The 72,089-nt window shown below is 32.8% G+C and overlaps 3 protein-coding genes and 1 long non-coding RNA gene across 4 annotated transcripts; 2 read left to right on the top strand and 2 right to left on the bottom strand.

Annotated features, from left to right (window-relative positions):
• The first annotated feature begins 35,848 nt into the window (after positions 1–35,848).
• On the top strand, positions 35,849–45,072 carry Stoml2 (stomatin like 2). Its single transcript, XM_040709932.2, is given in 8 exon segments — positions 35,849–36,245; positions 36,369–36,583; positions 37,854–37,986; positions 42,692–42,935; positions 43,038–43,243; positions 44,316–44,330; positions 44,332–44,760; positions 44,848–45,072. Coding segments are annotated over 8 exon segments (1,608 nt in total). The 5' UTR covers positions 35,849–35,978; the 3' UTR covers positions 44,947–45,072.
• On the bottom strand, positions 37,999–41,586 carry Prp16 (ATP-dependent RNA helicase l(1)G0007). The gene is made up of 3 exons (XM_040709931.2): positions 41,209–41,586; positions 40,972–41,144; positions 37,999–40,906 (listed from the first exon to the last, which is right to left on the bottom strand). Exons 1-3 carry the CDS (start codon positions 41,498–41,500, stop codon positions 38,078–38,080), a joined length of 3,294 nt encoding a protein of 1,097 aa, XP_040565865.1. The 5' UTR covers positions 41,501–41,586; the 3' UTR covers positions 37,999–38,077.
• Positions 45,073–45,443: 371 nt separating the features above from the next.
• On the top strand, positions 45,444–48,527 carry LOC121115793 (uncharacterized). The gene is made up of 2 exons (XM_040709930.2): positions 45,444–47,744; positions 47,811–48,527. The coding sequence occupies exons 1-2, from the start codon at positions 46,473–46,475 to the stop codon at positions 48,078–48,080; spliced, it is 1,542 nt and encodes a 513-aa protein (XP_040565864.1). The 5' UTR covers positions 45,444–46,472; the 3' UTR covers positions 48,081–48,527.
• Positions 48,528–49,568: 1,041 nt separating this feature from the next.
• Positions 49,569–54,260, bottom strand: LOC121115792 (uncharacterized). The gene is made up of 4 exons (XR_011779792.1): positions 52,775–54,260; positions 51,841–52,572; positions 50,109–51,776; positions 49,569–49,708 (listed from the first exon to the last, which is right to left on the bottom strand). It is a non-coding gene; the product is annotated as an uncharacterized lncRNA (long non-coding RNA).
• Between the last annotated feature and the right edge of the window lie 17,829 nt (positions 54,261–72,089).

Raw genomic sequence — 72,089 nt, 5'->3', positions numbered from 1 at the left:
TTTACATATGAAGAAGAATCCCCTGTTTTCATCCCTAGGCCAGCTTCTTTAATTATTTATAACTCAGTTTATAATCCCATGGTCAAATATTTATTTTTTTCCCCCTTCTCTTCGCTGTTGGGTGATGAGATGATATCTTCTTCATCGACATCTTCTTTTGTTGTTGTGCCACCTGTCTCATGAAAATTAATGAAGCAAAAAAAAAAATCTCAAGATGTTGCTACCGAGAGAATGAGAAATGTACATTATTGTTGCCTATGGGGATGTATTTATGAGTGCTATCAAGATTCATTCCCATGAATATTCAAATCTTATATGAATATATGCTCTTAAATTTACAGTGTTCATATATTTACGGTATCCATAAAGAAATATGGATTAAGACAATGTTTGAGTACATGTAGGTTATAGTGATGCGTGGTTTGACTATTAACCCGTGGGTCGGTATAGAGTCAGTATTTTCAAACCGCAATTTCAAGAAAAATGTCCTTTTCTAATTCATCCTTCACTTGATTATTGTACACATTAATTGCCTTTAAGAAGTGTTCCAATTCAGGGCTACTATCAACCCTCACATAACAGCCTAAATAGTCAAGCAAGTCCACCACCCTTTAACAACCTTACATGCAACACATTCAAACATACATGAATTACTTGAAGAGTATTCTGTCTACTGTGAAGATCTTCTCAGACAAGAAGATCTTAAACATCCAATCTTAAAAATCCATCTTAAAGAGCAAAGTTGGGAAGAAAAGGGTAGGATCTGAAGGACAGCAGCAAGAAACAATGGGCCAACATGATTATATTGTGGCAGCCTGCGCCAAGTTCCGACCTCGTGTGGAAGCTGTGATAAAGGCTGGAGGCAGTCGTATTAAATTTATTGCTAAAAGTTTTTTCTTTAACATTTTTCAATATACTTTTCTAATGAAAAGTTAAAAGGTTTTGCTTCTTGATGTCGGAAAGTTTCTCTGTCGTACTCTGTAATTATAACCCTAATTTAATCATTTATATGTATTTTACCTCCAAAAAGAGAGCCTAATTAAGGAGGATTTAGGAAGGTATATATTTCCCTCGAAAAATATCATCAAAAGCTTTTGTGTAATTTAACTAGAACCCAAGCTTTCTATATTTATTACATACCAGTTTAGAAAAATGAGGTATTTCCACAGAAAAGAAGGGGAAATGAGCAGTTTTTGAACGATTTAGCAATCGCTCACAAATTTGAAGTGTAGTTATGACGTCAATTTTCGGTTTCTTTTATTTTTACATACCGTTGATACATATTGTATGTGTTACTACGTACAATACAGAGCAAACCTGATAATGTATGTAATTACACAAAATATAATAAAATATTCATAAAATTAAGATTGCCTGTTATTGATATAATCCAAACTCACTAAGAGCTAACTTTACTATCTTATGAGGCACGGTAAACATTCTTATACCGTACCATAGAGAACAATGCTTGGAGTCTAATAATTACTGAAGGACTTCCCTCAAAATTGTATAGAAGTTCGTGTAATGAGGGACTTCTTTCAATCCTCTCCCCCGTCCCGTTCTTGACAGCTTCCATTACTTTACTCAACACCTTGGAGTCTCGGAATACGTACGGGATTATTTTGCATAAATAAAACGTATTTTTTTTTTTTAAATTCCCATATAAAAAAATATATATATTCTATATTTCAGATACATTTAGCTTGACTTCATCTTGATTTTTCTATTTTATTATTTAGATATTTTATTAATGTAGGAAATTATGAGATGATCTTGTTATAGCTATTGAACCACTACAAAACAGAATAATTTTTTCTAAATAATTGTCGAGCAGTCCCCACTTCTAGGAAAAATCAAAACTTATCACAGGTTGTGTGCTTTTAAAATCCTTGCTCTGTCCCTCTTGATGAGTCATTTTTCGAGTCTTTGTTAAGTCTCGAGTCTTTAGGAAATTCTCAAGTCGAGCCTCAATTCAAGTGTCTCATATGTTTGAATGAGTCATAGGGGAGAGTTTTAGCAATGTAGACTAACCTAGGAATGTAAATTTCCACATAAACTCGTAGACTATAAATAAACTTTCCTGAGAGATAAAAGTTTTAATTAAAGGGCTCAGTTGTTCTGTTATATCGATGATTTAGGGGGGTGTTGTCGAAGGAACATTAGGATATATGAATTTGCACGCACTGTTAAAATGAATTCATATATATTAGCCAATTTGTCTATTTACGCTATCGATAAACTAACCTATTTTTGATTAAAACCAAAGTGATTTTGAACGTAGGGAAAAGCAGGAATTTTTAGAAGGACCCCAAGTAAGACTTACTTTAGGTAAAATTTTTAGCAATAAGTCGATTGTATTTGGACATAAATGAATGAGTCTCTATTAATATCAACTCAAATTAGATCCCCAGAGCTATCAAATTATTCAATGTGATCGTTTATTTATATCTAATTTGTTTGCTCTTATCAAATGTAAGAATCAATTTTACATAATGAACTTATTAGGGTTTCTCTTCCAGATTCACGTTTTCTTGGGATTACCCAGGCTTTTTTTTTTCCTATATGTTATTTTTTTATTTGTCAAAGCAATATCAAAACATGACAAAAGCAATGATATATTATATAACTTTTAATATACATACTAGGGGTTCTTTCCGGGGATTTCCTGGGAAATCCCGTATTTAATTATTTCATAATATATGCTTCATTTAATTATATTTATATATAATTCATTTAACCTCTTCAGCAAAACCAAAAAGAAACATTATAAATATATTGAAGATTGAAGTAACTTTATTACATATTCAATTAGACAAAATAAATTATAGATGATAGCAGTCCATAAAATTCATAGTAATTTACCATAAACAACCAAATATATTTACAATTTCCCCGAATAAGTTATTGATGAGTTTTTTGAGTTATTTTGTATGGTTTTATTGTGAAGTTGTATATTTTATTGGCTTTATTTTCCATCACCTATATTTAATTCAACAGAATGTATTTATATATAAACAACAATGATACTTTTACACTTCAACTATCCAATTCTCGGGGGACGGTAGTTGATTATTTTTGGAGTTAGTAAAAAATTATGGAATTCATTATCGGGGGTTTCAAATAATTTGTTTTATGCAGTCGTATCATTTATCCATCCCAACGATAAATATGAAAAGGGAGATCAAAATAAAGTGAAAAATGTATTTTTCCACAAACAATCTTGAACAAATTTGAAGAAAAGATAAAATCTTCTTTTTTTTTTTTACTACATATATATACAGCCTAATATTACATAGACATATTTTGTTTAGTTATAGGTATTGTATTCAAATTTATAGAGTGAGTTACGATATTCAAGAATTTTAGCTATAGTTTACACATAGTAGAACACATAATTAGCTATTGATTGCTAAGAAAAACATTGTCCAAGTCGCCACCAAGAGCACACAGTACATGAAGAGGATGTATATCGCAGCACTCCTCCGCGTGGGATTGCCCCAGAAGGCCATCTGGGAACTAACTGGGGAATTAAGGAAGACAATTTACAATGTATTCATGCAGCTAAAGGTTGGGGAGGACATCAGTCATTATCCAGGAGAAGGCAGGAATCCCTCTTTGTCCGCCAACCGCCTGAAGTCGGCCTTCAAGAAAAAGCCGAATTCCTCAATTGCTGACATGGCCAGGAAGATGAACAAGTCCCCCTCAGTGGTGGCCAGGGCTCTAAAAAGGATAGGATGAAAGTATTTGCAGCGTACTCTACCAAAAGAACATTTTGTATGTTAAAATGGATATAATATCAGTTGGCCCGGTATAACCTTTATTTGATATCTTATACTTATATGCCTAATATGGCCTTTTAAATAAAATAAGTCAATTTTTCATTATTTTATTGTAAAGATCAATTTAAACTACTTAAATTGTAATTTGAGACACACCCAAAAAGTTAATAAGGATAATTTGTCGATAGAAATTGACGATCATTCACCCAAGAATACAAATTTACTCCACACTCCATTCGAGAAAAATCATTAACACTTGCATTTATGTTGTTTCTGTCCCTGTCAAGATAAAGAGGTTCTGTGATTTAAAATATTCCTTTTTTTAGGAGAGAGAAAATGCCACGTTAATAAGTTTCTAAGTTCCAATATTTAATTACTTCTGCCAACGAAAATTTTATGTTTTTGCCTCTGTTTGTTTGAAAGTGACCAGGATTACGGCAAAAGTTTCAGATCGATTTTGTTCAAACTTAGTACGAAGATTATATGCATATGGTCAGAGTAAGAGGTCATTAAATTTTCAGATGTCAACCTAACATAAAACGTAAAAAATAACTTGGTAACATAACTCAATTTGATTTGAGGTGGAGGTTTTGTGCTCTACCGACTGTCCATTCTAGTTTATTATGTTTTCACTCATACAAACAAGACAAATGTTTAATCAATAATACTCTTCATTCATTTTGATAGGAGAAATTGTTGAGGTTTGAAGATTATATTAATGATAAGTTTTTTTTTAGAAATCAAACGTACACGCATAATAGAATTTATATCTGGCCTTGAAGCTCAATTCTTGAAATAAGAAATCGTGGTCAATACTTAATGCAAAATGAAAATATGCATGAATCAAAAAGAGGAAATAGTTTAAATAAAATGATGAAGCACTTTGTCAAAATCGTAGGTACTTAGAGTTAGTACTAGTAGCGTTCTCTTCCTCTCAGTTTTTTGTTGTTGTTTTTGCATTTTATGCAAACTGCATTTTTTTATACTTTAAATGTTATGATTATTAGCTAGAAGTAATAAAGAGTACATATGCTTTAATATACAGCACATTAAGAATATATGTATATACGTATTAAGAGCAAATCTGAAACGTGATGCCAACACTTTCATCCATCATTTCATGAAACTTATACGACATACATACATAGTACGCAAGCACAACTCCCACCAATAATGAAACTCGATCTGTTTACGTAAATCCACCTATACACGTACTACATAATATATACATAAGTAGGTATATGGAATATGCTGATAATTACAAAGTTACGTATGTATTTAGTAGTTGAGCAAAACAAGTTTCAAGGGCGTTTGTTCCATATTGTCTCCGGCCCTGGAATTGTTCCTGCCTGTTTATCTTATTCTGTATTCATCTTCTCACAATTAATATTAAGGATCCAGAGGCAGGCACGGATTTATCTCGCTAACAAAAAAATTAACGTATTTTCCCGTCAGTTGTCGATGTTTCTACATCTGACTTATTAGTGCTCAAAACTTTGATTGCTTGAATTAGGACTAAACCTTTGAACCAAGTAGGAAAACAAGGGCAATAATAATAAACAGGTGAAAAATGTCTTGGGTAGAATTTATTTTTTTTTTGTCCGCCAGAGGCAGTATTTTGTTATTATTTCTACCTTCAAGTAAATAACAACTCTAGCTACTAGCTATATTTGGAATATATTCGTGTATTAATAAATAAAAAATAGCTAGAGTTAAGTTCCACGGGTAGAAAGTAGAATATATATTATATTATATTCTACTAATTCTAGTATTAATAAATAACTATTAAATATAGTTTAGTTATTTTAGTGAGAAATTATGTGAGATGATAAGATGGGAGTCTTCCGAGAATGGTCTACTTTGATAGCTCTGCAACTTGTCCTTCAAGAGAGTAGATGAGTTTTTTGACTATATCAAGAGTAATTTGAGAGAGGAACTCTGGTAATCAACTAACCCCTACAAGTACTGTATGGCTTTACTCCCCACTGTTGTTGGATAATACCTAATGGAACATTCCCATCTCAATGTTTTGAATGAGTTATATTCTAAAATTCATCAAGAGGTCCTTGAGAAGGATCAATTGATTTTTTTTTCTCTCTAAGGAGGCTTCAAACTTTAAGACTCCATCTTTAAATCTGTCATGCAATTTTGTTAGTATCTCTCTGGAGTTGTATCAATTGATGGAAACTCATGAGGTTAAATCGGAAGTTGGGACAGCTCAATACTGATTTGCAAAGGGAATGCTCGTTTTTTAGACGGATAAGAGGGCAAATGGATCCCAGACTACAAGAGACAGTTATTGATGGAACCTTCAAGAATAGACTACAAAAGAGCCCGTTATTCCGTTATTAAATTAGGAATTTATTAAGTTGTTAGAGTTTACCTCAGATGAAGGATAAATATTCCATAATAAATTAAAAGAAAGATAGCTTCTTAATTATGCTTGATTTTGTGTTCCTTTTTTTCAACTTGTAAAGCTTTTATTTGCTTTTTAGTTTTAGATTCATTTATGGAAAGTTACTCACTTCACACATGTATCGCCATCAGAAAGGATCTTCTCATGAAGAATCCGCCTACCCTATACAAGATATAAAACTAATAAGTCAAGAATATTGATAAACACTTTTTATCGCCTTAAGGATAAATAAATGAATGACGTCCTAGGAAAAGTGACATCTTGCGAAACAATATAAAAATACTGACAATACTACTTCCTCAGGCTAACTGTTGCGTTTTGCTATTTGGTATAAAGCTTGAATGAGGACTAGCTCTTGTTAATGTGTTTTGAACAATTACCAACAATTATTGAATGAGTAATCTATAGCTTAAAAGAACTGTATATCTCAAACTACCAGATTTTGGGCCCTTTCCCCCTTGTTGCTTCATGGAAGAACGGTTCCAAAACACAATAAAGTTAACGACGTGTAGTGCATTCATTTCCTTCAGGATTTGTTATTCTTTAAAGAATTCATGGCGTTTAATCTTGCTAACAAAATTTAATATGTATTTTGCTTTCAGCTGTTGATATTTCTGGAATTTTTGATTGGTTGAATTAGAATTAGCTCTGTTTAAGGAGCTGTGAACAATTCACAACAGTTATTGAGTAATAATCCCAGGGATGAGACAAATTGGCTAACTACCAACTGATTTTGAGCCTCTTTTCTGTTTCTTTTCGGAGAAAAAGATTGCGGAGTTCTCAATAGCATATTCTACAGATGTATCGCCAAAACCGTGCCATAGAACAATCTTTGATAAATGACGTTTTCATTGATATTTTCTAATGATTAATCAATCTTCTATAATTTAATCAGATTTACTCAACATTGATTAGGCTTAAATTAAAAATACTGGCCAAATATTCCCATGTTTTAAAGATACCTAAAGGTTTACTAAACTAATTGAAATTGTAAGCTGATAATTTTCCTATAATATTTGTGGAAATGATGCCTTGTAGAGGGGGCAATAAAATGTAAATTTTGATTGATTTATTTATTTACATACTGAAAACGTTTAAGATTTACAACCCTTGTAATGTTCCCACTTCATCATCTGATATGAATTTAATTGGTTTGATCTTGTTCTTACTGTTGGTTCTAATTCTGTTTGACAATTAATCACTACTATAAGGAGGAGAACCTTCTACGGTAAAAATAACATTGGTCATGGGAAAATATTATAATTATATTTAAATGCATGAATATTGATTTGATTGTACATTTATTTCTCTACAAAAACCCCATCCCTAATCATAGCAAATTTTAAAAACTTAGAAAGAGTAAAATGAGCAAAAATTGGATGCATTATAAAAGATGAAACATAAGTGACACGTCGTCATTACATGGTTGAATAAAACTTTGAGGGTTTGAGATACAATTATATATAATTAATTCGGCTAATTTATCATAGTTTTTATCAACCAGTCAATCCCATCACTTCCTTCCGTCCAAACTAGCTCACAAAATAATATAAAAAGTATTCAAGGATAGAGATTTTAATCAAAAAAAATATGTGAGAGAATTGTTGACCCCTAAGATAATTTTTCGTTTTCTTAAGGGGTCACTTCTACTTTGACCTGAATCACAATCATTCGCACTGGGGTTTGAGTCTAATTAAATTCCGTTTCTGTTGCTAGATCGATTTTATAATAAGATATTGTTTCATTTCTTTTCTTTTTATTTTTACCCTTGATGCGTACAATCTACAGGGTGGTCCAGATAAATTGGGAAATTCTTTAAATGCATATAACGAACGATCTAGGATGGGGTAGACCCATATTTTGGTTTTATTAAAAAGCTACATTTAATGACATTCAATTATTCATAATGAGATCCACCCTCTTGGTAAACTTGGCCACACGGCCCCAGAAACTTTGGTGGACCCGGGCAACCTCGGGCGGATCCAGCTTTGCAATTTTAAGGGTAATTGACTTTTTCAAGACCTCCACAGACGAATGAAACTTAGTACAGGCTTCATGCTCGACCCTCCTCCACAGATGAAAATCACATGGATTCAAGTCTAGGCAGTCCAAAAGTGAGGACATTTTGTCGGCCCAGACATCCTGCAATTTTGTGGCATTTTGGGCCGGTGCTCTGTATTGTTGGGAGGTGTAATTTCTTCCTTAGGCTACTCCATCCAGCCAGGGAATGTAAATTAAAAATGCAAAACCAGAACCAGTACACAGGTAAAGCTAGATCTCCACAAGGTCGCCCAGGCCTGCCAAAGCTTCCGAAGGCGGATCTCATTATGAATAATTGAATGCCATTAAATGTAACTTTCAATCAATTTGTCGGGACCCCCCTGTATATTACACTATCCGTTTTCGAGTTCATATATTTCTCCCCCTGTACCTTGTCTGCTGAGGAGAATAAAAAAACCGAGTTTGGCAAAGTTTCAGTTCTCTAAAGCCATTTTTGTTGTGATACATTCAATTTTAATTTAAAAAATGATATTTATTGGTCAAAATTAGCCATTTTTAGGCCTCTTATACCGTACCAAAAATTATCTTTTTCTCTGTTTTATCAAACGTAAGACAAGATAATGATCCTCATTTTTGTTTTGATATGTTATCTATATTAATAAAGCAAAATTTGTCTTTCTGTCTGGTTGAATGTCTGAATATATGACGAGTCACTGGATGCACTATATATAATGATTTATATCATAAATATATTTTCATCTAAGAAATAACAATCTAGTCGAATTAATAAAATATATAATACATCGTACGTGTATATGGGTGATGTATATTATTAAAGAAAAATTTGTATTTTAACCGACACTTAATTACTCGGGGCAATACCGGGTACTACCATTAGCTTTTGATAAAACAGGAACATATCTAATCATTGAACTTATTTTATATCCCTTAACTTATTAAAACCAACGTACACATCTTTTTTTTAGGTATAAAAACCAAATTATTTACTCATATTTCGGGGGAAAAAGTAAAAAGTTGAATAACTCGAAATCCCATATTGTGAATCAAAGAGCCCGATCCCTTGCTGCACTGTAATTATAATTGGCTTCACTTTAAAATAATATCCCCTATGATTTTACTTCAAGGATCTTGGGATCGCGTTTTTCCGAGAATTCTTATGGGCTTTACATCTACCAAATGCCAATTATGCATTAAATAGATGCAACTTATTTTGATAATTTAATCATTTTTAGTGTGTATCTTAATTTGAACTGTAAGTTTTAGATAGATGGAACGACCGACAAACATTTCATAAATAAAAGGATTCCTAATTTCCCGAGAAACTGTCTTTAAAGGATATCCCGAGAAACAAATTATAAAATTTCGAGGTATCAGGAAATAAAGGGATCTTGTTTGGAACTAATAAACACTATGAAATTTCATTATTCCTTTATATTTTAATAAGAAAGTGTTTATGGAAAGAGCACTGAAAAGAGATTTTGATTTTGCTGTAACACTTGTTTCGGAAAATTTGTTTATTTTTGTCAGAATGTGAAGGCACATAAAATATAAGAAATAAGATATACTGCATAGTTTTTCATACTTATGTGGTTATTTTATATCCTAAACACTTTTTTGTATTGACAATGGTCTTCAATAAGATAAAATTAATGTTTTAGTGTATTACAAAAATGCACATCATTTTGTATACACTTATAAAGGCTCCAACTCTAATATTGGACAATTTTATGCGACATATAGAAGCAAATTTAACACTTGCGAATACAAACACAAACGATGATTAGTTAAAGGATGTTTTTAATGTTTAGCTTTTCATTTTATGAGTATAGTCTTTATTTTGATGATCTATTTTTAATTTTTTGAGAGCGGTCTTTATTTTGATGTAGTTTGATACTGTACTTTATTGAGATTTTTTTTAAATTGTTTAGAATGACCTGTTAGCAGGAAAAAGAAATTGTAAATATTCGTGTGTGTGTGTACAATAAAGAAGGACATAAAGTTGTTCTAAAAAGATTACCTTTTCAAATTTTATACTAACGTTATGATTTAAGACCATTTTTGTTGGTTTTATCTGAGATCTTCTTCTTTGACTATGAATAACATACAAACGGTAGCAGTAAATGAACGAAAGATTCTCTAGATTAATAGATTATATTGAGGGCCAACCATTATTATGTTACCTTTTTAACACATAAAGTGTTCTGTAAATAGAGGCCGCGGAATACGCCGTAAAGACTTTCTTCCTACCATTGTTAGAGCCCTGGACACCGATAATGGGGACTTGTTCATTTTCCTGGTCATGTCAGCAATAATTGAGGAATTTGGGCATTTCTTGAAAGGCGGATTTCAGGCAGTTGGTGGACACGGAGGGATTCCTGCCTACTTCTGGCGAGTGTCTGAGGTCCTCCCTGACCTTTGACCGAATTGCAACATTGTAAATCATCTTCCGTGAGGACCCGGTCTGCTCCCAGAAGGCCGTGGGCACAATTCCGCGCGGAAAATCACTGCAATCAACAATCCTCTTCTCGTACTGTGTGCTCATGGTCGCGACTAGGACAATCTTTTCCTTAGCAATCGAAAGTTAATTATGTGTTCTACAACATTGCTCATCGGAACATTGTAAAAAAAGGACTTTTAAACTCTCAAAATTTGCATAATAGAGATGACTAAATAATAATGGATGGCCCAATATGTAAAGGAAAGAGGGGAGTATGGGACAATTTAAATATCGTATATTAACATTTCATATGAAAACCTTTGAATATTTTAATATATTTTTGCAATATCTAAGTATATTTTTACTTAATTATAGTTTAATTTCCTTGTTCCTTTTTTCCAATAGGTCTCATAATTTTGATTCAGTCTATATCTCCGAAAGTTCCGTGAAAATCGTACAAGGGGTGTTGGCTTTCAAACAGTGTTTTTTAAGCTTAGATTTGTATGTTCTCTGCATGATTGTAATCTTTAATGAAAAAACATTTGTACATTATATGTATATGCTATGTACAAGTTGCAGTGTGGACGAGTTGCAACTTGTAGAAGCAGATTGTACAATCTACAACTTACAATGTTGATCCTCAATTCTACTCTGAATCCAAGAATGACTTACACTTATAATTCCGTAACAATCCTCATCATCTTTCATCTTTCATGAGCACACCCAAATGCTTCATCCGGTTTTGTATGTTGCATGATGTTGAAAAGGAGTTTCACTCCTTCGGAATTAAATAATAATAGCAACAGCCTAAGAAAAGAAAATTCATTCTTCAGCTTGCCAACTTCAAAAAAACGCGCGAGATAAAAAAACATATCCAATTTTCATCTCTATGGAACGGTGTACGAAAATACTGCTATCGTTGGCTGATAAGTTCCTAACTCATCCATACAAATTAAATTATATTTGTTGATTGAATACTCTAAGCCAGAGAAGTTAGACTATGACTAATATAATATTAACGATTTAAATTATTAATTTAATTTGATTACTTAAGAATTGTCCATTTCTAAATAAGGAATAAACGATATTTACATGATAGATGAAAGTTAAAAAGAGGATATAAGGGGAAATGCTTATTTATTGATTAGTCTTTATAAATATGACGCATCAAACACGCTACAAAATGAAGTTATATTCCTATACTTAGGGCACCATTCACTTAAAGCCCCTGTTCCCAATGTGATCTATATTGACCCCTAAGAGTCGATATAAGTACATTGTAAGGGATAATATAGATGTAAGGGGTCTATATTTCAAAATAAAAATGTGGGGATGTATATACATATTTAGGAAGGTCACAAAATTACACAAAACGCAATTTTTTTCATACATACATAATTATAATACCAAATTAATATTCTGCATATTTATGCATAAATATTAATAGCGTTTAATAAAATTATTTAAATGCCTATTTTATTTGTGATATGCTACGTGGCAGCCTTTCATTTGTAAATTGATTTGATGAAACATAAATAGCTTATGTTTGTTGAAAGCATATGAACAAGTAATATGTAAGGAAAGTTGGGATTTTTATTTATAATATATGTATTTAATTTGGAAAAATTGTTTAACGAATTATATTTACAATTAACTAGAACATAAAATCCTTTCTTGAGATCAATTATCCCGAAAAATTTTGACTTCTATGGGTAAATGAGATAGAGATCTATGTTAAAAAATAAATTTTGATGGTCTACATATTTTGGTAGGCCACGCAATTACACAAAATGTAGATTTTGCGTTCAAAATTCTAATAATAAATAAATATTCTGCATATTTAGTCATGAATATATATATATCTTTAAATAAATTATTGAAATTCCTATTTTATTTGTAATGTGCTACGTGCCAGTCTTTCTTTGTAAAATTGATTTGATGAAGCAGAAAGTGGGAAGGCGTGAATTTTTCGAGTTTTCCAACAACTCATCGACAAACTTCCAAGATGATTATGTTTTGCTCTACTTCCAATATTTAAATGTCCTTTATGCAGGTTTTAAAACTAGCTATGGTGATGTTTTGACTATGGATCATGGATGATAAACCCAAACGATGAAATCGAAATTTTCCAAGAAAGAATAAAACTAATTGAAAATTATTAAATAGAGAGACTAAATGTGATGTCAAATCTGACTAATTTGAAACCAAATATTGGCAAATTGTTGTCAATGATGGTTACATGATTATTTCATGTAGTTAATAATCTTCTTATAGTTGATTTTTTCTCGTTCCAATGTTAATATGCACTTAGATTTTGTGTTTCTTCAACACCATTTTTTCCCCGTTCTTTTTTATTACAATTCTTCCAGTTTAAAAAGAACAATATCAAAGTGAAAATCACTGGGTACTGTGTAAGCTGTCAAAAACTATGAATTATGGATTTTTTTTTGTTGATAAAAAATCCATAGCTATTCACAAAAAATTTAATTTTTTGGAAAATAATTTTATCATCCATAGCTATTAAAAAAAAATGAAACTTTTGGAAAATAATTTCAAAAATCGATGGCTATTCACAGAAAATAAAATTGTTTAGAGAAAAAATTGAAAGACTAAATTTTTTGGTCTGCTGCATAAATTGCCAAAATTATGAAAAAAATTATAGTAAAAAGCAAAAATTCCTTACTTTTTGGAGGACTACAGCCCACCTATCATGATTGTCAACATCATGAAAATGCTGTATCATAAATTGAGTTATTAAAATAACTAGGAAATTAAATTGCGACATTAGAATGTAAAGTTTTTTTGTTTTTTTTTTATATGGCGAATCAAAATGGGCTGGTTCCGCCAAGTTAGACCTATCCGGCTTATTTATGTATATATATTGCAATTAACCTTTTTTTTTTTTTTTTTTGCATATCTTCACAACTTCTTCCTCACCTCATAAATAAATAGTTTCAACAACAATATACATATTTTATTAATTCATTCCTTAGATATACAATGGTACTGTTGATTACTCATCGGGGGGTACTCATATGGTAGGTATAGATAGATATAAAGAATGGGAGGTCTTCCAGATGGGTTATAGCCATTAAGAAAAATTTGATTTATCGCACAAGGGTATCTTTAAACCTAAATCTATAAAAGAAATCAGTCAGTAACTTGATCAAATTATGTAATTCCTTTATTCTATTTTATATTTAGAGCAGTAAATTCTAAGCATTTTCTAACATATGATTTTTTTTTTTTTGATTTTTTTTTGGTTGGCAAACACAGCATTCTAGAAAAGAGAACATTCACATAAGTATAAAGCCTTTAACCATGAGTGACAGAGAGTAACAGTGAGTACTTATATTTATAATCCCCAACAAATCCACAGAGTAGAATTGAGGATGGATCGAAATAATTCCTAGCTATGTCCTTCCTTGATATGGAGTGTGATATGTGTTTATTTCTCTTTTCTCATAACTGCTTGCAGCTTAACTAATAAAATGTCACGTAAAATTGTTCAAATTACGATGTATAGCCTGTGTATTTTAAGTTTATTTTTATTTATTTAATTCATTTATTAATTGTTAAGACAACTTTACAACTCTAAATATATATTTATTTGATAATAATGGGGGCAATACAAAATTTGAATTTGAATTCTCTATACCAAAGCTCAAATTGTATATAGTCTTTCTTTCTTACGAAAAAAAAACTCTCCCAGATTTTTATTTTATTTGCTGTAACCCTTAAAATTTATACGGCCAGGAACTAAGTGCTTTGGCTTGACTAATAGCAGATTGTCTTCCATAAACAGAGAAAACCTGAAAATTGAATACATTGTTTCAAAAATCTAAGGAATGGTATTAAAAGTAAAACTCTTGCCTATTCCACCAAGGATTAAGGAATATATACTCCAGTCAATGTATACCCTAGGAGCAAAGCATTAGTAAGTGCCGCTCTTTAGAGCTCCGCTCAGAATTTTATTGAGCGGGAGCACGCTTGCCATTTTAGAAGAGCGAAAAAGTTGCTCATTTATATAAATTTTTATTACTTACTTTTCAGTTTTATGCATCTTATGAGATAACATTGAAAAATTTGAGACTTAAAGAATAATTTTTAAGATTACAAGAAAAGACGGTTAAAGTTATCCCTCAAGAAAAGCTTGAATTTTTCTTATGCTGTACCTGTGGCTCTCTGCTGTCTTCGGTTTACGAGTTTACCTCGCATGTAGCTGGTCACTCCATGAAGACTCAGACATCAGTTCCCTCAGAGACTCTGCCATCTCCTTCGTTTGTCGAAATTACGTTGGAGATAAATCTTCTTCTTTTTTTTTTGTAAAAGGAATCTTCCCAACTGAAATACGTTTTTCTCATACTTTTATGTTGTAAATTGACATACAATCTCAAAATCTCACGCAAGCCTAAGTTAAAAAACTAAAAGTTAAAAAGCTTGGTATTCATATACTCGAATTTCATATTATACAATTCAATTACAGGTATTTAAAAATATCATCTTTTCCACAGTACTGTATTCTGTAATTCATGAAAATGTCATTCAATTCTCTTTATGTTTAAGAAAGTTGTGTTGTTTTATTGAAATATCATATTTTATTATATCACAGATTTTGGTGTAGGTTATAAAATTAACAGATTTCACACTACGAAAAAATGGCGTGAAATTCCAAAAAAAAATTGGTCATAACTTCCTTAATATGAAGCTAAAGACATGATTTTGGTATCAAAATGTTTTTTCTACCATTATCTATTAGATAAAACAGACTTAAAAGGGAAAAAATTGAACATACATACATAAAGAGTTGTCAAGTTCAAATACGAGCGAAAAAATGAGCGCTGCTCATTTTTTCATAAGCGGGAACACGCTCATTGCTTTACAAAACAAGCAGGAGCGCGCTCACAAAATTAGGAACTGACCAAGAGCGCGCTCTGGATTTCTTGAGTAGACTAACGCTCTGCCATGAAGCCCAGTCAGAGATGAAAACTGCATGAAGGGATCAAGGAATTATCTTTTCAGAATTCTCCACTATTTTAATTATTGATTCAATTTCTAAAATGTTTTTTTTTATTTAAGAATTTCAAATTAGAGATACACCAATTAACTTGCATTTGTTATCCTGATGCCAGAACTAAGACTACACTAGAGCTTTGGTTCTTGGGAGGGAAAAAAAGTTTATCAACGTTAATGGATAAATTATATCAAGAAGCCTTGAGGAAACTTCATCAAATGGCTTTATAAATATAGAAAGACTTCATATTTGTATTGAATACTTTTTCATACCTATGATAAACAGTGATATTTGAATTAAATCAAACTAATATATAATAAAAATTCCTAAAAATAGTTAGATTTGTAAAAAAAAATGTCGATTAAATACGAGAAAAATAGGATAAATAGAGAAAAATATATCCTCTTTTCCATTGTAATTGTTATTTTAATATGCATCAAATAAGTAAATAAGATATTTGTAATACATTTTTGAGTAAGATATATGTATGTTTAATCATACTAGACCATAAAGTAATGCATTTTTGATAGCTCTCATTTTACATCTAAAAGCAAAGCAATTGCTCGCTATTTTAATATAAATGAAAAAGGGGATTTATTATTATAATACTTGGTTGTTTAGGCATCCAAAATGGCTGACATTTAGATTATTGACCTATCATGAAACTTTTAATAAGAAAGGTGTCTCTCCAAGTAGTAATGCTAATCTTATTATTAGAGGATGGACATGAGCGCATTCGTCGTGTACATTTTAACTCCCCCTCTTAATTTTTACAATTTGCACATACAAGTTACAACTTGTACAAATAGATTGTACAAGTTGTTTTATGAGTAAAAGACATTGACTAATTCTTCCACTCTAAAATAGAAATAAGACAGGGCATGGACCTTTTTCTGTTTTATTTAGGAGAATAGGTCGCAAAATCCAATAAAGTTAAGACGTGTCCCATGTTATTATAATTAATAATTAGGTTCTAAATGTAATAACATTGGGTCATTCGTTGTTTCAGAATCAGTCAAAATTTAACCTTCATCTATATCATTTTATATTAAGATCCGAACTTTGTGTATGACAGTCATAACATTCTAAACAAGTATCCCTCAAATTTTGGTTTTGGATCTGAATCCGAAGTCCGTTTCCAAAAAGTATCTTTTTTAGTAAAAGCAATACTGGCTTTATGTGGATTCAAGTCCAAAACAGATAAATATTTTGTATTTTCCTCAGAAAACGATTCCATGTGAAGAGGAAGTAACTGTCCTGTTCACTATTAATGTTAGGATTTTGACTAATTATTACTGAAATGTTTCGAGTTTTGAAAATTATATATTTTTAATACTTATTCAAGTTTTTTATTTGAGCCAAGTTTGAGTAATTTTCAGAAAATTGTCGAGTTTAGTAAAGTGGAGTCTTTAGTCGAGTTGGAGGAATACTCGAATCCAACAATACTTTATTGTGAAAGTATTAGCTACGTTTAAAAAGACTGTATTTCCCTTAATAAGATCCATCATATATACATGGATGTGATAACAAGGGTAAAAAAAAGCCTGAAACAATATAAAAGTTTAGTAAAGGATAAATTCATATTGTTAGTTATTTTTGTAATTAAGTTACTCTATTGTATTTGGAGTTTGGACAGCTCAATATTTATATTAATAAAGACTTATAGATAATTATTACTTTAGCAAATAAGTCCAAATCATAGAGAAATAAAGACTTAGAGACAATACAGGGATTTCGATTGGCAGTTGGGCATAGTAAGGCTGTAGTAAAGCAGGAAATCTTCAGTTTGCTGTAATTAGCGCTTTGTTGGTCCTTACAACAATAGCTGCAATGAACTTCAGCTATGACAAAGGTTATAAAGAGAGATACAGTAATACTTTGATAGTGTGGGTTGTGTTTATTTCATTTATCGCATCGCTGCTCGCAGCTAAATTGTATGAAATGTCATGACAGCTAAGCTGCTCTGCATCAAAATATTCTTCAAATTGCAAGAGTTCTTCATGTTCATTTTTAGTTTTCTATTTTTATCATACTACAGGGCATATTTTCTGCAAATCTAAGTATGGCTTGCCTTAATGTATGGACGCGTTACTGCTCTGAATATTATGTATTATTCAATTAATTTATATTTATCAAAGAGGATAAAAAAAGCCATGTATTTACTTTGAATACCAGTGAGTAGTTACCTAATGACTGCTTTTGTCAACTCTTTTGATAAAAAAAATATTATATTTAATAATTAAATAACTATTTTTTTGAACATTTATTATATAATAAGCAATCATTTTCCTGTATAGTAGAATAAAAACTCAACTAAAATAATATATTACATGGACTACAACTATATGACTATTTCAGAATATCATATCCTTTGGTTTGCAGTTAAATTTGCTATCAAATTTGTCAAAAAGAAAATGTTTTTCCTCATTTTTTTTTTTTTTTTTTTTTTTTTGACATTGACACAATTTTGAATTATTTGTATTCGAAATTTAGTCTTTTAGTTATTATTTCTTCAAATTTGTGTATTTCATAAATAAAAAAAGGCTATGGCATCAAATTTTGTGCCTTGTCGAGAATTATATCATAAAAATATTTTTTTTTTTAAATTGTCAAACTGGTCTTTTTTTAAATAAAATAAATTAATCGTTATACTTTTCTTTGGTCACTTTTTATTTGTTCAATTTGGCATGTATAAAAAAATCACAAATTTGGTCAAAATTATGATTGACACAAAATTATCATTATAATATAAATAAATAATGTATTGAGTTCGCAATTTTTAGGGACCGGTGTCCCCTCCCCCTACTAACGAAATAATTCAAGGAGAAACTTTTCAAGTTCTAAGGGAAGTCAGAACCGGGACTAGGATTTGTCTTTGCGGATTAACTAGCTTAAAATTACATTTTTTCACTATTTACTTTAGACTTTTTTTGTAGACTTTTTTTCGATTTTATATATGACCTACAAATTAAAAATTAATTTTTAATGACTTTTTTTATTGTGAAATTACAATTTATTTACGATTTATGTTAATATTATAGCCATCAGTAGTCACAGGCCGTTGGCATTTTTAAGAACCAACGATTGGTAAGTATAAGAATTTAGAATGGGCTCACAATTATGTTGCTTGAGTATAATAAAATTGTAATTATCCCCCTACTAATTCCCCCCCCCCCACCCCAGTGTACAAACTCAAAATACCTTGGGACAAGGTATATCAAAGACACTGCTTTAATGAGAAAAAAAAGTTGAAAAGCTTACCGAATGCGGCAAGAGCGGTGTTTACATTTTATATTATAGTTTTAAACTTAACCTTTAGTTACTGCTGTATCTCAGCTGCACAGTGTTTTTCAAAGAAACTTAGGAAATTTACAATCCACAAAAGTTGTCAATTCCTGGAAACCCCTAAAAACTACAAGGTCAATTAATACTTTTTCTAAAAGAACTTAAAACTCTTTCAAATAATTTAACATTAATTGGGATCAAACTTTTTTTTGGTCGTTGGGATCAGATATTATTGACAGATTCAAACTTCAAGGGGGAATGCGCGTTGTTTACTTCTATTAGTTTGTAAATAAAGCGTCAGTGAGTGGCATCGTCTTGTGGTAAAATAATACAACTCCCTGAATGATGATATTATACTGGACGGTACGTGTAAAATACAACAGTTTTGGTTTTCCTTTTTTTCCCGGATTCTCGATTCAGCAATTGGTATTTTATATAATTTTTTCCCTCAACTTACCAGCAACTAAAAACCAGTAAATTTATTTTTATTCGTCATCAAATAAACAAATAACATCTCCAAAAAATGGAGCTGGAATTATAATTCTTCTAACACATAGGGCCAAAAAAATACTGGAGTCTGCCTTGCTGAAGCAAAAGGTTGTGTTGATGCTAATGTAGTTCATGTTGCAAAAAAAAACATTTTGCAAACCTCCAAATTCTTGAAAGAAAAAACATTTCCATGGGTCCATGAAACCTGTGGAAAGCAAAAAGTAGCGACAAGACGGGGCAGCCTGTCACAAGGCTAATGATACCCATGATTTATTATGGCAGGAAACACAATATTTTATCAGCAAAACCTTGTGACCTCCTTACAGCTCTAACCACCTCTCCCCACTTTAGTTTTCCATCTCTAGCCGTATGAATGAATGGGGGTATCTGGTATCAGATATACTACAAAGGAATGGCTCAAGTCTCCTGTGAAGACCACCTGAGCCATCTTGAAGTCAAACTTCATCAAAAATAATTGTAGTAAGTTATGTTACAAGTTAGAGTTGGTGGTTGCAGCCCATGGAGGTCAGATTGAGTAACTAAGAGGTCAAGAGTCATAATTATTTGCCCAAAAAAAATCATGCAAATATGTTCAATAAAGAAATAAAAGTTTTTATTTTTGATATCAACTGTTGCAAAATATGTACATTGTAAAATATAGGTGTATTATACTCGCATAGAGGGCCCTGTCAAAATTCTGTTCAGCATGCGTAATTTGTTTAAACAGCAAGCTATAGACTGTAACACCACCTTGCAGATAATGTATACTTTTAGTTTGATCATACCCTACTAAATTTATCTTCCTTATGTCAAGCCTGCTTGGCGTGCTGGAAAAAATGACGACGGCCCATGGAGTATATAAAAAATTCTAAGAATACACATTTCTAAAAAAACAACATCATTCGATTAAATATTGACACAGTTTAAGAAAAATGGGCCCAGAAAATATTAGACCTTTTTCAAACAAGTCATTAAAATAAGAATATATTATTTTCTAAAAAAAAACGTCCTTCGAATAAAAATGAAGCAAATAATTATTTATTAACTGTTTTTATATTGCAAAAAATAAAAGGGCCTATATATTTTTTTAAGTCTTCTCATATTAGAGTCGGGGAAAAAATGAGATGTTATCCGGAAAATTTGAAGGAAAAGAGCTCAACACCGTCCGAAAGACAAATCCTAATGACGGCTGTCTCTTATGTACCTTGGTCACAATTCCAGCATTCCATGTATCATCATTGGTTTGGACGATAACTAAAAGGTATACGTGAGAATACTTTTTAACCAAAATTAGGGGCCTCCTCAATAACAGACGATAGAACATGACGTCATAATGAAGGACATTTCTTAATCATTTACGAGGGTATTCTGAAAAGTTTCCGACCTAACAAAAATACAATATATTTTTACTGATTTATTTATTTATAACGTACTACTCTATAAACTTCTCAGAGCTATGCTCTAATCTTTGGTGTAGTCTGCGTTTTTCTCTGAAAAATAACTGTTCCCGAGACATCAACTCACTCAAACGACTGTTATATAATAACTTCACGTCCAAAATGGCTTAAACTTGGTAAGTAACTGTCAATAGATGCTAGATGGATGTAACAAGCTTTTATTTACGAGTGTTTTCATATTCCATAGTTGAGGTCGGAAACCTACTCTCGTATATATGAACCACAATCATTATAACTTGTATAGAAAAGTATTATGTGTAATCTTTTTTGAAAAAAAAAAAAAAAAAAAAAACTATGGAGACAAAAATGAACAAGGACTCAGCTGATATACTTACTTGTATGACTAATTGCCTTGAAATAAAACAAAATAAAGAAAAGAAAATGAATAGAAACGAATGTTTTTATCTTTTTATGATGTATTCAAATCTATGACAATTAAATATAGACAAAAATGTATTCTTACTTATTTACAAATAATAATGACAATAACAAAACAAAACCCAGGATTTGATTTTTAAAATAACATGAAACCTCACTCTACGAGTAACTTGTATCAAATACAGGTCTTTCAAAAAGTATTTAAACACTTCACTATAAGATCCATCCTTAAACTTAATTCGGATTGATGAAGTTAAATACTATTAGTTTTTATAGAAATGTATTCGACATAATATACAAAAAAGTCAGCTGCAAACAGAAAGGGGGAAATTTCCCTACTCCTACTCCCAAATTACCTACTTTGAACCCCCCCCACACTATTCCTTTCAGAAGTGAGCTGTGAACAAGAAGAAATCATCCCCCTTGGTATGACAACCCTGACAAAGTACCATTAACAGGCGAGACTGCAGCGGTGGGATGGAAGGGCTATAGCCCCTCGCTTCCAAATAACCAAATTTCCAAAAACTACAATTCTCAGGAAAAAAAAAATCCTAAAAATCTCATTTTTGAATTTTTTTTTCAAAAAATTTAAATTTCTGTGAATAGCTCTGGATTTTTGAAAAACAATTTTCAACAGAAATTGATTTTTGAAAAATTTTATTTTAGAAAAAAATTATATTTGAAATTTAATTATTTTATTTCAAAAAATTTAATTTTTGAATTTTTTTGTGAATAGCTATAGATTTTTGAAAAATTTCCTACAAAAATTGGATTTTTAAAATTACAAAAATCAAGCCCCCGCCCCCCAAAATACGCCCATGATTAAAATGAATTCCAGTGGCCTCAATAATAGCCTTGTTAAGCCTCAGTATTGTGGACAGCCATGAGGTTTTAATAGGAAATTAGATTTTCAATGATTGCAACCTTTTAAGTAAGAAATACAAATAGAGATATCGACTTTCTTGAGATAATTGGTAATTTAACCCTTCAGAGGATTGTGAAAGTAGATGTATGGAACCATTATGGGGGAAGACGTTGTCAATAGAGATTTTAAACTATTAGAAAAAGTAGAATATCTTAAATTGGTAACCTTTGTTGAACGATAATCGAATATTTTCGAATAAAAGCTGAGTCTTTTATGCTTTCAAGTGATCATTTTTTTATAGGAATATATTATATCGATGACTTTCTAAAAAAAAAAGGGATTAATTAATCATTTGTTTCAAATGATTTTTTTTAAATTCAATCCAGTGAAAAAAAGTACATTGCGATTAAAAAAAAATTTCAAAAATCCATAGTTATTTACAGTTAATTAAACTTCTTGGAAAAAAATTCAAAAATTTAAAGCTATTCAGAGAAAATTACATTTTTTGAAAAAAATTTCATGTTTCCCAAAATCTACAGCTATTCACAAACAAAAAAAAATTTGGAAAAATATTTCAAAATATATGTTTCACATATTAAACTTTTTCGAACAAAAATTCAAAAATCCACAGCTATTCACAAAAAATTTCAAAAATTCATAAATATTAACAAAAATTCAAATAGACTTAATTAAATATAAGTATTCAAAACAAGGTGGCGTCACTATCCTCGGATATTGAGCAAACTACTATTAAGTTTTCAATAGGGACCTGAGAAAACAAAAGTGAACATCCATATTCGAATGATGGCGCAGATGTACTAAGTTGGCGTAAAAAAAAGTAGCTATTTTTAAACGTAAGGTGCACAGCTACTAATTTGAAAACAACGCTCATGTATCATTAAGAGCTCGTGGCCTGAGGAGTCACTGTAATTACAAAGTGTCTTTATGCATGAATATTCAAAAAGTCAAAGGATTGTCTGTCCTTGAATATTTTTTTTTTTTTTTGTCTTGTTCGTTCGTTATTTCTTGTTCTTTTGCATGTAATCATATTAAAAAGGAAATTAATTATTCTTGTTATTATTTTTAATTTTAATTATTGAGTAATCCCATGTAAAGTGAGCATGTTTCATTACTCAAGAGCCTAATGCCTACATAGACATGACACTTATTACTTGGATATTTGTATTATGGTTGCCAACTCTCTGAAAAATAAATAAAGGACACCTTATTGGCAGAGTTGGGAAGGGTGCTATTTCTCCGATTTTCCGATTTTTTGATTATTTAACCCTGAATTGAATTAAATCCATATTTTTGAGTGATTTGAATACATGGAAAACAAATTATTATCCAGCAATTCACTTTGATAACAAACAAAATCAACAGAATACAATAAGAATCCTTTTGAAATAGAAGCCTGTCTTCCTTACATAAAACTGTATACATAAATATAAAACAATACATAGAAAGTAGAAGATCCATCATGAAATAGTATATCTATAGAATATCTGTAGAAAAGTTGTAAACATATTTGTCCCTCAAATTCATTTTCCAGTGGCATTTTACTGGCCATTTCTTCAAACTCGCAGTATTACGAGGCATAGTGCGTCCCGTTTCAGGTCAATACGGTTCTTTTTTTTCTAAATACAGGACAATTCCGTTTTTCAAGGGACGGTTGGCAACCCTAATTATTATGTAAGTTTTTCCCCCTAATGCCTCATTATCATAATCAAGCTAACATTGAAGATTCATCCTTAATGTTAATGTGAAGTATTTATACTTTAAATCCATGTTGCCAGATTAGTCGCTTCTTACTGTATTTAACCAAAAAATTATAATTTAGCTACACGTCACTATCATAAAGAATATATAGAATCACAAAGTTTTACATAGTTATCAAATGTTTCATGTCAGCAGTAGCCGGATATATTATTTTCCTTTTGTAATACTATAAAATTTTCATGCTCCAATATGTATTACTATCTCGTATATGATATACTATCTAATTTTCTTATTTTTAATAGTTTACAAGGCCTAAGATATGTTCAATGATTTGCAGTTTCCCTGTTTTATCAAGCAACATCGTATATATATATGAAGGACTTTCAATTCTAGTTTGTTGGTTTTAGTTGTTTCTATCTGATATTATCTTTTATTTATACCGTGTAACTTTTTAACAATAATATAGTCAGTTTTTAAAGTTAACTCATCCGTACAAGTTCTTCATTGGTGACCCTGAGGAATTAAGCAATGCCAACCACAGGAACAAAAGAAACTTCTTCTGATACATCTATTCGCGTAGATAGGGATGTCCTACAGGCCTCAACAGGCCCCGTGATGATGTAGAAACGTAGTTTACTCGAACCAAGACTATTTTTAGATTGTACGGAGTAACACGAGACAATGAGAAAGTGACCATCATGGTTGCACCCCTCCCAAGCAGAGTCATCCGACACTTTCCCACATGTCGTTTGGAAGGTTCTTTTGAGAAGCTCAAGAGAATCGTACTAAAAGTGCATAGTTCCTCCCACCCTCCCCCAGAAGGGGCATCCTGGATATGCTAAAAACAGCTCATGTTCGCATTTAGCATCATTAAGGAATCTGAGTGATTCCTGGATACGACGTTTGTTCCAAACTTGAGTGATACTCTCATAAAGAAGATCATGATACGATCAATCCCAGACTCAACTGGGTGATGGGTTGAAAGCATCCTCAAAGTCAGACTCGGTAGCAGTACTTCATCATGTTCGAGAGCATTCTCCTCTCCCATTCCAGGAAGATTTCCGAGATGTATCTACAGTGCGAAAGAAAAACAAAGTAAATCCAAAAAAGAAGGGGGGGATTTTTTTAAGCATGAGACTTACGGCCTTGAGGCTAGTACGATTTCTGGACCTCAATGTACATTCTTTACTTTCCTTTCTTCGTGGTAAAAGAGGACGTCGAAAAAGGATTTATTTAAGTGCTTGAAGGGCCTTTTGTTACTTCTCCCCCACTGGAATTTGGCGTGTTTATGCAACAGGGGATGTAGGTCCTTCGTATAGATTACCTAGTTTGGTATAAACCATGCATAGTACTGGACAATTCCCAAAATGGCTTGGAGTTTCTTACGCATTTTTGGAGGAGTCACGGATGCCCTTCGGCCTTAAAAAGGACGCACAATTCTTCCAACATTTTATAGACTCCTTGTTCCGGAATATACCTTGGAGTTATCGTATACCTGGATGTTATTCTAATCGCTTAAAAGTTAGTGGAAGAGCACCGGGCACTCCTCTTCAAGGAATTATCGAAGCTCTAGGAACCAAGACTCCGTCTCTCGCCTGATAAGTGCAAATAGGCCGTTCCCTCCTTGGACTTCCTAGGACATCACGTAGGAGAGAAATAAATTACGCTACTCACGAGTAGAGTCAATGCCATTCAAGAGTTGGCCCTCCAAAATTGTGTAAGGAACTCCAAAGCTTTTTAGGTATGGCCAGTACTATGCACGGTTTTTATACCAAAAAGTCTTTATACATGGATAGAAAAATATCAACCGGAAAAAGGACAGTAATGTATATGTAAAATCTCGTTATACTTTAATCTACTCTAATACGTTGAACTTAAATCATAAATCGTTTTGAAAAGTCTAGTTATTTATTCATCAAAAATTATTATTTAGCCTAACTTTTTAAATTTATATCTCAAGCTCGATATTATTTGTTGCAATATTTGACGAGTCACATTCAAATGCAATTTGTGTAAAAATTGTTGAGCAGAATCATCTTTAATTACATTGGAACAATAGTAGACATTTGTGAGTGAGTTGTGTTACGTTTTGGCTTGTCTATCTTAACTCAATTCAGAGTAATTGAGTAAAAAAATATTGGAATTGTACCCGATTTCTATTTTTTTTTATTATCACTAGAACTTTAGCGATGACAAAGTCACCCCAAGGTCACGAAAACTCCGATTTAATGCAGCAACCCGTCTGTATAGCATATAGCCCAGAAGTTGAGGTATTTTTCATATCAAAATGTAATCATCACATTGTTAGAAATAAAATAAAAACAAAACATAACATAACTTAAAAGTAAATTAAACATAAATATAAACCCACCACAATGAAAATAAGATCATCTGTTAAAGTAAAAATCAACTCACATAATGTCACTTCTATAAAAACATCTCCAAAACGATCAGGGGCAATAATTCTATCAATAAAAAATAAAATGTCTTACTTTTTCCATTGCAGATCTCGACGACAACCCCATATATTTCTCCTCGCGCTTTCACATTTCGTTATAAGATGTACATGAGATTCTGGTTCATCTACACATAACATACATGAGTTATCCTCAACCAGGTCCATCCTCTTAGATATTTCTTCAAGGGAATATGACCAGTCACAAAACTTAAAACCTTTTTAATGGATGTTCTCTCTTTTTCATCCCTCACAAAGACGAGGAAAAAAGTACTTTGTATGCCCACAACTTGGATCACCACGCCACTCGTTCAACCAGAAATGATTTTTTTTTCTTATATCAATTTTTACTGTGACGTGACCAGTGAAGATTTTTCAGTCATTTTACATCCCATTTTAGCTAGTGCATCCACATATTCATTGCCCGTATTACTGTTATGGCCCTTTACCCATGACATGCTTACATAACCATTCAATCAGATTGTAAACTAATTAAATTCAATTATTTCTTGTGAGGAGGTTCCTCTTCAAGGTCTTGTTGATTAATTTCTTTTGGGCTCTCCAAAGTTATTTTACTTCTTTTTTTTTTTTTTGATAGGGTGTTTTATTCTTGACTCATCCAATCATATTAGAGTTTTTTTGTCAAGCTGTTATTATTATTGTTAACAGTTTAACACATTCAAGTTCAACCAATCAACGTTCAGAAAACTGATTAGGGAAAAAGAAGCAGAAATATTGATCAATAAAAAAATCAGGATATTCAACGATACATCAAGATGAATTGAGTTTCATAAAACCTATTGCCTGAATAAGTAAGTATCTAGGCCAAAATTGATCTTTATAGGCCTACCTAATTGAGTAATTCCTTCTGTTGTAAATGGAATTTAGTTGTTAAAGGAAGTAAAAATAATTTATTGATGAGTGTTTAAAGGATGAGATCACTTCATTAACAAAATGAATCATTTAAAAAAGTCCGTATACTTCATTTCATACCCATTATATTATCACATTGGCGTCAATTACGTTTTGACATTTTAAATATTCATTTATAAGCTATATACATATATAGGTACCATAACTGACCTTCCTGAAGGTCAACTCATTGTGTAATTACCTATGTATTAACCTAATATAATTTATTTTCCTTTCAAAATACTCATTCTCACGGATGAAATAATAACAAAAGCAATTTATGAAGAACTTAGAATCGAATCTCAAAGCTATTGGAGGATCTGTGGTATTCTCGGCTTGTAAGACTTGAGTCGTTGATTTGTGTCTCGAGTTGCCAAATTGGCCCATGACTTGTACTAAATAAAATTTGTCAGAAATAGGGTTGTATCAGTCTTTAATATAGGACGTACAATCCGTCCTGTCGTCGAGCATACAAATTTTGCTTTAATAATACAGAAGGTAACTCCCAACATATCCTTGCTGTTACTGTCAGTTTTTCAAGAGAACACTCACACATAGCTATCCACTCAACACTTAGACGTTCTCTCCTCAAGAATGAAAAAATAATAATATCAGCTTGAGAAAAAAAACCTAATATGATTGGATGAGCCAGGGAGTGCTTTAGCTTGTTACTAAACCTTATATAAAGTACTTCCAGGTTTTTTTTTCTTTTTTAAGAATTAAACGCCTTCGAAATTTTAATTCTTCTATACAGTGTGCCACGTATATTATACTCCCTTTTTTATTGGGATACAGTGCAGCTATTGACGTCTTTTCATACATAAATCATTTTTACTCCCTAGATGGCTCTTAAGTTGAATCAATGATACTTTTTTAAAGACTTTTTCACGATAATTAGAATAACTTTTTTTGCAAAAAAAACAAAACAGATGGGAAATAAGTTCAAAATACATATGATCACAATGTTTATGCAAATACATGTTTTTCTCACTATAATTATGAGACCCAATACTGTAAACATTTATTTATTCAGTGAACAAAATTGTATGACTTTCTTATAGGTCAGTATGGCAAAAAAAAAAAATATCCTACCGATGTCTTCTAACCTTAATTTTCATTAAGAAGATCTGTTGTGTCAATATGTAAATCATTCATGTTCTTTGCGTCTTGCCGTTGGCTGGTGGAACGTTCTGTTATGATACCCGTTTATGGGACAACTCATGTAAAGTCCATAACGTTTTTTTAGGAAAACTTGACATAAAACATGAATTTTGAAAGCAATGTCAACCTAACTCTTCCAAGCAAAGCTAACTTTTATTAAGATGACATATTAGCAACAATTGCCATCCTGGTCTAATTTTTTTGTATTGTTTCCAAGCGTTACGGACGTTACTTGTTGACACAACTATAATTATATAAGATCAAGCATGCTAAAATTACTAAATTTATAAATAAATATCCCAATAGGTAGAAATATTACTTTATGGAATGTATGCTATGTATGGAGTAAAGAGCTAGTAATGATTACTTTTTCTTCTTTTCGAGGGGGGAGGTACGGTGAAGCGAGCTTTCAGAACGGCTGTATTCAGCCGACAGGGAATTGTCCCCACTATTGCTGATTTTTTCAGTGTCACTGCAAAGAGATGCTCAAACATCACCATCGAAGAGGTGACTGATTGAGAGCTTCATCGACAAACAGGACCTGGAGGATAAGTGGGAAGATGTGCCCACCCTTCAAGACACACAGGGAGTACATCATGTTGAGGTTGTGTCATGGGGACGGATCAAACACAGATTGTAATCTACAACTCAGGCATCGTACCTTCACACTTTTCTCTCTTCAACCACCAAAACCACAAAAAGACGACACTGGAACCGAAATTCAGTTTCTACGAAAAAATGAGGTGTTGTTGGTTCCATTAATTTTTGATTTTCACTTTTCAAGTATGATTTATTGTTTTCAATATGTCATTAATATGCTTTAATGCCTAGCTTTTTAGCTGGTAAAAAAGAAATAAAAATCAACGAATAACACCAAATAATAAATCCCAGAGTGAGAGAGTGATAATGTGTGTGGATCTATGTATTTGGTTGAAAGTTGTGTGTGTGATAGAACTGTGTTATCCTGTGTTACAGGAAAGAATGAAAAGATGGCATACATTAGATATGTGCACAGTCACTTTGTTCACCAACTTAACAATCCACAGTTTGCAGCAACGGGCTGCGTTCTCTCTGTTTGACTTAGAAGCAATATTCCTAAACTAAGCTATATAACTAAACAACATTCGGTCCTCCAGACTGGTTTGACCCTTTGAATGAACCACTGAAGTTAAACATGTATTGGTAAAGCTCTATTTATGGTAGTATTTTTTGTCTATTTCAGACGTGTAACATCCATAACGCAAAAATGTAACAGCAATGTTTTGCGATTCTTTCTTTAACAGGAAAAAAATGTTTTTCTAAACATGATTTTTGGGTACCTCAAACCCTTCCCTACAAAATGGTATTTGACATATAAATTTACTGAATATCCATCATGTGTTCAGTGAGTCCAAAAAGATTGTCCATTTCCGTAACATCCGTAACGCTGGAAATTTTGTCACTTCTCTCAAAATCCAGAGGTTCAAAACATTTCATAATGAAGGCTTAACTTTATACCAATATGTGTAACTAAAATATCTATATTCAATTTTCTAATTGAAATCAATAGCTTGTTAATATTAAGCTTAGTTTCCAAATTTCTTTTTGAATGTAACGTTCATAACGCCGGAATTGTCCAGATATGTCACTCAATTCAATCAAATTGTATCAGCTCATTGAAGACTCAAGTTGTACCTCATGGTCACTTAATGAAATGCCCTAATTTCCTGTGGAACATCCTTTTAGATTGAAGGAAGCAAGAGTTGATCTATTATGAAACCCCAGGAGGGGAACTTAGTTTGATTAATAAAGATTTACTTCCTTGAGGATATATTTTTATTCTTAAATTTATGAGTTTGACTAATTCAGTCTATGTTCGATCCCACGCAAAGAAGCAATTTCATTTTTCTTTTCTGTATCATTACGTAGGGGAAGATATGGGTTCACGGTTTGAGATCGGTTAAGGAAAAAAAAAATAGTCTCAAATCGAGTTTAAACACTAACCTTCTCGTCTTCTTCCTCAAACAAACATTGATTGAGTCAAATTTCGTCCCCCTTTTAGGAAATCAAAATATGATCACCCTAATATGTGTTATATTGACTTGAAACTTGGCTCAGATTAGCAAATTGTCAACTTTGTCACTCTCCTGTTCTAAAAGGTGATGGTTAGAGACTTAGCATATTAGGAAGCACGTTTTGACATAATTTATTATGCATTTTGATTAGAAATAGGTTTCACGTGCAGAAGGGATTCAATGAATTCCAATCATTCATTAACTTAGGGGTTAAAAAAAATGAAATAAAGATACGTGTACACTCATAGAAAAGATTCGTTATAAACTTCCCGGAAGTGAGCTTCCGTTATTTGAATAACGTTTTCTCTCTAAGTTATTTAACATATCAACGGGGAAAAAAGTTTCACGAAGCAAACGACAATTTTATTTTCTTTCGATTTATAATTAACTATTAATTACATAGATCCATCACTCCTTTTTGACTGTATTTAATAAAACATCACTCATCAAACTTCTGACCCACTATGTAGGCTGCAAACCTTGTTCCTATCCTTCAAGGACAAAACACGAGGAGATTAAACTTAATTTATTAATAATGAGAAATAATTATGTACAATTTTGTTGATTAAGATGCCATTGAGGATGTATTTTCCCTCCAGATAAAAACGTCGACGACTAGAGATCTGTGGGCTGATCTGACAAAATTGTAAACATTTAAGTGGGCTTATAACACAGCTATACCTAACTAACATAAAAACTTAGAGTATATTTTGTTGTTAACTGTCGATTTTTCTACTTTTTCCCCCTCACCAGTGTTGTGAACGTTGATTGGTTGAATTCAAATAAGCTCTTGTTAAGATATGAACAATTCCAAATACCGGGTAGAAACTTGAAACTTACACACTTGGACAGAAAAAAGAAAATTTTCCTCAACCCAGGGGAGCAGGTTTGCATTGAAAACGTTGATGTATATGGCTGCTATGACTCTGCAACCCTCCGGGAACCATATCATGGCGTCCTTCAGGAAATCTGCATTAATGAAATGTTGTTGTTTTTTTTTTTTTTTTTTTGGGGGGGGAGCCCTGCTTCCTCTCCGTAGTCCTGTTGTGTTTTAGCCCCTTCTTGACATTGTCTCCCTGGCCACCTCTGTTGGAGTATGATCCGTACGAAGAAGAGTTGATGCCCTAAGCTTCAATCTCCCGATCATAACATTTATCGTCAGATTTAAAAAAAATCAAAACGCAGCAGGTGCTTAAGATACATGGCTACCTATACAATTACAGACAGTTATCATTTCCTCACACAGAACCATTCAAATCATTATAATACAAGTTGTATATAAGTTGCCACCCGGTAATTGTTTGAAAAATAATTCCATAGTTGGAAAGAATTCGCAAATTCCGATTCTAGATCATGTTTATTTTTTATTTTTAAGGAAATATTGAGAGATACAATGTGTCATTAAACGTGAAAGATAAGAACTGACATTAGTATAGTTGTAAATAATATTACCTGCAGATACGTTAAAAAAGAAACTGAAAATAACGTGGTCATCCTGACAATGGATAGTAATGAAATGAGGAGAGCAGCTTAGCCGTCATGACATTTCATAAAAGTAGATAGATGCAATCAGCCGTGAGATGAAGGAAATAAACACTAATCCCACTCAGTATTTAGCAATAATATAGACTGGAATTACGACGTTGTCGATCCTCAATTCTGCTCTGATTTCAACAAGGACTAAAGGTCGACTAAAAAATATATCATGCATGTATACGTAGACGTGTATAGACCATTTATTTCTAAAAACTTTTCATATTCTAATCTTCAAACCTCAAAAACTTCACCTATCAAAATGAAGAGGTTTTGTGATTTAAAATGGGTCTAGTTTTTAGAAGTGAATGACATGAGTAATTAAATTTCGAAAGTACGAAAATTAGTACCGTCACATTTTCTCTTTGCCAAACAGGAAACATTTTAAAGCATATAATTTCTTTATTTTGACAGGGAGATTGTTATATGCAGCGTTTTATATATTAATTGTGTGTAAACCCAAGATAAAATTGGTAAACCGTCTTTACACTTATAACTCTCCGACAAATCATCAGTATTACTCTGTCTTTCACGTACCAGTCATTATTTTGTACTTAGATGTTCTCTCTTCAAGTATAAAATAATAATGATAACAGCTTTGGAAAATGAAAAACACTGTTCAAGTTTTAACTAAAAAAATTATCGCGCTCTTTCAATATCAATTTTTTTACAATTATAGTCATTCGCACAGCGTTACCTCATTATTTCGAAAGTTTACACTGTATTTTGTCCAATTTTTCTGCTTCTTCCCCAACCCTGTTCAGTTTTCTTGGCTTTGATTAGTTGAGCAATTCAGTGAGCATTTGTTAAACTATTCAATAATAATTCCATAGTTCGGAAGAATTGTCAAACTACCAACTGATTTTGGAGGGCTTTGTTTTTCTTTCTAGGGAAAGCTTACGACATACAGTAAAGATAATGACGTCAAAGATAACAACAGTAAAGTTTGGGCCATAGATCAACGACTGATACTTGCAACATTAAAAATTAATACACATTTTTCATTCATACACAAGAGCTTTTGTATCAATAATTATCGAATTAGGTGCTTTATTGTTTTTAATGACAAACATTGAAGTTTGAGATATTTACTTCTGGACTGAAAACTGGATGCATTTTAATTGGAATAAAACGTAGACAAAGTATTCTAATTGTAAAATAACATAAGAATAAAATATATTTCCACTTGCTAGGATCTATGTATTCTGTATAAGACTTGGAATCATTCCTGTGACTGAGAAAATCAGAATTTAGTTAATTTATTTAATTATTCAAGACTTAATTTTAGGATATTTATTCCCTATTGACTTTACATTTTTAGCACAAGGCTTAACACGACAATATCTCACTAACATAAAGACTTATACTGTATTTTGTAGTCAACTGTCGATTTTTGACTTTTTTTTGCCATATCAGGTTTCTGAACGTTGATTGGTTAAACTATTCGAATTAGCTCTTGTTACCCTATGAGTAATTCTCAATAATGATAGAGTGTTTTGACTGACGTCGTAAATTGCATCATAATTGTAGACAACTCCACCTTGGGGGCTCATAGGTGTAATTTTTTCTAGATAAAATTGACAAATTTTAAATAAATCTTGATGAACCTTTATCGTATGGCTTTAAGAATTTAAAAAAACTTAACACCAACATTGAATACTACATGATGACAAAGATAAATACTGATATTTGAATTAAATTAAAGTAATAGGTATATACTGAAAATCCCTAGGAAATGACAATATACCAGCAATTAGTTTTTTCCAATATAGTAGGTGTTAAAATCAAATTCAATTTTAGGCCAACTTTTCGAATGAAAAAGCATCATTTAAGTATTTTAGAAAAAATATGTTTTTTTAAATTTCCAGCCAACAATCCCCCTAGCCGGAAAATTACCTTTTCACCCATGGATGCTATTTTTTTAATCTATTTCCAAAGTAATAAGAAGAAACTTTGCAAATGGCGTGATTATTAAAGCCTTTTTATGCTTAAAGGAATAGTTATATAACATTTTAAGTTTATAAAGTATAGTTTTAATGTCATATAAAAGGTCAAAGGCCAAAAAAAGGTCGGTTTTTTTATGCGTGTGTACTAGGGTGTCCAATTTTTAGGGTGACGTGTTAATTGGATATTTTGTAGTATTTTAATGAAAATTTATGTTTGTAAATTTTCAGTTTTCAAAGGGAGTTTTTAACAGCCATAGTCATTTGACACTTGGGAACAGTAGCAAAATTGATGACAATGAAAATTTGCACTATCATTGTACCATCAATAAGGGACGTCATTTTTTTTCTAAAAATACCCCCTGGTATATGTGCCCTTACTACATGACCTTCATCACTGGGGCCCCCCCATATTTTTGTTAGTAGTAATATTTATCGATCTATTGATGGTAAGTCATTCGTAGTTACCCCAAGCCGGCCTCCCCAATAACATAACCGTATTTACGGCACTGTTCTATGAGATAGATCAGGGGTCACCAAACTTTTTCCACTGCAGGGCCAATAACTGAATAAATGACGGGGGCCGCGGCACATAATCATTTTGCTTTGTAATTTGTAACACTGAAAGACTCATTGTCAGCAAACTTTCTCGTGAAAAAGTTTATTGGAGTTTCTAAACCACATCTCATGAACTCAAATTTCACAGACCGAAATTTTCCAGAAAATTTTAAATATGCAGATAGATGTTTTGTTTCATAGCGATGCCGAAGATTGTACTCTTTCAAAACTGCAACACTTCCGCGAAATATTACGCAACTAGGATTCTTGTCCTTTTGTTTCCACAAGGAAATACTTTACCCCCATCTCCTTATTGAAAAAGTCACACTTGATGTCCATTTATCTTTTTTTAGTAGCCATAATGAAGGGTGAGGAAAACATTTACACTGAATATATATTTCTTGAAATGGATGGAATAAAACAAGTATTCTATAGTTATTTACAAGATAATTCACATAAAATATACTGCAACAATAGTAAATTCAAGGTAATTAGCAATTAGGATCGTTTACCATTGTATTCTAGACATAATATTCAAATTTAAATTTTATCACAAAGTTCCGTGTTCCATAGGTTTAATCAAGCAAATTCAAGTACCGTCGACGGGCCAGATGAACTCACGTTAAGGGCTGGATCTGGCCCACAGGCCTTTTCTTGGTGACCCCTGAGGTAGATTATGCCCCCTCCAATGTATTTAGTCTGAAAAACGGGGTAATCCATAAAATGTTTTCATAAATTTTGACCGAAGAAAAATCCTTAGTAAAACATGTAATTTGAACTGGATTCGATTATTATTATTCCCCATTTTCCCGGAATTGCCTTAGTGGGCTTAATTCTTTTTGATTTTGTAGATTTTATGAATTTGTTTACATTGTAGTTTACCAAAGGTAGATGCATACAAATCGCACCTGTTAATTAAAATTAATTTGACCAGAAGAGCATTGACAGAGTTTGAAGGAGATGCCATAGGTGGAGTTTGAAATTTATACGGGGGAGGGATCTTCAAAGTGAAAGCTAGTTATTACTGCACCGGAAGTGATTCATTTACAAAGTTAGTCTTTTATTAGATAGGGATTATTTGAGGACCCCCTCCCCCCAAAAAAAAAAAAGGTAAGAAGTTCAAGCCATTAAGCAAACGACCTCTTTAAATCAATCCTGTCGAAAGAAAATACATGATATTTTATAATATTAATATAATTATCATAAATGTATTATGTATATATAACATAGTTCCTTTTCTATATACAGGTGATTGACTAAATGTCAATTACTTATAACAAGAGAAAGGCAAATAACAAGGTCGGAAGGCCTCCATCATCAAACATCTGTTGATAGCCACAAAATATCATTTAACACACACAAAATTGTAACTCATCCATATGGCGCACTTATCCCTGATCTTTTGCATTGTCAAGTGAAATCAAGTGTAAATTATATTAAAAGAAGCACTACTCACATAATCACCAAACACATAAAAGTAAATTTTATATAAAAAATTACCATGAATCGACAGCTTCAATGTGATAATAGTAACAACTATACTTCAAGTCGTCATAGAAGTCGAGGGGGAGTTTCCCCCTATAAGAATCATCCAGCTGACTACAATCAACAGGCCTTTCCTCCATATGCCTTCTATCCACCAACTAACTATCCTCCCATGATGATCCCGCCATCCCCATATTCTCACCCTCAAATATACGGATTCAATCCGATGATGGGGCATCCTTTTGGATTAAGAAAGGCAGACAGTATGAGTTCTGTTAATCAAGTAGGTTCAACTCTTTCTGTCTCGCATCACATCTGTCTATAATTATGACATCAAAATTTAGTTTTTAAAATATATAAGGACGTAATTATAATCAATTTATGTATGTATATATATATATTTCAGCGAATGATGTCCCAAAATAATTTAAATGCAGTTCAGGAAATGACTGAATCTGTCGAGGATGGAGACCGATGCAGCGTTGATAAGATGGAAGAAAATATGACTCGAACAAGGGCACAAGAATTGATGGCATTGCACAAGCAAAGAGAGGAGAGCTTTTTAGGGAAGCTAAAGTTTTGGGAGGGGAGTGTAAAGACTCGTGAGGAATGCGCTGACAGGTTGGTAGTCATAATTAGAATGTGAAATGTAAGATATAAGTTAGTGACCTACAAGATATAAGTGATTTTATTCATTACTAGCAAAGGTTTACCCGGCGCTGCTCGAGCTGAGGAGGGAGCAGAAAATCACATTGACAATAGATTGTTCCTTCTTCATGTTTAAACCCCTTGGGTGCGGGCGAGCATTATAATATAGCGTCTGAATATACTATGAAATATATTATTATGAATTAAAAAAGTGTTATAAACTTCAAATAACATGCCAACATATATGCATGAAAGAATTTGTCTCTATGAGAAATCCATCTTTTATTTTTGTTAAAAAATAAACAAATCGAAATTAGTTGAGAAAATTGCAAAAAAAAAAGCTCTAATTAGGAGTAGGAAATAGCATTTATTGGGATAGTAAAGAGGAACACAAATCTACCAAGATTTTTTTTTTCGTACTTGCAAAAAAGTTATGTAGAATAATGTCGAAAAAATAACCCTCGAAAACTGGATCATTTTTGCAGATATGGCATAATTATGTAATAAAATGTTCCAGAAATTGAAAATACAACAGTGTAAAGATTTGGCTTATAATTTTGAGTGCAAAGAGAAAAAAAAAGAAAAATTATTCAGAAATTACAGATATTTCAGTTATCATAAATTTTATGAGTCAATTTTATATGCAAAAGAATTCCCAAACAAATTCCTACAAACTTTTCCACCTGAAAATTAACTAAACTGCAATTTTCACCGATTTTTTTATTTTGAATAAATTTATACAATGTTATTCTTCGTATAGTTGTGTTTTGAGACGCCAGTAACATTTGATTAGATACTCAACCCCCCCCCCCTGTCTAGTCTTCTTCAGCTACAAAAAAACTCTTTTGTTTTAGGTATAGAATAAGCCCCTTATATGATCCCCCTAAAATCGTCACCCCCGTCTTAGCCCCACTAGGTTCGAAAGAGTCACCCATACAAAGTTTTAGTCTACTAGCCCCAACGGTGTGGGCACCCATATAGGACACACACAAACTGTATTATACATATATAGATTTTATTTCTCCCTATTATGAAAATTCAAACGTATTTTCAAGCAAGAAGCACTATAGCTTTTTTAGTGATCTGTCAGGAGATATGTCGTACATAAAAGTTGCCAAAATCTTTTTGACTTACACTCACAAGGATTTAGAGAATTTTCACATCCCTAGTCATCCTCTCATGAATTCATCTTGAATATTATGTAACCTACTTGTTAGATAAAACTAATTTTATTTCATCCTAGGGAATTTATCAGATCCAATTCTTTATACAAATATAATGAAAACAATGAGGGACTGATGATTGAGGAGATTGAATCTGCTTCAGTTATGAATGATAAAGCCTCTCCGTGTAAAGAGCCAAATAACACGAATCAGGTAGTACTCATATTTATGTTAATAAAATATATAACCTTAATTTATTTATGAATCTCAGATATGGATAAAACGTAAATTTTGAAAATAGGAGTTAAATTCCAAAATGAAATGTCCTTTTTGAACTGCCAGAGGGAGTTTTAACCGGAGTTCGTCCAGGGGTCGCAATAATCATTTTATTACGCTCCTTCTCAGCCTTGGCTTCCTCATCCACCTTACGTTTCTTGAGCTCTCCCTCAGCTTTTTTCATTTCTACCTCCATGTTGGCTTGATGCTCTAAAGCCACTCTTCTCTTTTCAGACTGCGTTTTGCCAGTATTTTTGATGGAGTAGAACATGGGACCCAATTCAGCAAGCCAGTGACCGTCCACAGCAGTCACACACTGCATATACTCCTTAGAAGTCATAACCAACTCATGATAGACGATATGATCTGCTGTAAATCCCATACCAAAGAGAGCAGACGTTGGATGTAAATGAGCGGGAAGGCCGTTGCGAGTATTTACATACTCTCCAATGCCCTTGAGTCTTGCGGCTTGATGGAAAAAAGCAGCACAAATGCACTTTCGAATTATATCCCAATCCGTAGAGCAACTAATGAGCTTCATCTTTTGTTGTTCCATGATTTCCTTTAGTTGAGCTCGTACCTCACGCACTTTCCTCATAGCTTTAATATGAATAAAGTGATCCGAGCACCAAGAGGCGGAGTATCCATTGGTCTTCCACTGATTGTACACATTTAGATATGTCAAGTGATCTGACTCAGGAACTTGAAACTTTTCTCTAGCAGCATCCGAGTCCTCTTCTCTACCTTTGGGTCGGAAAAAAATTGCGGGAACGGACAACATGGATACAATGATAAGAACATCAAGACTGCATTGCATTTCCTCAGAAATGATGAGCATTTTACTCAGAGACGGATCGAGGGGGAACTCAACCATTTTTCTTCCCAATTTGGTTAATTGACCCGTATTGTCTAGAGCTCCAAGAATCCAGAGTTGATACATAGAATTCAAGATATTGTCCTCAGGAGGAGGGTCCATGAAGTGAAAGGAGAGCAAATTCTCAACTCCTAAAGACTTTAGCAGTAATACTACATTAGACAAATTTGTACGTTGAATTTCTGGAACAGTTGAGGCAAGAAGCTCTTCTCTATATTGACGCTCAGTATAAAGTCTATAGCAGTTACCAGCACCTGTTCGACCAGCCCGACCGGATCTTTGATTTGCGTTTGCTTGTGATACAGGGAAAATGGAGAGAGCATCCATACCTATTCTCGGATTAAAGACCTTCATTTTACAATAACCCGAGTCGATAACAGTCATAATACCATCCAGAGTTAGTGAGGTCTCTGCAATATTTGTAGCAACAACGCACTTTCTCAGTCCATCAGGAGCAGCTTGAAAGATTTTAGCTTGTAGATCTGATGGTAATTGGGAATAAATAGGAAGGACTGCTAGAGCTGGTGCTTCATCAACTTGAGCAAGTCTTTCTTTGATTTGATCACAAGTGACCTCAATGTCCTCTTGACCAGGCATAAATATTAACATATCTCCTTCTCCTCCTCCAAGATGAACTTGTATAGCTTGCTTCACAGCCGCATCCACATAGTCTTCTACAGTTGTTTTACTGTAAAGAAGATCCACAGGAAATGTTCTTCCAGGGATTGTATATACTGGAACATTACCAAAGAAGTCTGCAAATTTCTTAGAGTCCATTGTAGCAGAGGTTACGATAAGCTTTAAATCTGTTCTTCGAGCAACGACGGACCTCAGTAATCCAAACAATACGTCAGTGTTAAGAGATCTTTCATGGGCTTCATCCATGATGATAGCACTATAATGATCCAAATCTGGTTCTCGCAATGATTCTCTCAATAAAATACCATCTGTCATATATTTTACCAGAGTGTTCTCTGAAGTACAGTCCTCAAATCGAATGGAGTAGCCCACATCTTCCCCTAACTCACTTCCCACTTCATCTGCTACTCTTTTCGCGACAGACATTGCAGCTACTCTTCTGGGTTGAGTACATCCAATTATACCATATTTTGTATATCCGTCCTCATGGAGATACTGAGTCAACTGAGTAGTTTTGCCAGATCCAGTCTCTCCGACGATGATAATTACACTATTATCTCGAATAATGTTGAGAAGTTGTTGTCTCACAGCAAAGATCGGAAGAAATTCTCTTTGTTGTTTAAGGGTTTTAGATTTAGAAAAGTGGGATTTACTCTCTTGATTCACTTTCATATGATCAGCAAATTTTTGAGAGCCTTTAAAATCCAATTCATCATCAGCATTTTTATCCTCACGATCATCTTCCTTTTTCACCCCAAGAATATTACCCATTTTAGTCCCTGCAAGTTCCCATTCCTTTTTCTGAGCCTTCCTCCGTTCGTTTTGCTCACGATGCACTCGTACGAGATGAGATCCTTTTTTAGAGACGACAGCCATATCCGAAGTAGGATCTTTAAGAGGAACCACTGGCTCTTGTTGCTTTGTAAACACAATCCTTCCGTCCAGAAAGGGTGGTATTATATTATGAACGAGTAAATGAACTTTAGCCTCAGAAATTTCCTCAAAGTCCTCATCAAAATCCGTTCGAGTGACCGCTCCTGATCTAAACATACGATTCTTTTCCCACATTTCGTTATCTTTATGTCTTTGAGCTTGTTTAGCTGTAAGACGTCTGTTTCGTTTGAGTTCCTGTTGCTCTTCCTTCTTCTTCGTATATTCTGAGGATATCCCTGAAAAGGGATTATGAGACTCATCATATCCTTCATCGATGGAGTACCATTCCCGATCTAGGCGCTTTTGTTCCTCTTCCCAAGCTTCTTTGTCCCCTGCCTCCATTTTGCGGTGCTCTCGACGAGAAGAGGAGGAGCCATCCCTGTAGGATGACCTTCTATTCCACGAGTTTTTCTGCAAATGTATATTAGAATAATATGTCAGACAGTATTTATTAGGCAGTTAATGAATATAATGACTTTAAAGGTCGGTGTGGGCAAAGGAGTCTCATCGCTGCGACGAACATGATTTCGCGGTGTTTCCAGATCCCATACAGAGGTTGAGGGTGCTCCTCCTTCTTCCTCATCCCAAGCTGTGCGAGAGGGCGTGTCCTTGGGCTTTCCCAAATAGGGAGTGTCGTCCCCATTGTACTCTGAAACAAACAAGAGAATCACGGATACAATATAACTACTAGAGAGCCATTTTTATCATTTTACCCTCTCTTCGTGGAGTTTCCGCCTCCCATTCTCTTTCTCTTCGCCTACGTCCCTTTCGTAGACGCTCTTCTCTTCGTCGAAGAGCCTCTTGACTCACTCCACGATCCGAACTCGGAGATTCCTCCACACGGTGTCGAATATGGCGACGTTTTTCGGCTGCAAGACGATCCAGGCCCAAAACACTTCCTTCTTTCTTTTCATGCCTGGATGAATCCTTGCTCTTGCTACTGCTCTTCTTCTTAATAATCAATCCTCCCTGACGAGTAGTGTCGGATCCCTCCAAACGATCCATTGATTGTGTAATGAATTGATGACGACATTAATGACGTCATGAAGCGATATTTTATTTATTTTCCCTTGTTAAATAGCTATAGAGGATAGCTAGATAAAGAAGGTATGAAAAGCTGGGACTAATAAAAGTTTTATTAGTCCCAGGCAAAAGACTGTGACATTGTCTTTAGCTAGCTGTTAAACCTATAACAAGGTTAACAGCCAACGACAAAGCTTATCGGATAATGTTTTTCCCTCCCGATTTTAACATCCCATATCCATAAAGATAAAATACTATTTTATATCTATGCCCATATCTTATAGACTATAGTAGACAAAACACAACACCTGCATTTAAACTTCTCAAGATCATTTATAATAATTATTATCTTTATGGTTAACGTAGCCCAGTAACTACTCTTTAGTCACATCTCTCCAATGTTTTTTATATTTGAATAAATATACTCATACTCAACCCAAAAGCAATCTAAAATTGTTTTTCACAAAATGGAGTATAGAGTACATATTTTGTATTTCTTGGAAGAATTATCGTCAATTTCTATGAACAATTAGTCTGACCATCTCTTTTGCCGGTTGTACAGCAAATTTCACTTAATGTAGACAAAATGTACCATCGCAATTAGTAAAAGAATGAGAAATTGACAGATTTTATTTGAAGGCCAATATAAGTATCATACATTAAATGAAGTTTTTAAAAGGTAATTAAGACTCTCGAGAATCTCAGCTTATCCCACAAATTTGAATAATAAGCCTATAATTGACTCAAAGATGTCAATGAGATATGAGGATGTGAAAAAATGCATTGAGATTTTTTCAATATAGCTTTTATGTTGATGTTTGACATTTTGCATATGGGACTATAGGATTAAGTAAGAGGATGACGTCATAATGTGATTTAAATGAAATGATCTGTTGCTACTTCCCTATATTGAGGACCGGAGGCAGCTGCTATTAAGAATTAAAAACATTAAATATAAGATGAACATCATGTGGAATGGAGCCCTACTTCGTTCTGGAGTCTCACTCTTGAATCGAAGAGCTACCTTATCCATTCAAGTTGGTCTTTTATTTATTGCTCGAGGGTTTTTCTACTCATTAATTCTTTTCATAATGAATATGAGCTGCTGGAAATTGCAATTCATGCCTGAATCAATGTTTGAAAGATAAGCGCTAACGGGTCTCTTTATTGCAGAATGCCTCTCTCATCACCTCTCAACAACGGCAACAGGTTCGTCTCAAGCACTCTACCCCTCTCAACACCCTTGTCATGTTTGTACCTCAACAAGAGGCTTGGGTCGTGGAGCGAATGGGAAAGTTTCACCGAATACTCGACCCAGGACTTAATCTCTTAATCCCAGTTCTGGATAAAGTCAGATACGTCCAAAGTCTCAAAGAAATCGCCATTGACATCCCGCAACAAACGGCCATCTCCATGGGTATTGAGACACATTCTTCTGCTCTTAAATACAAACTATTTATTCAATATTTGACGCCTCGTCACATTCAACGAATTTTAATTTTCTTTTAATATTTTTCAGACAATGTGACGATCAACATTGATGGTGTTCTTTATCTTCGGATATTAGATCCCTATAAGGCCTGTTATGGTGTTGAAGATCCTGAATTCGCTGTTACGCAAATTGCTCAAACCACCATGAGGTCTGAAATCGGTAAAATTACTCTGGATACCTTGTTCAAAGAAAGGGAATCATTGAATCACAATATTGTTATTGCCATCAACCAGGTATTCATTTGGAGGGTCTTGTATATCATAATTAAACACAATAGGGCGAAAAACTCACCTTACCTCTTTGAAAATAGTACTTTTTTTAGTATAAAAGTATGTTTTTTTTAAATCATTATTCCATAAAAATTGTGTCAGACCAACATTACAAATATCGATATCTATCATTTTATAAACTTTTAGTTCAATAGCCAAATGGAAAAATAACTCATGTGAATACATGATCTGTTAACTTTAGTCCAATTTTCATGGAATGATGTTACAATAATCCTTATATTTTTTAGAAATATAAACTACTTCTCAACAGAGGTAGAGTGGGACAGAAACTAATATATATATCATCAGTTATTTATCTCATTTATTTGCTCAATCATTATAAATGCATATATTTACAATAGTTTTATCAGAAATTAATGTATCTGCACTACCAAAATATGTTCGTAATTTGTATTTAACAAGATACATTACATAGAAAAACTCATTTAAATCAATTAGCATAAACTAAGAGGAATAACTATTCTTTCCCACTCATTTAGGTTGATAGAAACCCAGTTCTATGGGTCATTTGTATACATTTTTTATTTTGTAACAATTATTTAATTATATACCATAATACCATAATACCATAATTATAACCATTTAGGTGGTATACGTCAGAGTATGGAATATGTAAAATGAAAATATTCAAAAATGAACATAGTTCATTCAGTTCCCGAAGGAGCTCTTAGAGCTTTGATTCCATTACTTGTGATTATTTAATTGATTATAAGTGTAATTCGTCATTTAACTTTAAGAAGAATTCAATTAAAAAATAGAAACTAATTGTTGGGCGTTTTTAGTGTTATTAGGAAGAGGGGCTAGAATTAATGTACGTTTTAGGGTGTTCCATTACTCGTATATACAGTACATGATAAATCATTTTAATTGACCAAAATGAAATTGTAGCATCAATTAATAGTTGGTTATAATGATCTAAAACGTTGTGAGAGGTACAAAATATCAACTTGTACAATATTATTTATACTTTTGCTACATATACATTAAAAGTATTATGTTTCTCTTCATAATTTAGGCTGCAGATGCATGGGGGGATTTCCTGTTTGAGATACGAAATCCGTGATATTCGTATGCCAGTTCGTGTTCAAGAGGCGATGCAAATGCAAGTTGAAGCAGAGCGAAAGAAACGCGCCTCCATTTTGGAATCTGAGGGTATTAAAGCTGCAGAAATCAACATTGCTGAAGGTAAAAAGCAGTCAAGGATTCTCTCATCCGAAGCCGAGAAAACAGAGCTCATTAATTCAGCTGAAGGTTCCGCTGAGGCTGTTGTAGTCGCTGGTGAAGCAAGAGCTCGATCCATAGAGCTTATCGCAGAATCATTAAATAAAAATAATGGTGGCAATGCTGCCAGTTTGGCAGTTGCAGAAAAGTATGTTGTTGCCTTTTCTGAGCTTGCTAAAACGAATAATACATTGATACTTCCGGCCAATACTGGTGATGTTACACATATGGTGACTCAGGTAATTAATTTTTCTTTCTTCATGTTTCAAATCAAAGACATTTTATATAAGTACTTAATATTCATATGTCTTCTTTTTTTTTTGTAGGCTATGGCGATTTATAAAAATTTACAAACTACGGATGCCATCCAGGGAGTAATGGGGCCAAAGAGCGAGGAGGAACCATCTGAGAAGCTAAAAGAATAATTATCGTTTTTCTTAGATTGACCTATATAAAGAGACTTATGTGTTATAATCTATTTTTTTCTTATAATTTTTCTATCAAGATATCTTACAATTTGGATTAAAATATATACATTATGATGAATGAGATCCCATCTAGCTAATTAAATAATTATACTGAAAATGCCATACTAATATACACAATATATATCTTATTATTTATGTAAAGCCAAGCCTATTCTCCCAGCTACCCACTGTATAACTTTCTTCATCTCCGTACCACGGTGTTAATTTTATCAGCATATAAATAGACTAAATGTAATAGTGAGCGAATGTTTTTAGCATGGCGATTACAAGACGAAACGGAACAACCGTATTGAATGCAAGGACAAATCTTTTCTTGAGATAACACGTTACCAATATTTTCTTAGTAAAGTAGTTCATCTGCCTAAATCTTGAGAAATTACATTCTATAATTCATGAATTCGTGAGAATTCTTAGATTCATCGTTGTATAGTTTCTCGACAATAAAATATTTTTCAAAAACTGTATAAGTGAAATCTCATACCAATAAGATAAGGGCCAATAACTAATGAGATTAATTAAGGAAGATGACAGGTAACTTACAAAAAATGAATGCAGCTCCGGCTACGTTCGCGTTTTTTGACTCAAGTATATTATTGGATAAAATCATTTTTTTGTTCAATAAACAACTTTGCATATGAACAACATTATTATAATCAAATAATTTTACCAAACACAAGTTCCAAAGTAATATCTAAATATAAAATTAATGTAATTCCTATTAAGTATAAAAAAATAGTTTTTAGAGCCATTTTTTCCCTTTGCATTTCCTTCCTTTAATGCCCATAGCAATTAATAAACATAAAGCTCATCGAAGGAGATTGACACCCTAATTTATCCGTTGGTTGATATGGCAGAGAAATAATATCTTAAACTTTATTTGCAAAAACATCTAAATGACTGATTTTATAGACTAAATATGCCAGAAATGTACAAAAGAACTACAAAGTTATTAAATATTTTTATACACATGTACATCATCATTAAAGTTAAGTTTTAAATGGTCTTCGAATAAGAGTAATATTTCCGTCGAAAGAGAAGTGTTACTATTATTTACTCATTTGACTGTAAATTTATGTACTTGTGATCGTTTTTTGTTTTTTTTTAAATAATATTATGCCTTATAGGGATGAAAATATCCGATAATAATTCTCAAAGTGTTTATTATAATTATTAATTAATTAATCGACCTATCAATGTATATAGGTCGAATTGTCTAGCAAGTTAGTAGTATTTCGAGGTTGTGTGATTTCGAATTCTTCTATTTCTTGGAGCGCCTTTTCGTTCAAAATTGTATTGTTCTTAGATATATAGAATAGTTGTTATAAATATATCATGTATGATATTTGAGATATTTCATATTCATTATTGATAAGGACATGCCGAAATTAATTTACTAATAATTATAATTTGATTCAAGAATCATTGTATGTGTTTAAGTGTAGTATTAAATCCTTGTACTAGCAATGAGTGGGAACGAACTCTTCACCAACTACGTGGTCCTCCGTTTCTTCGTTGGGATTGTGGATGTTTGTACGGATTTTATAAGAGGCAGTTCTCTTCTCTTTACTCAAAACTTGTTCTGGGGACTTTTAACCTTTGCCCTCCCAGTCTTTTCCACCCTTGTATCCATTGTCTACGGGGCTCTTGACAAAAATATTTCCTTCTGTAATGGAGCTTGCTACATTTTCGCCAAATATTTTGAGGCTTTCCTCTCTGCTGGACCCCAATTGTTCCTCTTTTCTACGTCCATTATCTGTGGAGTTCATTTTGACTTATTTAATAACATAGGGGACTTCGGATCTTCTGGAGGTTTCATTTCCTTCTTGGAAATATTCTCCTTCATTTGGAGCTTCCTCTCCTTTACCATTGCGGCCTTCAATTATGACAAAGAGTCATTTCCAAACTCTTTTCTACGATCAATTACTTATATGGCCACACTTTTCTCGTCTCTATCGTTCCGACTCTTTGTTGGTTCACTTCTATTAGTTCTCATCCCCTACTATGTTGTAGGTGTGATCTTACCCATAGCTTATATCCTCAATATGGCCATTTATAAAGTAACGTCGGAGTCGAAGGATTGGGAATGTGTCCTCTATGCCTTTAGTTCTCTATTCAGCCCAATTGGATACGCTCGAAGACGGAGCGTCACGCCTAGTAAAAAATTAAGTGGAATTGTATCTCAGTCAGGAGTCAAAATAGCCAAAGTCAATCTAGAGTCTTTGGTTCAACGATTGAAGCTCTTTCTAGTCTTATTTCATTGCTTATCCTTAGCAAGTTTCATCATTCTGGTGATTGCCTTTGAAACCACTGGCAAAGCTCAATTAATCCAATCATTTCAACAGAGGGAGGTCGTTTATGTTCCACCTGTAATCCTATACATTTTTTCTGTATGCTCCTCATTGGTCTATCTTAAGACTGTTGTCAAGGCCCGAGATGCAACACGACTTTGGGACTCCATTACTCCGGCACATCCAAGTAGGAAAACTCAAGTACAAAATCGCCTTTCACAGATTTTCACAGATATCGAGCTACAACCGGTGAATATATTGCCAGCTGAAGATCCTACAGATGAGAAGAAAGGAACACCTGGAAACTCTAGATGTGATGGGAAGGACAGAGAGTGTGTGACGTGTGAATTGATGATTGTGGGATCATCCTTTCGGAGTTCAATGACAGGAAGGGAATATAAATTCATGAATTCCGTATCTTGCACTACAAAAAATGTTATTTATCTCGTAAGTTCTTATCAATATTAGATTAGATCAGAATTGTGTTACAGATTATTTTGATTAATATCTTAGGTTACATGCAATAAGTGTCGAAAACAGTATGTAGGGAAGACTGAGCAACAATTTAAGCAACGACACTATGGACATAGACGAGAAATAGAGACAAAGGTATCACCTTTGGGTAAACACTTTGCTGAAGAGTGTGGATATATTAATTGGAGGTTTCAAATCATTGATCATTGTGACGCATCCGGAGATCTTACACGAAGAGAGGGGTATTGGCAGCAGGAATTGAATACATATGCTCCACATGGACTTAATTCGAGACGAGAAAAGCTTTAAAAATATTGAACATAATTACCTATTTAATGTATTGAATCTCTACGGTATGATTCATAATCATGGATTTTTGTATTTTAGTAATTGTATCTACTTATTTTTTTGTATATTTTTATATTGTTTTAACGTATAAGGAGATCAATCCTTATTATAAAGTCTTACAAAATTATAGATTTGTAGAATATTTTTACATATGTATTCATACTAGCAATAAATTGTAACATATTGTGTCAAATTGTAATCTAACTATATTGACATTTATTAATCATCCTGCTATCGAATATGTTAGATTAATCATGTATACATGTGTAATATATATGTTTTTTACAAAACGTAATTTGTACGTCTTATAATGCCTTATTTAATTACAAGATTAGTCATTCTAATTACTAACCATTCATTGATGATATCGTTTCATTTTTATCCAATAAAGTTACTTTTTTATGATTATTGTGGAGTAACATAACCATGGATGAAATAATACTATCCACCTCTATGTTAAAAAAAAAAACGAAAATTAATGTAGTCCTCCTGACAATTTGAAAAATATTGAAGGAGAGCAGCTTAGCTGTCTTCACACTTCATTAAATTAGTTGGGACAAGAGTATCCTCTCAATTCTTCTAAGCGACCTTCGTCCAGCCTTTCAGTTGGTTTTGCCCACAGTAGACCGATGCACCTTTTTCTTCTTGACGTACTCTGTCATCATCATCATTGGGTTGACCTTAAAGACCTCCACGATGTTTTCAGGCTTCACTTTGGTGGATTTGTCCTTAAGGTTGTTCTCATCAGTTAATCGATTTCTGATCTGACAGACTGTGGCCTAGTTGACGTTTAAGGCCTTCATGATGTCCAAGGTGGTCCTCTTGGCGCAGATTAAATTAACTTTTCTTGCCTTTATTGCGACATATACAGAATTTTTGTCTACAACACGTACATTTATCAAGGGCTTAGAATCTAAGCTATTCAAAAATAATCGGAACTTTAAGATTTAATCAACAACACCTATTCAAAACTGTATTTAAAAGTAATGTTGCATTACTTTTTCTACACCCTGTAATTGTAAATCCTGTTGGACTAAAAGTAGAATTGGGGATCGACATAGTAGTAATTCTTGCTAATGTCCTTGTTTATTTCCTTCTCTCCTTCCTACCTTGCCACAGCTGATTGTAGCTGATATCCTCCGAAACATTCTTCAAATTGACAGTGTCACCATGTTTTTTGTTGTTTTTTGAAATGCCCATTATACACACAATTTTCATCACTAATCATTTTCATCACTGATTCAAAGACTATGAATATGACTAGAGTAATAAAAATATGACCTCCCATTATATAAAAAATAATTGAAAATTGTCAGGATAACCCTCACAATTTAAATAATGTTTAAGAGGAGAGCAACTGAGCTTTTATGACGTTTCCTTAAATTTAGCAGCTGTGAGATAAAGGAAATATACATACCCCCCTTAGATAATATATGGAAAATCGGGAGACATGACTCCCATGTCGCTCCTCAATTCTACTCCGAGGCATACACAGGGGCTCCCTAACAAATCTTCAGTAGTACTTCCAGTCTTTCATTTACACACTTACACGAACTTACTTTATACTCAGATGTTCTCTCATGAAGAATCTAAAAATAATGAGAAAAGGTTGGGAATTAAATAAATATTATTTAGGTTGTAACTACAAAAATTCTAGCTCTCGTTGAATTTAATATTTTTTATAACTCTAAATTTCAACATGTGAGCATTTTCACTTCATAATGTGCCACAGAATACTCCAAATAAATTAATAACTTGTATAAGAAAATTGTACAAGTTACAATTTCTTTTTCTTTGTTTAATTACAGCATTTGTCATTATAATTACCAGGTATGAGTTGGTACTGGAACTATATAATGTTCTGGTTGGAACTTGTACATTTGGCTTATACCAGTTGCAATATAGAATTCTGAATTATTGTATAGTGTAAAGGTATGATACGTAGTTTGTATATATTTAAAAAGAAATAAGAGTTGTGATAAATTCTACCTTAGTCCTAAAAAATATTTTTTTGATCCACGTAAGTTTTCAAATTAAAAGATACTTTTTTTCCTTCGGCAGAGAGGTAATCGTTTCAAACCTCCATCTAATGATGAAGGAGGAAGGCGTCAAATTTCCGGAAATTTAATTTCCAAGAATTCTTATTAATTCATAATAAAGAGACTGGGAGATCATTATCCCTCCTGCATTAAGAACTCGCGCTTCAATTAAGTAGAGAGTGGGATGAAGGGAGGGAGACTCTGCCTACCTAGTAGTATGTTTATTATTTATACAACTTGAAATGGTTTGGACTAACATATGAATCAAACAACAATCACATCTAAGAATTTATATAATATAATTATATGTTTTTCTTCCATATATAACTTTACAATATTATGTTATAACTAAAGCTAGAATTTAGACGTAATATTTACAGGTTAATGTTTCAATATAGTTACTATAAAATTTTGTAAACGCTACAAAGACAATTTTTAAAGTTGCAAATCTATTTGTATTGTAAATCTAATATTTTTAACTGCTTATCAGTTATCACCAGGCTTGGACATTGAACGGAAAAATGAACAGCGTTCTCTCTTTCCGTTCATTTATTGAACGAATGAACGACGAACAAAAAAAAATTAACGATCAACGGGGAAAAAATATAAACGGCTTTTATTTTGACGTTAATTTTTTTAATGTCCATAAGAGGTAGCTTTTTGACTATTTTTCCGAAGATTATTACATCTTTTTTTCTTGATTATGGGTATAATTATTATCTTTAATGATGGCTCAAATATAGTTTATTTAGTCACTTTTTTTTCAATCCGTTGCTTCGTTTAATTGCACCATTCATTGGAAAATAATTCATCTCAAAATAGCCTTCAAAACCACAAATAGAGTTTAATGGATCAAATAAATGGTATGATGGACGTTAATGTATTTATTTATCTATCATTTTGTAAACTTTTTATGTAATTTGTTTATGCAAAGTGCATGACCCCGACGTGATATCATGCCTCCTAAAAAATCTCATTCTGATGGTCAAGACCATGCAGACAATGTCCCTTAGATCGAACAAAAGTACGTAGCGAAAGAGGTCAGCAACTTGATTCTTGTCGACGTAGAACTACGTCTTTTAAAATTCTCGGCGATGGATCTGAAAAATTGGTTTCGAAGAATTGAGCTGGATTTTTTTATGAGAATGATCAATGAAGATCAGACCAAATATTGTTAAATGGCTTCAGCATTACCTGGTGAAGTTTTTAGGTATATTCCCAGTAAAAAAGAAGGTCTTATGTATGATTGTGCAAAAAAGGCAATTTTACAGAAACATGGTCTCTCACCTTCAGATAGTATTAAAAAAAAATTCTGATATGCTGTGCAATTCATCGGGATTTTCATCTGAGGAAGTTATAAATGAAGTTGAGCGTCTCCTTGACGAAGAATACATTCATGATTTGCTTCATCATTTACTAAGGGAGGCACTCATCAGAAAAGTGCCTAAAGACCAGCAAGGGTACTTGAGAGCACAGTCCTATTCAATTGAAGAGTTGAAGCAAATGTGTGTTGACGCCAAAGAACTTAGCAATTCACATATTTCCACTCGTATGCTTCACCTCCTATCAGTCAGGTTTTCAAAAAAACCTCTTCATACCATGTCCAAATTTACTCAATCTAAGGAGAAAAAAATACCTGCTATTATCATTCTGTTCAGGAGCTAGTTACCTTTTTTATTTACTTGTTTCAAAAAACTAAATTTCCCTCGGTTGCACGGGACTGAGGTTGTAAATAAACCATCAAACTTATTTTTCATCAAAGGCAATTCAAATTTCATTAACTTTCCGGTAGATACAGGAGCGCAAATGTCTTTTATTCCATTTAAAAAATGTTAAAGTCTTGTTCGAGAAAAACTCTCCCCTATTATTGGATATAGAGGAGCCCTCGTTGATATTATTGCTACAACAACTTTAACTCTCAATTTAGAAAATCTAGTAGATTTCCAATGGAAATTTATTGTGGTACTAAGTGGTAGTCCAATTTTGGGTGCATATTTTTCATATAATTTCAGATTTGGAGTTGATATTTTCAATAAAAAGTTATTCCGAGATGAACCGTGCTTCATTTCAGAACTATTGAAGACTCAAGAAATCAAATCGAAATATAATGATGTCCTTGATAATAAAAGTTTCATTGAAACTTATCCATCTCACGGAGTTGAACAACATGTCGAGACAAAAGGTCCTCCTTGCTTTGCAAAATAAAGCAAGTGTTAGATTTTGTACGAGATAAAATCAACGAAATTTTAAAGAAAGGAATCCTACGATCGTCCTCTTTTAATTTTTATTCCGCTATTCAGGTCGTTTCAAAACCCAAAGGAAGCTGGCGAATGTGCAGCGACTACCGTCAATTAAATAGGATGACGGACCTTGATTGGCATCCCCTCCTAAATCTAAGAGATTTGGTGGCTAATCTAAAAAGTATAACTGTTTTTAGTAAAATTGATTTACACAGAGCGTATAACCAAATACCTATGAATAGCACTTCTATAAATAAAACTGCCATTTTGTCTATATAAATATTTGAGGATGCTTTTTGGTCTTAAAAATGCTGCTCAGACATTTCAGAGACTCATTGATTCAATTCTACGAGGAATTCCAAATGTATTTGTGTACCTTGATGATATCCTTGTCGCTTCGGAGTCGATGGATGAGCATTGGAAAACGTTGAACGTGGTTTTATAAATACTTAAAACAGCTGGTATGATCCTCTCCCCTGAAAAAATGTGAGTTTTTCATGAAATCGTTAGACTTACTTGGACATTCTATATCATCGAAAGGTTTTAGGCCTCTGGAATGTAAGGTAAAGGCAATCCAAAAAGTACCAACTCAAAAATCAAAAAAAGAACTGCATAGATTTTTGGGCATGGCACAATATTACTCTAAGTTCATCGAAAGATTGTCTCAATGGACAGTTCATTTGTACCACCTTTTAATGATGAATGTTAAGTTAAATTGGAATACAGAACAATAACACACCTTTCAAGGTATTAAAAATAGTTTGTCTAAAAGTACTCAACTTGCATTCAGAGATAGTGATGCATCTGATACAGGGATGGGAGCTGTTCTCGAGCAAAAGGTATATGGACACTGGCAACCTCTATCTTTTTGGTCTTGGGCTCTTTCAAAGACAGAACATAAATATTCTACGTTTGATAGGGAATTATTAAGTGTTAAGGAAAGCATCAAACATTTTCTATGGGCTTTGGATGGACAAGTTTTTCAAGTTTTCACGGACCACAACCCCTTAGTCACTACGATTGATATTCGCAATCCCTCTTGTACACCAAGACAGTTCCGTACTTTTGCATTCATAGCAGAATTCAATTGTGATATTTAACACGTTTCCAGAAAATTAAATCATACTGCAGACGTTATTTCTAGCAGTATAAATAACATCACAATAGGCCCAACTTTCATTGAAGATATAATTGAGGATCAAAAGAAACAGGATCCTAATTTACGTAAGTTTAAAATTAAACCTTCTTTCCAATACATTGCAGGAACCCTACTTGGTGGTTTGTCAATATTGACTCATTCCGTGTAGCTGTGTCATCTCCTGAATTGCTTCAAAGAATCGTGCATTCTGTACACAAAGATAATCATCCGGATTCCAAGAAACGTTAAGGAGGCTTTTACTTTTTTATACTTGGCCTAATTTGCGAACAAACGTCAGAAACTTCACTAACGAGTGTTTAGCGTGTCAAAAAAACCAAACCTTTCAGGACATCAAAACCAACGTCGTCTTTCGATCTTCCATTTGAAAGACTTTCCTTTATTCACGTAGACATAATTGGTCTATTCCCACTAATTCAGGGACATCGTTATGACCTAACTATTATGGATCGTTTCACAGGGTGGCCAGAATAACCAGATATAACATCCAAGACAATAGTCAATAATTTTTTGAGTGATTGGATTTCGAGGTTTGGAGTTTCAGAAACCATTGTGTCTGACCGAGGAACACAGTTCACAAGCTCATTATAGATGGGTGTTGCAGGACACTTGGGATTGCAAGCAAGAACACAACCATGTATCATCCAGAGTCTAACGGACTTATAGAACGTTTCCACAGATATTTTAAGACCAGACTTGTAGCACAAATGCTGGAAGAAAAAGAAAACTTGATCGATGCACTACCAGTAGTTTTATGGGGATTGAGTAACTCAGTACCAATAAACCCGGGTTCTAAATATTCACCTTTTCAATTACTCACAGGCCACTCAGGATCCTTTAATTTCTTTAATGCGTCCACCTTTACTTTTGGCAACCTCGCCGTCGAAAGTTTCTTTAAAACAATGGAGAAAATAAGACACGTTCGTCCGAGACGCTTTAATAAAGGAGTCATTAACAAAAAATTAAAAAAAACGAAAGAGTATCTTTCTCCAACTTTCTTAGGCCCGTTTAAGGTGATTGAGAGGCACAATCGTTACTATAAATTGGACTTTGGATCAAGAACTGACAATGTCTTGATGGATAGACTTCAACTTGCATTTGGAGTTCCAAGTATCCTTCCAGTATCTCCGACTATAAGATGCACAATATCTACAACTGGAGAATGATATATTTGTTTATTTATCAATGTTTTTATGATGCACTTTATTATGTATTACTAACTAGGCGATCTCTTTACTCACTCTGTCGTCTATGGGGAGAAGTGTAGGAGTTCGACTTGTTTAAATGATATTAATTATTCATCATAGTACCTTGAATTCTTTTTCTAGTTTTGTAATTTCGTATAAAGGAATGATCATTTTTACTCAGTTAGAATAAAGATAATTAAATCTTATAAAAAAGATCCTTAAAAACTTGCCATACATTAATTAAATAAAAAAAATTCCGACAAAAGTGCAGGACAATATAAGAATTGTAAGGACTTCTTAAACCTTTGCACCCACAAAGAAGATTTCTGAATCTCTTGAGAAATGATTTTTTTTTGTAAAAAGTCACTGAAAACGACTATATGATGGTTTAAGAGATACAGTCAAACGTTTAGTGAGTAAAAAAAGTCTACAGCATTGTTCAGAAGGAAATAACTCAGAACCAATTTTAACTCATATGGAATTATATCAATTTTATGAAGACAATATTAAAAATATCAATTTTGCATATTCCAAATATAGTAAATATGATCAAGAATTTGTACTCTTAAGCTATAGGCAAAAGAGGACCATCAAAACACCTGGAACTAAAAAGTTTCACTCATTTATCCCTGTGTCAAAATTTTCCTTACGGATGAATTATTTTACTACTTCTGAGGTATTGATTGTAAAAAGTGTTACACAAAAAAAAAGTAAAATATTGATTTAGGAATTATATATAAAACTCAGCGGCTATAGGAAGAACAAAATATTATTGTGTGCCATGATAAATTATTTGTGAATTCTATAAAACAAAATTAAAGTTAGAAATTTATATCGTGATCTTTTCATTAAACAAAAAATAAAGAGTGTTTTTTGTGGTCAGCTGTCGATGTTTTTGCTTCCTTTACCTAATCTGGGTTCTGAACATTGATTATAATTAGCTCCTTTTAAACTATGAACAATTCTAAGCAATCATTGAACAGTAGCTCCATAGTTGAGAAAAATTGGCTAACCTTCAACTGATTTTTAACGCTCGTTTTCTTTTCGGGGGAAATGTTATCTGATACAAGGTAACAACGACTTGTGAGAGTACACCGTATGGAATAACCATTTTATACAACTGCTTATGTAAATACGCTCCAAATACTAATCAAGATAAATAAAGATTTTTTTTTCTTTTATAACTAGGATTCTATTTTAGCTAAACATATCAAGAATTATGATACACAACTCATAAAATGGCAAAAACGACTGCTTAAATGGTCACAACAAGGGGGCTAGTAGCTTTGGATGGTTCGCAACTAGTTTGTGTGACATTAGTTTCTTCACTTAGAGACTTGGGTAAGATCATTAGGTTTTCCAATATTACATAGTCAATAAATATTACTTTTTTGTCACTTAAGGAGACGCATGGTTCTTAAGCTCCAAGAAATTGTGTTCAGAAAACTCATAAAAAGGAAAAAACAACGGCTTAAATGGTCACAACAACGGGGGTAGTTGCATTGGGTGTAGCATTATAATTAACAATTGTATGTATCCTTCATGATAATAGTATGTTGTTATACAAGCATAAATAGCCGGGGGAAAATCTTTTTTTTTTAATGCTCTTAATAAGGAGTAATATCGCTATTGCTCTAAATCTTTACGATGTCATGTTAGAAAACTACATTAAGTCAAAAATGGTTGCCTGAATTGTCTTATCAGTTATAAAGGAGTCTTATTTTTATATCTAAGATAAGTAATTAAGGTTTAAAATTTGACTGCAAGGATTAACTTTTTTTTTTTAGATAAACATGAAATAAATGAAAGTGGGATTCTAAAAGCTGTTCGTACTAAGATTGGAAGAAGACATGGATTTAAATCTAACATTATTTTATGATTTTGAGATTTACTTTATTATTAATAATTATTAAGATCTCCTCGGCAACTTGCACATGAGGAAAAAAGGGTGATGATATTTTTGAATAAACTCCACGTCTGGCTTGTGTTTTGCAACCTAAAGTTATGACATATTGAACTGAATTCTGATGTTTGAACAAGAAAATATTATTTGGATCAATCTATTATTTCAATATTCTGTATTTATAATTTATTGTTATTATTAGTTATATGATTCTAATTGTTTAATTTTGTATATTTAACTTAAATGTATGATGGTTTATTTTTTATTTTTTAGTATGTAGATTATATTTAATTTAAGCCTTCTATTTTAAACTTGGAAATTCAAATATATTTCGAAATACTCTACTTTGTCGTTTTATTAGTTATTATTCTGAGAATATGGTTCATAATAAATTACAATTTCATGGTGTGTGACGTTTTCAAATCTACTGTAACGGATAAAAACCCGTCTAAGTCAATTATACGTAGTATATCTTTATTAAACATTTTGCTAATAAATACTTTCGTAATGCCCTCAAAAATCTTAATAAAGCAGGCAACTCATAAATTCGGATGTGATTATAAGTGAGAATCACATCAGTATTTTAATCAATGATACCATATGTCTTTCTCTCCCCCCGTCTCCTCGCACGAGTTTTTCTCTACAATATTATCAACTAGACTTATAACTATGTAATCATGACTTTCCAGCATTTAATTTACATATTTTGTTTCCAAGGATGTTTGTACGTACATATGTACGCTGCCTGTAGGCCATCATTGTAGTTCTTTAATTATTAAATTGATACATAATTATTATTAAATAATAGCCTATTGTTTATTTGATTTAATACTTACATATTAAACATCGATGCATTAAAAAATAAATATTTATATCCATAGATTGGTCAAATTAAACCAATTTAAATGTAATTATTTTAGTATAATTTTTTTATGTACAGCAAATACTGAAGGATGGTTGTAAATGGAAGACCATTGCCTAGACTTACATACATATTTGTAGAGTTGCATAAAATATGACCAGCCGACATACTAAAAAAAGAAACGAAAAAATGAACCGGTAACCCTGACAATTTTACCCAGGCTCAGTTTGGTAACAGACACTTAAAACAAGGGGTGTGCCTAGAAAATTAAGGCCTAGGAAATTATATAAGATACAAACAGGGACACAGCTACCTTATACGCAAAGTGCAATGTGTCCTAAGTTCCAAAAGGGGCCCCGAAACTAAGGTTGCTTAAGACATTGGTTTTAAAAGTGGGGACCGTGAGGGGAGCCTAGGGGGCAGCGTAAGAAGATAGACAATAGAGGACTGCTTTCAATCTACACATACTTCGTACACATGTTTCGAATAAAGGGGGCCTCAGCTAAAAATGTATTTGTAAAGGGGGCCTTGGCGCAGTAAAGTTTGGGTAACCCTTGCCTAAGAAATATTAAAGTTATCATATTATAGGGCTCCGAAAAGCTTAGTAGCGGAGCTGGATTCAAAATCTACCCCACCCCTTCCCTCTTTTATTTACATCGTTTGTTACCTAAAACCACTTTTCCAGATCCATAGGAAGCCCTTAGCTATTTGGAACTAATATACAACTGTATCACGCCGGCGACATAAAAAAATCATTAAAAACGCTACAATTACACAGAAAAAAAACAACTAAGAAAATTGACTTATTGATTTCAGCTAATTTATTTTTTATAGTATATATTGTAAACGTTGGTAATTCAACAGTTTTCTACACTTTTTATTCAATATGTCCCCCTCCATTCTGAATGATGGATTCAACCAGGAGACAACAGAAGCACAGCTAGCCTTGATGAAGTCGAAGACAAGTTGTTCTACTCCTCTGTGATCACAGCATTGAGAGTATCGAAATTTGGGTAAGAAGTATTGTTCGACTTGCTCTCCAAGACGCGCCAAAAAGCGAAGACCTGGAGGTTCATATTGGGTGAGGAAGAAGGACTGAATTCTACCGGATAGAAGGCAGCCATGTTCTCCATACAGATATGTTGTACCTTCTTGGACGTGTGTGCCGAGGAACCGTCTTGGGTAAACACATAGTTGTCCCTGGGGATCGTGCTCTTCGACCATGGCAAGAAGAGGACTTTATAGTAGACTTCCGTCTTGACATTCTCGTTGGCCTTGAAGAAGTACCATCGGATGCCACAACGCCGAGGACATTGAGGTTTGGTCCTGAAGGTTCCCTCGATCTGAGCTTTTGATTCAGCCAAGAAGCGATCATTTCTCCTGTTCAGAACAGCGTCCACTGTGAATAACTTCTTTTCGGAGTAAATCTGCTGCTTTGCTTGTTGTTCGGACATTTTTATCGCACAAAAACAAAACAAACATCAAACTGTAACTTTTTATCAGTTCTTTTGAATGGCGTCAAAAATTGTGAGACTTTTAGAACTGAGGCTGGACAGCCTCGAAGAGAATCTATTTTTTGAGTTCTTACCCTGTATACATACATTAAAGTGCTACTTTGATATCAGGGGGAATTTCGTGACCAAATTTTTGATTCGTTTCGTCATATTTCGTATCCAATTAAGACCACGATTTAGACAAATAACACGTAAATAAAAAATTTAATGGTATTTTTTAGAGTAAAGGGGCACGTCTACACAAAAGATGTAAAGTAATTTTTGGCCCGATTAACTGAAATGGTAATTAAAGATGTGCAAATTATCGAAATATAAAAATTACTGCGGGTAACTTTGAAAGACAATATATCTGCTAACAAAAATTGCCATATCCCGCGCCAACTGTTATTATTTAATCATCTCTATAATGCATATTTTGAAAGTTTAAGAGTTGTTTTTTTTCAACTTTCATATTATCTGGAAGCAGACTGGGGCCTCGAGAAAGTCGATTTACAATGTCTCCATGAATAGAAGACATTGTAAATCGTCTTCCTCGAGGTCCCATTCTGCTCCCTGATGGCCTTCTGTAACAATTCTGCACGGAAGAGCACTGCTATTTCAATTCTCATCACGTACTATGTGCTCATTCTGGCGACTACGACAATGTTTTTCATAGCAATTGACAGCTCATTGTGTGCTCTACCACATTACTCATAGGCAAATTGTTAAAAAAGTTATTATTAACCTCTCAAAATTTGAATAATAGAGAAGAGTAAATAATAACGATTGTCCTGGTAAACTATAGTAGTTCTCCTTACTCACTAATCACGGTATTACCTAACTAACACAAAAATATACAGCGTATTTTGTTCTCAGCTGTCAATCTTTCTGCTTATTTTCTAATCAGGGTTCTGAACGTTAATTGGTTAAATTCAAATGATCTCCTGTTAACTCAACTCTTACTATCACCAATATCTAAGAATTATTGAATAATAATTCCAAAGTTGGGAAGAATTGGCTAACTTATAAGTGATTTTGAAGCATTTTTTTTCCTGTTTATTTTCAGACAAAAGCTTGCGTGATATAATAAAGGTAACACAACTGTAATAGTTTTCAATTTTCAAAATAGGGAGGAGCAAAGCTACAAACAAAGTCAAAGAATGAAGGCCATGTGATTCATGTTTTTGAAAATATAGTTGGCTACGTGCCAACTTTTTTGTCCGGTATCGGCGTGGAAATAACTAACTATACAACCTCCATGAATTCACCATTTTAATTGTACTAACAAAATAAGCTCTTTGAAGAAATAAAAAGTTGCATAGGTCAATAGGGAAAATGATAAAGTGACGTCATCTATGGTATATGTTGTTGGATCGGTCCATTATCGGTCTGACTCGATCACTTGATCAACTCACTCGGTTGGTCCACAAAATGAACTAATAATAAAAGCATAGTCACGTGATTCGTTCCTGCATCGGTCTGCGGACTGAAGACGTAGACCACAACAGAAATAAGCTTTTAAAATCATACAACAGGCCTGAGGAGGAAATAGCAACGAAATGAATCGTCACAATTCATATATATTATTTTAAAAAAGGTGTATGGCGTCACATGTTTTCTTTTTCTTATTTGTATTGGTCCCTACCGCGGTTCATCGACTCACTTAGGATAGAGTGATATAATCTCGGTCCGGTTCATTCAGTCCAGACCGATCCAACACTAATGGTATCATAAAAATCAAATTCTTGCCTGAGGAAAAATATTTAACGTAAACCATAAGTCTACTCGATGTAACAGATGTGTTTCTCCACTTTGTTATATATCTTCAAGGAAGAATAATTATAATTAATGAAACAAGAAGACTGTTATCTTCCAAGTGACCAAGATATACTCTTTTTTTAAATGTAAAATGTCGGAGATTTCTCCAATTTTCACATCTCTAATACATGATAATAAATACAATCATTTTTAGGAGTTATTATTTCAAAATTATTGGAGGAGGGGCATGAATAAATCAAAAATGCTTCAACTTAAGTTACAATTTGGATTCCATTTTTACAACAGTTAGAGTACTTCTTCCTTGAATTCATTCAATAAATTAGTAACCTCAACTGTTTTTTGATTAGGGGCAATCAATGGTTACGGTTCTTGGCCATAACCATGCAAAATATCCAGTAATATATTTTGGTTTAAGAATGAATTGCATGCAATTGCATTATATGAGGCGTAAATATGGATATGGAATTACTACTCAATACATTTGTACGTTTATTGCATATATTGGATAATTATTTAATTTACATATTATATGTTAATTAGTCCTTGAAATTAGCTGGTAGTAGAAGAGAGAGAGAGAGAGAGAGAGTGAAGAAACAACCGTGAATGATGAATCAAATATTTGAAGAATCCATGGATTGATACCGTCTCAATATTTATTTATTTTCCAAGACGTAGTAGGAGGCATGGATATGACTCCTTGAATATCGGCACCCTGTGCCCAGGATAGGTTTTACCATGAGTGGGGATTGATGCAAAGGCATAGGACCCTCCCTGCCCCTTAAGATGTATTATATTAAAGTCCCCTCCATATTCATTTGGACAATATATAACTAGGGCTCGATACCCACACTAGCCTGTAACTAGTAAAAAATCAGTCGGGCGAGTGCAGAGTGGGCTGTGTCTAGACCGTTTGGCTAAAAATACCGTATTTACACAGGTAATTTTGGGTCAAATCATAGGTATTATATTCTGTTAATGTATCGTACGTAGATTTGAGTAGTTTGTAATGAGGAGAAGGCGAGTGCAAGACATATGGTACACCTGAATTAATGCTATTTTTAATATCGGCTACCTGTTATATGATTTTGGGGGAGATCAAATGAATTACTGCTATAAAGAGAAGAACCTTCTACGTTTAAAGTAGCTCTAGTGCAGGGATAATATTATAAAATTCATATATATTTATTCTATCATGCATTTTTAAAACAACTTACACCAAAGATAGGCAATAATGTTGTCTTCAGTGGGAGAACATAACACCCCAACGACCTATTAAATAATGACCAAAAAAGAAGAAAGAGCAGACGCAACAACCGTTTTTCCTTTTCTAATTTTCGAAGGTAGTTTTTCATTAGAAATTACTCAACTCTACTCATACATACGTCCAATAAACATTGAAAACAAATGTTATGGAAGGTTTTTAAGTAAAATATATTACTTTCTTTTTGTACTCCCAAAACTTAGAAAAGGGTCTATATACATACTAGTCATGACTAGTTTAAAAAGTTATCCAATCTTTGTAGTATTCTGGACTACTAAATTTTTCACAGGGCGAGTAACAAAAATTGACTGCCCTTGATGACTAGTGGGTAATTTTAACGACGATCGAGCCCTGCATATAGCATTTAAGTCATTCATCAATGAATCAACACAATATTATTAATGTATTACACATCTAATGTAAGATGACCTTTACATACAAGTACATACAGATATGCCTAATCATAATTTTATGTGTTCATGATAAAGTTCAATGTACATTAGTTGTTTCACCTATTTATACCTACAAATAACCTATCTTACAAGTATAGATTATGGGGACATTCGTTTGATCTTGTCTGTTTATTAACTGTACAACCTGAGATGTCTACCGATTACTTATAAATACTTTTATAATTTGATGGTTACCTAAGGCCTTATCCTACAAAATGAATAAACATGTACAATTGATTTTTTTTGTCAACTGTCAGTTTTTCTACTTCTCATGCACATTATTAGTTATTGGTAGAGTAGATATTTGGTACTACTCAATCAAGACCCTTGTTAATATCAGCTTCCTCTTATATGATTTTGAGGGAAGAAAATGAAGAACTGTTATAAAGAGAAGAACCTTCCACACTAAAAATAGCATTGGTCTAGAGAAAATATTGTAATTATATTTAAACTTCTATATATTTATTTTATTTTGCATTTTTAAAGGTAGTTTTTTCATTGCAAACATCTCAACTCTAGATATTAGCAGGCTTATTGATTGAAGTTTTTTTCTGATCGGCGATCAATTGTGATATGACGTTATTAAATCGCTGATTTCAGTATCGCAATCGGTCCTGATCTTTATATCGCAACAAAAATAGAAAAAAAGTGTGATCCGATCAATTTGTACAAAATTATATATCATGTAATAGTGCTGTGGTTCTCGTGACCGGTCTATGTCTTGAGACTACTCTCGAGACTGTTTTTTATGGTTAATGTGCGCCGGAAGGACAAGGGGATATTCTTGGACTATTGGCTTCCTACCATCACATATCTAAATGCATAATGAACGAGGAGAAGGACAATGTCAACAAATGCAAGCCCTTTGTAGACGCTTTAGTAGCCAGGATTGACAAACGCTTCGGAACCTACTTTGAAATGAGGGAGATGCTGGATGCTTCAGCTTATCTCCCTCAATTCAAAGTAGCCTTTCTTACTAAGAAGACTCAAGAAAAAGAAAGCAGTTCCTTCTTGAGGAGACCACCTTATTTGAAGATCAGCCATACATCCAGCTGTCTCAGGATGTGCAGAAAGAGAGTAATATTCTCACCAAACGTCCCAAAAGATAGGCACGGCCAAGCAGGAAGTGGAAAGATACCTGGCTGATGACTTTAAAGGTCTGTAAATGATTTTGTCCTACTGGAGGGTCAAAAAGGTATATCAAAGGTACAATGTATTGCTTCCTAGTAGTGCCAGTAGCGAGCGTTTGTTCTTCAAGGCTAAACAGATCCTGAAGAGGACTAGACAGAGGCTGAGAGACTACAACCTTGAGAATCAACTCCTGTTAATATCAAATACAGAGCTAGAAGAGAAATTATTTATGCAAATGTTTTATTATTCGCCGGCAGACTATATTTTAGTTTTTTTCTACATATGTATATTTTTTTTATTATAGTAAAATATTGTTAATAAATACATTTGAATAATGTGTATAAATAATATTTTTTTATTTAAAAAGGTATATATAAGTTTCAAGAAATTGTATGTTTGAATATGATTGCAATTAAATTTATCGGATCGCTGATCGTAAATAGCCCTGATCGCTATATTGCAGTGAATTTCTGATCGAATTTTTTGATCGGATCGCAATTTTTTCCCTAATCGCTCATAAGCCTGGTTATTAGTAGAGATGGGAAATTTTTAATAGCGTGGGAAGAAGGCCGAAGAAAGACATATGGTATGATTGAATTAAGACCTTCGTTAATATCAACTGCCTGTAATATTATTTATGGGGATATTAAAATGAATTATTCCTACAAAGAGAAGAACCTTCTACATTTAAAATATAATATTTACAATTTGTAGTAGAGATAGGTGAGAATGCTTACTTCAGAGTCAGAATTTAATACAATGACAACTGATTAAATAATGAAAAAAAAGAGTACACACAACAACCGTTTAAAAAACTTAGTTTTGTCTTGGCACCAATCCCTTCTTTAGTTATTAGTATTCGGAACGTTGATTGGCTATATTCGAATTAAGTCTTTCTAAGCAAATATTATTATATCTTAACAAATCATTATTTACATAGTGTAGCCAATAAGTTAACAATTACCCTTGCAATGATATTTTTTTTTGTCCAACTATAATCCTACCCTTCTCGTCTCTATTGGATCTTAAGCAGAATTGATCGTACCAATTCATAATGATTTTCAGTATCTAATAATTTAATTTATACATCACTCTTTTCTTTGACATTGCATATTATTCAATACGTGTGGATCCAGCCCTTTTTTATAAAAAAAAATTACGTCCTTTTGATGAATTACATTAAGGTTTCTTGGAAATGTGTTCATTTTATGTTACAAAAAAATGATATTGCCTTCCAATCAGAACAAAGTATTCGATCCAACCGCTTTGCATTGTCCATTGAATCTCAATTATTGATTGATTGATCGACTTCCTCTCTTTCCAATTTATTTATTAGGTAGTTTTTATAGCGGCTCTAATAGCTGTTCGAGCCAGCCGTTGAAGCATTTTTATAATTAAATTAATCAACTCTTATTCATTGCAATTCGCAGAAAATAATTAAACATTTTAATTATTTAAAACGGGAGTAACATAAATGAGAATCAAAATTATATGGTATTTGAGCATGAGTCAGCATCTAATATATTTGTTATAGCAGTCATACGGCTGCCACTAGAATATTATATGATTAGAAGGACGCAAAATTAATTCAAGGTCTTATTATGAATCAATGTCCTTGTTATTCATGATGATTTAGGATTTCAGATATCGATGAAACTTCAACAACTGAAATGACGTAGTATTAAAAGACCAATAAATATCGGTGCTAGGGCAGATAAAATTAATCAAGACTGTGCCTAGAGAACTTCAGTCTTGATAGTTCTGTTTAGATGGATCCATCACTAGCAATTGTTGTAGATAATAACGCGAGTATGTTCACCGCTGGTAATTTTGCCGCATACATTTTAGGTTCAGGTAATTTCGTCTTTTGGAGACTTTTTAATAGGGTAAATTCCCCCCCCCCTTTTGTACGTTTTTATATTATAGGCGTAAACTTTGTTTTAAATCTTTAGTCTCGAAATATTTCTGGAATTTCTTACATTTCTTCAAGTATAAACTATGATCATACACCTATGAATAAGGTGCAACTAGTCAATGAGAGTCCTTTCGAAATAGACTCATGATCCCGGATCCGCAACTCCGTTGTCGCTATTCCTCCTAAATTTCCTGAATATTTTCATTTTTTCTTCTTCTTCTGATCTAAAGTACTTTTCAAAGAAATGCTGAAAAATTGACGCACCCACAAAAAAATGACCATTTCTTGAAAACCATACTGCTTACTATGTCAATTCAAACATAATTTCAAAAAGCAACAATATATCTTTTAATTAGTAGTATGCAACAATTTCCCTTTCGACTAAACTTTTAGCCGAATAGATCCTAGTTTACGATCACAGTATGCAATAGGGCATGAGCAAACTAAAAAAAAATTAAATTATCCCCAAGGTGTAGAGACCAGGACTATGGCCTCCCTTAAATTTCGGGGAGAGTCCTACTTGAACTTTAAGACTGAGTCCGACATGAACTTGGAGACTGAGTGCCAAGTCTAACAGAAATTTCAAGTCCGAAATCCGAATTCGATAAGTCGGTAATTTTTATGATATTGTCTCTGTTTTCAGAGCTCCGATTGGATAATATCCTTTCAGTGGCCTAAACGGCTAATTAATGTGAAAATGAAGGATTAAAATGCAAGTACCCTGTACATTCCAAATATAAATTATTCGTTAATAAATATGGACTATTCGACGCCAAACTGATAGGAGCCTTATTTTTGTATTAATAATATTTCATAAAACGGATGGGACTTTCAGAGGCCTACACAGCTAATTAATGTGAAAATTTTAAAAATAAAAGATTAAAAGTACACCCATTCAACTACCTTTTACTTTCCAAACATAAATAAATCGTTAATAAAAATGAATTATTCGGCGCCAGACTGACGGGAGCCTTAATAAGCTTTTATCAATTTAACATCAAATATTTTTTTATTAATAGTAGAAAAAAAGAAGGAAGGGCTCGGGACTTGTATTAAATTTAGACGAGTCCTATAAAAGCATTGCAAATCCACGAGTACACAAGTCCGAGTCCACAGCCCTGGTTGTTACCGTCTCTAGCTTGTTGTTTAAAAAAATGCGCATGCCCAGAAGAATTTTCACAGCACCCTCTATGTGAGTAAAATAAATATTTATATATTATTAAATAGAATTATCATTGAGGGAGTTGCATTATTTTGCCACAAGACGGCACCACTCTCTGATGAGTCTTCGTATTTACGGCCCATTAAAAAACCGTATTCCAGGAAACTAACTTTCTATTTTTCGAATGTATGAGACTTTAACTTCATTGTAAGCAATCTTTCAACTGCGATGCTAGGAGCACATATGTTTGGGGTTTTTTTTTTTGTAATCCCAAATCACGATTCAAACCCTTTAATTTTTGCTGATTAAATTCTTTAAGGTGATAAGATAAACATTCTAGAATTTCAAAGTCTGCATCATTTATTTCTTCAACGTTGCCTTGATTTTCTAAAGAGGATCATATGTATGTATCGTAATTTCATCAAAATGCGGGATGGATTTCGTTGCTGAGCGCATGTTTGGATACACAATATGACTTTTATGTGTATTCTTAAGTCTGGATACAACTTAATCTAACTTACAATTGGGAAAATCTGGGCCAATGTTTTTCATGAACTACGAAAACTCTTCAGATATGTTCTCCAGCTTTTAATTGGAGTTTTCAAGAAGTTACTAATATTCCTGGGTTATAAATTTTCTGCGTTTCTTTGAAACACACTGTACAGCTGAGTTACAACAGTAAAGACTAAACGTAAAGTTCGAAACTATAATATAAAAACGTAGAAAGGCGGAAAAATGTTCCCCTAAAATTACAACTCAGGACTAGTAGCATCAAATAGTAGTTGATTTTCTCCACTTTTTGCAGCTCATTTCCAAAATCTAGTTTAAGAATGTAATGTGGATAATATTTTATTTATACCTATAAGATATATTATATGGTTTTCAATCAAAATATACATACCATTATGTTTAAATGTGCCGCCGAACTCGTTTATCCCTTCTTTCTGTATGTGAAAATACTTCCTGAAGTAGGCATGTAATATATAGAATGTACCTAAATAATATGTATGTATATGCCTGCATTTACATATTAAAGGCCATAAGACATATTGATGTATCCACAATTAGGGTACTAATGACATGTTGATTTTTTCAAAAATAATTTCCTACAACGCTAATGAAATAATTGTTACTTTTAATTGATTAAAATATTTTTTTTTTAAATCACGTATAAAATATTTAAACTGTCATCGTTGATATTTTTTTTTAATATCAGCTTAGTAGTGCCCTGAATTAATATTAAGGGAGCCCTCGTTCCCCCTGTTCATAAATATACATATATATACATAATAATAGTGATATTATATTATAAGTTAGAGTACCAGGCATTGCTCGGAACTATTAGTCGTCGATGAAAAAACTAAAAGACAGACAAACTTTGCTTCAATAATACAGATATATTCTCCTCTTTTATTTTCCTTAGAATATGACGCGCTGAGTTTTAGATACACACGCTCGTTGCTTCATTGTTATTTCATGGATCAAGTACTGATGCATTTCTTAGATATTAGGCTATGAGAAAAGTTATGGGCATTTTTCGCTAGATGTCTTTAGTTAGCTATATCTCATTATTAATACAGTGCTTCAAAAAAAAAGCTTATAGTTTGCTTAAAGGTTAAGTGTACACTCAAAAAAAGGTTTTTGTTAGGTGAAGACAGTTATTTGTTACAGTCAAGGATTACTAGAATATTTGGATGTGCATTTTAAACCGGCCAGTCTAGAAGTGAATGAATAAATAAAAGTTTAAAAAGCTATGATTTTTGCGGATCTAATACATTATCGAATGTAACAGCAGAGCAGTTGTTCTAACAATGTCGTTCTGGTAATATGTACATAGAAAATGTCGATAAAATAATGGAAATCGTCGAGTTGGACCAGCATGTGAGCACTTATTCAATTCCTTAGGAATTGAAGATTAGCCAGAAAACCGTTTGGAACAATCTAAATCGGATAATCATAACTATCTTAAAAACTATCAGAACTTTTTATTTTATCTATTATTAAGCACATACTCAAAAATGAGTCCTCCCCAGAAAATCTTAGCTTTATTAATAGAGTTGTATGAATTATGTCTTATAAAATGTGAACATGATTTTTTATTTTCTAAAACTATTGGCAATATTATTTAATTGTTGTGAAGAGAACATTCAAGTCTAAAGAATTAACTAGACCGTGTACTCATGAAAGACGGAAAGTAATAAATAGCTCTAAGTGTAAGTCCTTGTTGGACTAGGAGTAGGATTGAAGATCGACATTGGAGTAATTTTACCCTATACATATGTCCTTGCTATACCGAGTGGTTCATTAAAATCTGAACACTTTGAATATCAAACTTCAAACAGATATCATTTATTAATTAAGGATATAATTTCAACAAAATTAATACTATAAATAGATGTGTACCTGAGCTCTTTCAATCATTAATGTCGTCACCATTAAAACTCGAAAGATTCTTGCAACGGAGGAGATGGGTTTCTTTCATTACTGCTGTCAAAAGTGGCCTTTCCACCCTCACAAGGCTCTTTCCACATTTTTACACACCGACAGGTCATATTTTATGTATCACTACTTATAAATATAGATGAATATGCTCAGGAATGTGTTAAAAAAGTATTTCTCAATAGGTGGGTCATTGATCTCTTATAGGTAGGTCGTAGAAGGTTGATCAAAAAAGTAAGTATAATATCTTATTACCCCCCTCCCTCCATGAGCTGAATATTTTAAGGCGTTCCATTAATACAAGATTTGTATGGATTCTATCGAAAAAATATGGCTTTTTGATGAGATTTATTCGATTTTATGCAGTAGCTTATGCATTAGTTGGATTCTTGAAGGATCGTAGGAGTTGGACAAATAATTATAATGTCATTTATATATCCAAAGTTATTCTTATTATTAAAATAAATTTTGTATGTCTATAGTTTGAAAAAATATCATGTATTCCATAAATATATTTTGATCTAAGAAATAACAATGTAGTCACATTAATGAAATATTGCAGGGTCTGTATATAGCATGGACTGTGTATATATACATGGTGGAACTTTATATAGTGCTCTCAAATATATATCGTACTTTTGACCTAAGAAATAATAATAATATTGTATTAATGAAATATTGCAGGCATATGTATGTATCCAAGGATCACTGTTTCTCTTTATTTTTGTTATTGCTCTCAAAATTCTTGAGCGGGAGCGCGCTCATTATTTTAAATAACGAGTGAGAGTGCGCTTATCATTTTATAAGAGCGATAAAATCGCTCTAATTTTCGCTCATTTATATAAGTTTGTATTAATTTTTCTGTTTGTACCTCCTAACTTAAAAAAATTTGAGTGATAAATAATAATTTTAAAAGATTGCAAGAATAGACGGTTGAAGTTATATCTAAAGATAAGATGGATCAGGCTTAACTGGACTCATAAATATATGTCACTTAAGACGTTGGCTCCCAAACTTTTTGTGCCCAAGGCACACCAAAAGACAAATAAAAATTTATTGACACACGTATTTTAATTAACCCAATCATTTGGATTAATATAATCTATTGCACATAATGTATGGTTGTCATAAATTGTACGACACACTTGAACTACCAATATTTTGAAATTAATTGCAATCATAAAGTGTTGTCAAACTCAAATACACCTATACGATCGAAAAAATGAGCGCTGCTCATTTTTTATTGAGCAGAGCGCGCTCAGGATTTCTTTAGCGGACTATTGATCTGCCAACAATACATATTAAAATCATATTTCGGGGGGATATATTATCCAAAAAATTTCAATCTCGTAGTCGTCTTTAGGATACACACAAAAAGATACAGATGCCGTCCCAAAGGAATAATCCTTGAAAATGACGTAATCATGAATTAATCTACATCAAAGTTTATAAGAATAATAAATCCTAGTTTTTGGTTTCGGTCTGGAACCTCAGCTTACTCATTGAATTCGTTCCATTCAACCCCAAGTATCTTTTATTAAACAATATTAGTTTAGCATTACTCGTAATTAGTATAATTAAGATTCTTATAAGCATTGGATCCTTGATGTTCGGGACTGATTGATGATGAAGTCACAGGATGATATCTATGATGAAGTCATTTAGCCAAAATTGTTTATTGGTTCTTAGGATGGAACTGGGATGGACCTCAAAATGTTTGGGACCGTTACTTTTGAACTAAAAACGGTTTCGACTTTGACCCTTGTTACTTGTACGGCCAAAATTGCATTATACAATTTTTCAAACCTCTTAGACTTGAAACACATCGGCGCGAAATCACAATTGAAAGACAACTTTTTTCTATTATGCAACCTTTTATATCAAAATATTAAATTCTGTGTACGCGGATTGAATATAATAAATTTAGGAAGACTAGTATTTCAATATTTTTATTCCATATTTAAACACAACTCATTCTCCAAGAAACGTATCTCCATCTTAGCACTATAATTGAATCTTAAAAATAGTCAGAACTACAAAAACTGTATACCCTTTTTCTGAAGGCTGATAAAGAAAACTTAAGGCAATATTTGGAATTTAAGGAACAAACTTTACTAAAATATTTCGTTCTTGCGTAACGAAAAATAATGTGATTTTGTCAGCTATTTGGAATCCTCTTTGTATTGAGGATGCAATAATCTTGACGAGGGTAAATCCCACATTTAATAAACTCATTCATCCATATCGAAAGTACTACTTATTTATAAAAGCCTCGAGTAACCTCCTTTTAAACGCATTGAGCAGGATCATTGACCCCATATAGTTATTGTGAGGAAGATCATTTATAATAACGAAAAAAACAAAGCAATGTATTTTTAGATTGAACTTATTTCATGATTGAATAGACTGACCTTTGTTAATTTATTTTAAATTGTTTTTTGTATATCAATTATGGAACAATTATATTTTATGTAATTTGATTAAATTTTACATAATATTTATAATAACATTGAATAGAAATCTAGACAGTGTTGCCACATTTGATAAGAAAATTTTAATTTTAAGGAAAGAAAGAGAAATAATAGTCGATAAAAGTATCAGTTCTATAGGTAGTGTTGATTATTTTTATAAATAAAACGTTTTCATTGCCGTGTTAAAGTACATCATAGTTGAATGTCATGCCATCTTGGGGCTCATAGGTGATATTTTTAATACATAAAATGTACAAATTTCCAAGAAATCTTCATGAAACTCTATCTTATGACAATAAAAAAAAAGACTTAACACTTGTATTGACTAGACATTCATCCCAAAAGATAAACTCTGATATTTGAATTAAATTAAGTAGTCTATATATTAAATGTGAATGTATGTATATGTGTTTGTCCTTCAACCACAGCCAAACCAATCGATGGAGAAATTCAACTTGCCTCGGGATCATCAGTTCACCT

Source organism: Lepeophtheirus salmonis, chromosome 4, assembly GCF_016086655.4.
Source record: "Lepeophtheirus salmonis chromosome 4, UVic_Lsal_1.4, whole genome shotgun sequence".
NCBI lineage: Eukaryota > Metazoa > Arthropoda > Copepoda > Siphonostomatoida > Caligidae > Lepeophtheirus > Lepeophtheirus salmonis.
This window is presented reverse-complemented; position numbering and strand designations above follow the sequence as displayed.

What these genes read in the sequence shown, in the direction of transcription:
- LOC121115793 (XM_040709930.2), top strand. Translation starts at nt 46,473, where the DNA reads ATGAGTGGGAACGAACTCTTCACCAACTACGTGGTCCTCCGTTTCTTC. An exon ending in CAAAAAATGTTATTTATCTC is followed by an intron (nt 47,745 to 47,810) that starts GTAAGTTCTTAT and finishes TTAATATCTTAG; the next exon opens with GTTACATGCAATAAGTGTCG.
- Prp16 (XM_040709931.2), bottom strand. Translation starts at nt 41,500, where the DNA reads ATGGATCGTTTGGAGGGATCCGACACTACTCGTCAGGGAGGATTGATT. An exon ending in GGAAACTCCACGAAGAGAGG is followed by an intron (nt 41,145 to 41,208) that starts GTAAAATGATAA and finishes TGTTTGTTTCAG; the next exon opens with AGTACAATGGGGACGACACT. An exon ending in TGCCCACACCGACCTTTAAA is followed by an intron (nt 40,907 to 40,971) that starts GTCATTATATTC and finishes ATACATTTGCAG; the next exon opens with AAAAACTCGTGGAATAGAAG.